This window comes from Microchirus variegatus (genome assembly GCF_963457635.1).
Source record: "Microchirus variegatus genome assembly, chromosome: 21".
In the NCBI taxonomy this organism is placed as follows: domain Eukaryota; kingdom Metazoa; phylum Chordata; class Actinopteri; order Pleuronectiformes; family Soleidae; genus Microchirus; species Microchirus variegatus.
In genome coordinates, this window is record NC_139822.1 from 11,431,639 (window position 1) to 11,503,727 (window position 72,089).

Consider the following 72,089-nt stretch of genomic DNA (forward strand, 5'->3'; position numbering starts at 1 on the left):
GATTTGAAACACAACAGAAAACAACTTTCAAACACAAGTGTGTTGATGCTCAAATCTGCCCCATCTCTTGGAACAAAATCACAACGTGATGTCACTTTGATTTCTCGCTTCTCGAACTTTGTCCCAGTCCGTGGAAGACGAACAGTCCAATGATTCACTTCAAGCCACTTAAAAACTCTTTGCTAAGATTAAAAACAAAATCAATGCTGATGTAATGAGGGCTGCTTTCACAACTTTTACCCTCAAAACCACCATCTATCTCTAACAAAAGAGTTTTAGTTTCGGTTAGCTAAAACCCGTTAGCCTAAACGTTAGCACGCGTCAGATGAATCTCTGGTTACTGGTGTCAGTTCCTCTCTGTCATACTAAACAGTCGTTAACTTCCTGAAAATTATGTTTTCCAGAGAGCAAACCAGGCTACAACGGTGTTCCCTTCTAAATGGCAACCAATCTGTTCAGGACATCAGGGACATCAGCGCCGTGTTTCCATCAAGCAGAACAGTTCAGCTTGGTACAGTATGGTATGTATTGTTTTCATTCGGAATAGTACCAAAATAAACAGCACATACCGCCCCATTTGGCACCTTTCCCTTGAGTAAAATAGTACGGTAAAGTCTTTTCTGTCTCTTTCTCTTTAACACCCGCAGCCACAAACCAAACAGGAATAAAAAAGACCTGCTGGATGCCCTCCATTGTTGGCCGCAGTGTCATGTTCGATGTCATCACACAGCTACAACGTTACGTATCTCGTCGACGTGGCCGTCGGGCACAGCCCCACACCCCCCGCCTACCAAGTAAAGGTACTGTTCTCAGTCGTGACGCAAGCCTAACCCAGGGCTGTACTATTCCAAACTGTACCAAAGTGAACCGTACCATGATGGAAATTATGACCTGTGAGGTTTCCACTGCATACTTCACTGTCTTCACCGTCTGTGGCCAGCTTTTGCGGGTTTTATTGTGTCACATCACTGAATCAAAGTGATTTCAAGGTGGCTTTTCACAGCAACAACAAAAGTTAAAGGTGCCATATGTAAGAATGTGGCCAAAAACGGTTACTACGTTCAAATTCAAAATACAGAGGTCTTTTAGGTTTCGTTTTCTGACGTAACTGGCAACCCGTGGTTGCTCAGCAGCTGAGACTCTACTGACTGCAATGATTGGTAGATGGCGGTAGGCGCCACATGCCAAAACATGATTTCAAAACAAAAACATGATTTGCAGTCTGCAAAATATTTTTTTAATGCAAAATTTTGGCTGTACTGTTGTTGTTGGTGAGTTCAGTTTGTTATATGAACATTATTCCTGAGTCTCTGTGACATATTAGGAGGATTTTATGGCCAGTTGCTTTAGATTTATTACATAATGCACCTTTAAATGAAAGAAAGATGCACACCCTTTAATCACACATATCAGACTCAAGTAAGTACATTTATGTGACATTTGGAGAAACATATTATGTCAATTTTAAATACAAGTAAAAATGTTAGTCTGACTTGTACTGAATTTAACTTCTCCGAAGTCAGACTAACACACCCAGATAAAGCGATTATAATGCGATTGGGAGTCGAATTACCACCGCATGTGTGCGTTAAGTTGGACCAGAGTTTGGACTCCAAACTAGCCTTAGGACACTTTCCATGTGCTAGTTTCCACCTTCCAGGCTAACACCAGGAAATAATACAAGCAGCCTGTGCACAGAGGAAGACGACAACGGCAACAAAAACATGGAAAAATTCAGGTCAGTACACTTGTTGGTGACTGATTTTACGCTTCCCCGCAATAATTAATTAATTCAAGATTCAGAATGGTGCGCGACATGCTAACGACTAGCCGCTAGTTAACCAGAAACTAGCTGAAAGTGCTCACCACGTAGCATAGTAGAGGTGGACACACTTCAATTTAATGAAGAAATTCCCTGCTAGTGCAATTGAAGGGTCTAGACGAGCTACAGCTATACTTAAAAACCCCAGTTTTTGGCTAGCACTGTTGCCTCACAGCAAGAAGGCTCACGTTCAGGCCTTTCTGTGTGGAGTTTGCGTGTTCTCCCTGTGTTTCTGTGTGGGGGGGGTTCTCCAGTTTACTTCCACATGTCCAAAACATGCGGCAGTGAATTGGACACTCTATATTGCCCATAGTGTGTGAGTGAATGGTTGTTCTATATGTTGGCCTTGGCAACCTGTCCATTGCCTTTCGCCCTATGTCAGATGGGATTGGCACCAGCAGCCCCATGACCCTCATGTGGAGGATAAGGCAGTGGACAATGGATGGATGAATGGACATACAGTATCCTATCTGTAAGGCATTTGTTTCTCACCAAAATATAAGGTAAAGTGATATAAGTGCGTGTTTTAGACTTAAGCAAATTTTTTTTTTTTTTACAAATATCCCAATAATATCGTGAATTGCTGTTGGTTCGGTCTGAATAATTATGACGTGGAATTTTCGGATCAATATTCGTCCCATGCCTACTTGCAGGACATTGAAGTCAAGCATAGTCCAAGCTACACATGAAACATGTCTAGCAGTGGCTTGTGTCAGAAGCCAAACCTCAAGCCAGCGAGAAGTTAGTGGCTGGAGTTTGCGGTAACACACCTATGTTCCGAAATCTCCATGTTCCGAAATCTCCATGTTCCGAAAGCCCTATGTTCCAGTGTCTCAGACTCTGGTTTTGCGTGTAAAAATTGTCTTTTTGTTGTTGATATGTATCACAAAAGCCACATTTGATCTACGATGGTTCAGTGCTGTACACAGGAAAATACTTTTTATGGGTGCTATAAAAAAATAGTCATCAAACGGCGACTTTTTGTATCAATGAACATTTTCCCAGAAAGGAAAAGGATCGTTCAATTTACGGTGTTGAAATAGTGCATACAAAGGTGACTGTGCTGACCTTTAAACCTTTAGAAACAGGTTCATAAAGAGCTCTTCCTCACTTGAGTTTTTTGATTATTACAATTCAGTGGAAATCATGTAAAAAAAAAAAGCAGGCATAAATACAGGTGAAGCAAAGACGTGATCGATTTGCTGTCTTGTTCGTAACACAGGGTTTTTCAAGCGCTCGTCTCAGAGTTTGGGCCTGATTTCAAAAGTTTAAGAGGCCACTTCACAATCGCGCCCGAGGCAACTGTCCTCCTCTTCTCCTCGAATCCCACCTACCGTTTACCGTAGCTCTGCTCGAGCCATTGCCGCACGTCCTTCAGGCTGTAGAAAAAAGGGCCCTTGCCGCCCAGGTAAGCGATCTTTTTGTGTTGCACTATGCACACCCGTTCATTGGCCACACCGTACGCCACGTTAGCGTTGTTGTCCATGCAGTCTGCCACCAGCTGGCACTGTGGCGGCAGCGAGAAGTGCTCGGTGAGCTTGCGCGCCGCTCCCATCCTCTCCTCCAGGTTCTGGTGCTTGCGTACATCGAAAGAGGAGGAGCCCATGGGAGGGGCCACCCAGCCGTCAGATGGGTGAGCCTCGTCGATGTACACCAGCAGGAAGTCCGCCACATCACTGAAGTCCTCCACCAGCTGCCGGAAAGCTGGCAGATGACTGATGAAGGGGGGTCAGGTGGCTGAGCCAAAGTTGACCACCAGAGGGCGGTCTAACGACTCAAAATCCAGAAGGTGGCACTCGTCCCCATTCCGGGTCCTGGCGCCGTTTGGCACAGCGATCACGTTACTGTTACTGCTGCTACTCCGGGGGCCGTCTGGCACCGCAACCACCTTAGAGTTTGGTGCTTCGCGGCCAAGTTTCACCTAAGAAGACAAATAAGTATTTAAGTTTAATAACTCAGATTAGAGTGAGCATGAATAAGGAGATCAACTAAATACAACACACGACAGTTACTATTTAAAGGTCCAGTGTGCAACTTTTAGGAGGGTTTATTAGTAGAAATTGAATATACCACCACTATGCTTTTCATTAGTGTATAATCCAGGGCTTAATTTAAGCCAGATCCTGTCGGAGCACAGTCCAGAGGCTCCCATGGTGATACTGGAACCTTTGAAGTGGATCCAGCACCGCCCATGTCACTATGCCTTAAAACTGTAGTGCATTAACTTCAAACATAACCACATGTGAGATAAATTCAGACTATTATCAAATGGTATTCACATGATGCTGATTAAGACTCTCTCTGTTTCTCAGCACATAGGTGTGCAGACCTTTTTTTTTTGGGCCGACTGCACACTGGAAGTGATTTCATTTATGTCAAGCAGCGGTAAAGCTAGTAAAGCAAACAGCTGCGAACAGTATGTGAATTCTGCAGCTCAGAAAACATGGTCGTTCAGCAGTTTGACAAGATAAATGCTTCTCGTTCCCACCCGCCTCTGCGATGCCGCTGTGTAAACACAAACGCTCCCTCGGTCAGGACTAATAGTATTGCTTGACAGGGATTGTGCCCAGATGATGGACGCAGTATACGAATAACGAATCCATCGTTTCTGTTCAAAAAAAGCCAAACAGAGGCAGAATAATAACATGCCAACAAACAAAAAATCACTCAAAGTTACGCACTGCAGCTTTAATGAAAAGCATATAGTGTGCAAAGTGCAAGGAGAAGAATACATATCTTAAAGATTAACTCGAAGGCTGAGTGGATCTCAGTTGCAGCTAATGCACTTGCAGGCAGTTGTAGCAGCAAAGCAACAAATACTGTGCATAAAACTGTCACCACGAGACGGCAAATGTACATTTAGAGGATTGTTTATGTTGGAATTACAGGATTCATGAAAGCACTTAAAGGACATACACTCTTAGAAATAAAAGTGCAAAGTAGAACCATATAAGGTTCTTCGGCTTGTCCTCATAGGAGAACCCTTTTTGGCTCCAGGTATAACCTGGAACCCATTTGGAGGGTTCCACCAAGAACCCCTTTAAAATCCTTTATTCAGGAAAGGGGTTTTAAAGGGTTCAAAATGGTTCTTACTGGAACCATTAATGTTACCAAGAACCCTTGGAAAAACCCTTTCTTTTGGGAGCAAATGGTTCCAGGTAGAACCTCAGCCCTTGTAGAGGAACCCTTTTGGAACCCTTATTTCTAAGAGTGTAGAGTGAAGCTCCATTTTGAAGGTGAAATAAACATAATTAGTGCAATTTAGTGCATTTGTGTCTTATTTATAATGAATAAACTAAAAACATCAATAAAAAATCCATTCATCAATTGTAAAATTAGTTTCACCTTAATTGGTGACACATAAATCATGTTTCATCATCATTCATTTTTATTTTGTAATCTGAAATTGCTAATTAATTAATTACAGTCTAATCGAAAATAAGGATTAAATATCAATAACACTTTTAACTGACTGGGAAAAAAAGGAAATTAACTGACATCTTGGCACTAGTATTTGTACTTATATACATTACATAACATATACTTTCAGTTTGTAATTCCTTTCATAGCAGTGCAAATAAATGTTCGTATATATATGGTGATCTATATTTAGAAATGGTTCCCTGCAGAGAATAGTATATTCAGGTTGCCAAGCGCCTTGGGGATGATTAATTTGCAGTGTCATTGAGTATTTTCTGGAGCCAAGAAAGGGTCACGTGATAAAACACCTATGGGGGGAAAACATTTTTAATGAATGATGTTATTGCAACAAGTTTAAAAATAGATCCTTTTTTTTTTTCAACATTGCAAATTGGATACGTAATTTTGGGTGAATATTTCAACCCTTGAAAGGGGCCAGAAAATGTCCTGTGAGTAAGTGCTTTTGTCCAGTTTTCCAGAATAACTTTCAATATCTGGCACTTATTTACAATTTACCGCATGTTAAAATACTGTATTAACAATTTGAAATTAAGTTTTATTTAGAAAAATACGCTGCAGTTGCACACCAAAAAAAATATTTTGCGTGTTAAATTTTAAATTTGAACAGTATAACACATCATTTTGTCTCAATGTCCAAAAACAGCCCGAGACGCTGATTCGCCAGTTTCCTGCGAGTGAAATTACCGTAATAACCACATGTTGGCTTTGACCTGCAACTTCTCAGCTTTCAGAAACGTTTTTTTACTCTCGTAATTACGGTAGCGCAAATTACTAGGTTTCAGTATTCTGTAACATTTGCATGTTGCAGCTCAATATCCTTCACCCCAAAGTTTCCTTCCAAGTGTGTTGGAGAACTGTTGACGACTGCATCTGTCACACTGACCTGGCTCCACATATAATAAATAATAACCATAATATAATATAGTATCGTATATTATAGTAAGTATAAAAGCCTCATCCTTGGGTCATGAAACACAATAATTCATACAATGAGGTGATCATATGATATAATATACAGTACTGTGCAAAGGTTTCAGGCACCACCAGTGTTGTTTTTTCTGTCTGTCAAATTTTGTGATCCTTGGAATTTGGAATAAAGTGATGTGACTTAAAGCTGCTCTTATATAGTAGCGAGCTGTCACTCATGCAACATGTGTATGTAATGCTCAAGCATGTCTTTCTTTATATGAAATAGTAGGACAAACACAGGATTTACCAGTAACATTAATTAAGGTACCACTCCAATATAAACAGAGCTGTGTTATTGTTCAAGTGTAAGGGTAGATCACGCTACTTGACACCTGTAGAGTATGGATGGATTTTTTTTCTTTCTTTCTTTAAAAAAAAAAAAAACTGCATACATATTTTGTGGATGTGTTACAGTAAAGTGAAAGGGTAATAATGATCCTCTATTGTCGTTACGGCATTGCTAAAACAACAAATCTAATGGTGGCCTAAGGCTTGCAGTACTGTATAAAATATATATGTATATATATATATTTCTACCAAATGAAAATATTTTCCCCTAAATTTGACTCAATTGACCTTTAAAACTAATCACTAGGACTGCATTACATGTTCAAGAAATAGTGACACATTACATCGTGTAAAAAATATATATAGAAAACAGAGGTTAAATAAATTCTTACTAACTAACATTGCTTTTTATTTATTTATTCATTGTAATTTTGACATGAACATATGGGGCTTTTTATTCAAATATTTATTGTTATTATAGTATTAATACTTTTTGTCTCACTTTGTTTTATTTTTTGGTGTCCAGATTTATGTTTCTGTTGTTATGGAAAAACCAAATATATAAAGTCATGTGAAAAGCACTTTTATATTTAATAATTAACCTTTTTATTATTATTATTTTGGTGTAGGGCTACAGCGATTGTTTAATTATTACTATTTGAGTACTAAATGTATTACATTTATTTATTAAATGTATTATCATTATTATTATTATTATTATTTATTAATAATAATTATTATAATAATAAAACGAGCTTCTTAAATGTGAATATTTTCTGGTTTCTTTGCTCCATATAATCAGTCAAACTCATTCATTTTGGTTTGTTGACAAAAAACATTTTATGAACCAAACATATATTATTATTATTATTATTATTATTATTATTATTATTATTATTAATAAAAGATAATAATAATATATGTATTTATTTATTTTTTACCTGTGTTTTATGACATTTTAATATTATTGTACAGCACTGTGGGCAAGTGTGTTGATTTTCAACATGCCCTATAAATAAAGTGGATAGGAAACACAATTATCTATAGATTAATCACATGAAAGTAATCCTCAGTTTCTGTTATTAAATACATACTGTATATGTTATATGCGTGAATATATATATATCATCCAACAATCCAAGTCCAGCCACAGTAGTTTCCTGCTGAGTCAGCAACTTTGCGAGCGCGAGAAGGAAAAAAAAAAGAAAAACCAGAACAGGTGGCATTTTATTTTTTACGAACCAGAAGATGAATCCACCTGTGTCGTTGTCATAAAATCTCGGATTGACCTCTTACCTGGAGCTCAGGAGTTTGGAATAATCGACATTAATAAAAAAAAAAAAAGGTGCACAGAGATTCTCACTGGTGACGGTTAAAGTGCATAAAGTCGAGACGGTTACCTGCTTGTGCGCGTCCAGGAGGAAGCTGTTCCAGATGGAGCGCAGACCCGCGGAGGTGAACATGCGGCGCCACTCAGCCGAACCTCCCGACCTGGAGCTGCTGAGCAGCGCCACGACGCGCTTCACCAGCACCACGGAGTCATACAGCATGAGGAAGAGACAGTTGGAAAAGAAACCAGGTAGAATCTGCAGCGTCACGAGCACGTCCTCACTCGCCATTCCCATTTTTTTTTTTTTTTTTATAATCCTTTTTTTTTTTCCAGTCTTTTCCGCGTTTATGTGGCTGGTTTATTTACATACTGCCATGGACCTTCATTGCGCGCAAAGCTGTTTGGCACAACCCGGCTGTTTCCCTCACAGTCATGTTCCGTGGACTGTTGCAGAGGGAAGGAGCAGACGGAGAGAACGAGAGCGCGAGGTCAGGTGTGTGTGTGTGTGTGTGTGTGTGTGTGTGTGTGTGTGTGTGTGTGTGTGTTTGTGTGTGTGTGTGTGCGTGTGTGCGTGTGCGTGCGCGCGCTCAGGTGCTCCGCGCCACCACAGGCCGCCTGAGCTCCACCGCTCCTGATAAAGGGACGAACACTGTAGTTCAGATGAATCCTTATCTTTGGAGCAAGACTGTGACGTCAGGCGCGGTCGGTCCCCTCCTTCCTCTTCACCATCTAGTTAGTCCCGTGCAGACACCCGCTGCTTTTTCACGTGTAATATAGTCGGTGGATCTCATGTCACTGTTTATTTTTAGTCATGTATGTAACTTACACACACGTGGGTGGACTAGTGATCAGTAGTTATAATATTACTACTACTGATCACTGTGAAAATTTATCCATAGTAATAATAGTGATTCCAATTTGGCGCTGCAACAATTATTCTGTAATGATCATTAATCATCGCTAATTTAAAGCTGCATTATGTAATACATCTAAAGCAATAAAATCCTCCTAATATGTCATAGAGCATTGGTTCTCAAAGTGCGGCCCGGGGGCCAATGGCGGCCCGCAGAAACATTTCTGGTGGCCCGCAATGAATTACAGTTGATATTTTTAATCCAGGAGCGACTAAGCTTGTTAAATGTTTATTGGACATTACTGGATACAGACCAATGAGTGTAAACAAAAATACTATATGGTGAATTTTAGTGTATTATTGGGTTATAAGCTGGTAATAAGCAGGTCGCTACAGCCCCCAATTACTAGCTATTTACCCAGTAAATATATGTTAACAGAAATGTGTTACCTCTTATTATCCTGTAATTAGAAGGTAAGAACAATGGCCAAAATACTGGGTAATTACCCAGTAAATTATAAAGCGTTATTATATTAATGCTTCTATTACTTAACGATAAACTGTAAAAATTACTCATTAAAGTGATTATAAATGGGATTTATTTCTGGGGTTTTTTTCCCTTTTTTTTCCTTTGGCGGCCCTCAGTCCAATGTTGGGTTCCTAAATTGGCCCTCAGGTATCAAAACTTTGAGAACCCCTGTCAGAGAGACTCAGAGAGAATAATGTTCATATGACATACTGAACTCACCAACAACAACAGTACAGCCAAAATATCATGTTTATGCCACCTACCGCCGTCTACCAATCACTGCAGTCAGTAGAGTCTCAGCTGCCGAGCAACCACGGGTTGCCAGTTACGTCAGAAAACGAAACCTAAAAGACCTCGGTATTTTTTGAATTTGAATGTAGTAACCGTTCTTGGCCACATTCTTACATATGGCACCTTTAACTATTTTCACAGTAGAGTTTTTTTTATATATATATAAGAAAAACAGGTGTTTCAGCTCCATGTCAATGTCAATATTTTCTCGTTTTATTGCTCCATACAAGACAATACAAGACATTTGAGAATTGTGGGAAACACCAATTTATATTTCGGACCATACAAACATACGATCAATCAAGAAAGTGATCGACACATTCATTGATTGTGATTATTCATTTTAAATAGTATTAGCATTTGTTGAAGGCACAGTATTCGCTGTGTCAAAGATATTAGCCGAGTTATATTACTGACATTTCAGCGACTTTGCTGTAATTACGCGACAGTTTGTGCTCCCGGAAAAATCAAAGCCAACATGTGGTTATTACTGTTTCACTCGTGCTGTTGTGGGAAGCCGGCGAATCAGCATCTTTGTCACCAGAGAGGAGAGAGTTGGAAAATTGCCTGTACAAATTGTTTCTTTTTTTTTTTTTACCTGTTTACCTGCCAGATATTGAAAGTTATTCAGGAAAAATGCGCAAAATCACTTACTCACAGGCCAAAAAAAAGTCCGGACAGACATTTGAGGCTTAGGTGTTAAAGTGTTCATTTGCACTTTCCTATTCAAAGTGAAGAACGAGATGTGGCGATACTGAACTTGAATTATGCAAGTAAACCCGATGTGCACTAAATTAGCACATCTTCAACTACAAAATAAAACCAAATGACTTAAGATGAACACTATTTATCTATAAAGCAAGTTGTGTCTGTGTGTGTGTGTGTGTCTGTGACGGGCATATCTCGCTGATCGACTTAAGATTTTGGATATGGGTTGAGCATGGCCCGATGGTGTGCATCCTTGATTTTCGTTTTTTGGAGTATTTTTAATTTTCCTTGATTTATCACGCTACACCAGGTACCATGTACATATCTGTGTTGATAGAATGTTTGAATTAAAACCAACCTTGCAATTTGAAGGATTTATGTCTCAGCAGCAGCAGCAGCGCGTCATACTTCCGGCAGCGGCGGACTGATTCTGCCGCTGCGAAAGTATAGTGCTGAGAAAGTAGTCCCTCAAAAATTCATGCGATGCGACGTTAGTTTTGTTTCAAATATTATTCTATCAACACAGATATGTACATCGATAGTCTGCCGTTACAATTGATTTGCCTCGGGTGCACTGTGGAGTCGGTATGAGTGTTTCTAATGCCATGCTAACTTGTACCTTTGACTTGCGCTAGCCATAGCACCAGCGAACTTGGCAACTAGAAGAACTGAATGAAATTTCTTGAAAACGTCTCCAGACGTCTCCATCACACCGTCCGAACTATCCCTTTAAATAAATAAAAAGAGATTTTTTGGACGTCCTCCTTATGATAAGGCCAACACTGTCCCCACAATAAAATATGGTGGTGGCAGCAGCATGGATAGATAGACTGGTCAGACTTAAAACAAAGAACAGATGTAGTAAAATACACTGGAGCACTCATTCACCTTTCTGCAACTAGAAAAAAAAGTCTGACTGTTTCTGAGCCAAATCCCAGATGTAAACCTCACAAAACATCTGTGGGGAGACCTACACACACTTCCCATCCAATTTGACAGAGCCTGAGAGGATCTGCCAGCAATAATGAGATAAGGAATCAAAATTCCAGGTGTGCAAAGCCTGTGGAAACCTGCCCCCGAAGCCCTAAATCTGTAGCTGCTGCCAAAGGGGATTTCACCCTGTACTACCAACAACACAGTCCGTACCAAAAGTCAAGGGGTTTGAATACTTTCATGAAGCTTCTGTATGAATGACTCATGGTAATACATCCACCAGCGTTTACATAATAACATTTGAGAATAATGGAACAAGCACTCACTCAGTCCTTGTTGCATGCTGCAGTGTGTCGAGTATCATTTTACGTCATATTTACATGTAACCGACTCTTTTCTAATTACTGCCTATGAAAGACACTTTAAGCAATTAAATGCTCAGGATGGTTTGGTTTGGTTGAGATCAAAAACGGCATCCGTTCCTTGTGACAAACTTTTCTTCAAGATTCTGCTCCTTTTGACAACTCGATCGACGGCGTAATCCGCGCTAATTTGTCGGCTTTGATTAATGCTGCCAACCACTCCCCAGAAATACTGCTAGTGGAAACGTCTCGGAGATATCACGTGTCGTGTTTCACAGCCATGTCTGATCCCACCTTTCACCTGCATTCCCTCACACTTGGATAAAAGATAATGTTTAACAGATTTAGCCTGGCCAGCAGCATATAATTGATAGTGTGGCAGCAGGGAGGTGTGTGTGTGTGTGTGTGTGCACTCGTATTTATTACCTCTTTAGGACCTTTTCTGGCATAAACACTGACCTTGTCAGGACCAGTAGTCCTCATGGAGACTGAAACCTATTGGTCCTACTGAGGCAGAACCTAATTTCTGAGGAAGATTTGAATCGTGGTGAGGTTAAGGTTGGGATTAGGCATTATCTGGTTATGGGTATGGTTAACGTTGTGTAGCCTGTACAAATGAATGGAAGTCAATGCGGTGTCCTAAGAAGAACAGCCGCACTGTGCTGTTCTGGTGTGAACACAGACCATGTCTTCATGAGGCAGAACCTTGTGTTGCAAGGCAATGAAATAGGCTGTAGCAGCGTTTCGTTTTCTTGTCTGTGGCTACTTTGCCTCGCAGCACACAGTCGTGTGTTTTACGTCATGATGATGCACACTCATAAATAAGGATACAAGGCAAGAACATGGCTGTACCTGTAGGTACACATTTGGAAAAACGCTCTGTACAATATTGTGCTTGGAGATATTGTGCCAGAATGTACCTTTTGACTATCAGAGAGGCTACAAAGAGAATTAAATCAAAAGAAGGAACAAGGTTGTACCATTTTGACCCCAAGGTTATAGAAAAAACTGCAACATAGTCATAATCAAGACAATACCAATAATAATTCCTTCAGTTTTTATAGGGTCCTTCAGCATATTGTGCACTTGGACCCTAAAGATTCAACTGCCCGTCACCCCCAAAGTGCAGTGTATACATTGCAAGTTGGCCTTTTGGTGCTTTAAAGACAATATACAATAGCAAAATCTACAAAGACCCCGAACATGGTCTCGGAAGGATTTTGTCTTGGATCCGGAACGATCTGGTTATGTGGCGGCTGCACTTCTGGGGCCTGTATGTGAAGTGGAATTTGTCAACATGATCTGCCCTTATGGTCATTGCTCTTCACTGATCAGATGGGTTCCTGGGTATCAAAGGTAATCAAGAGATTGCTGTCTGGACATCAGCAGTTATACTGTGCAAACATTTACGGCTGATGTAAAAACTGACTGCCGGATTTCATCCTGCAGCTTGGCCAAATGTTGAAGATCCATGTCCCATAAAACCCTATAAAGTCAGATTATTCCTGCATGTATGAGCTTAAATGGACTGGAGTCTGACTTTGCATTCTGCACATGCACCAACATTTCCTCCTCAGTCTTTGACCTGAAAATAGAAGGAGACGACGTATGTGTGACCAATTTTGGACTGACGAAGCAAATTCCACTAAACCTCCAAATTGCCCCATATTGTCCCTTAAACAGCATTGGTCATTGGTGTGCGTTTGCACTTTAATAAGCATCATTTATCATAAATTAAGTGGTATAATTGAAGTGATTATCTGACAGCGCTCACTTTTCACTCGAAACCTTTGCAAGCATTCACAGCAACGACTACTTGCAGCAGAAACCTATTAAATAGGTTTCTGAAAATTTTTCAGACTTTCCCCCAGCAACAAGAAATGCTATTTTCTGATTGGCTGATCAGTTGCTTATACAAGACGGTTGTATGAATGAACTACTGTTCGCAGAGCAATCTGCCTTCGCCTCATCGATTCATAGATTAATAATTTATTATTACCAAAATTGAGGACCTATATATATATATATATATATATATATATATATATATATATATAAAAGTTAATAATTTTTTTTTTTTTTTTGCGTAACCGTATTCATTTATTTTAGTAAAGCTAAAATACGCGAGCTAGAACCCTGATGGAGATGTAGACATAGTGAGTGCCATGATCAAAAAAGTTGTGGATTCTCTGTCTTTTCTGGACATCATTTGACACTTAACCCTTTAAGGTACTACTCAACCATTTGGTCGACCACACTTTAAGTCACTGTATCTCATTAAAAATGCATCAGGCTGAACTCACTAACACTTAATGTGACTTGCTCTGAATGTTGTACTTTATGAATTATGCAAACCAGGTTTATTATGAAGAGACGTCTTAACCGTTTGGTAGAGGCCTCGGGTCTAATTTAAAAAAAATAATGTACATATATATCGTATATATATATATCATATATATATATATATATATATATATATTGATTGTCGTTATTGTTATCATAACCTTAAAGGGTTAAGAGGCAAAGCAGAATAGGTGTTCAGCAGCATCATTAACCAGAGCCAAATACACAGTGTCAATGGGTTCATGACTAAAATGGAAGAGAGAAAATATAATATGAGTGAATCCACAGTTCCACCACATGTTCGTGGTTACTGAATGACTAAAAAAGTCTTCTTCCTCTACAAGTTTCCAGAAGATATTTACTAAAAAAAAAAGGAAAAACGAACCAAACTCTGACAAAGTGTCAGGACGTACAGTAAGTATTTACTTGTGCTGTGAATGGGTAAACGGTGAATAAGGGTGAATACTGAATGATGTTAAGTGATTTCTTCATCTTAGTTTAAATAAACTCATGGATGAACCAAAGTCACCACTGCGTTTATTTTTGTTGTGGCTCAGGCTGGCTGCCTATCGATGAAGCAAGGGGATGAATGTATGTGTATACATTAACATTCCGTGTCCTCAAATGCTACCAAATGCAGGACAATGACCCCAGACGTATAGGATCAAAACAACCAAAGATCTTCTCGGGTGAAGCGTGGTTGTATGAGGTACTCACACAAAGTTGATCATTGATGACTTTGCCATATCTTAAGGATAAGTTTGTCGCTTTGTATTTCGCTGTTAGACGACCTTTTCCAATGTGAAGCATACGTTTGTAAAGTTATTTGTCTTCTGTCTATGAACACATTATGATTCTGTGTCCTCAGATTCAACCAAATGCAGGACAATGACCCTGGATGTATAGTATCAAAACAACCAAAGATCTTCTCGGGTAAAGGGTGGGTGGTTATATGAGGTGCTTACACCAAGTCATTGATGACTTTTCCATGTATGCCCCTAGTGTGCTGCTTCTACCTGGAAAACATGGTTGCCACACTTAACAAAAGTCTCAACTAATAAACCCTTGGCATGAGCTTTTAGGGTGAAGAGTTTGAATATCCTTAAATGGCTGTGTCACTTGTCTGATTTTGCTTTCAATGAGCGGCGTAATTGAAATTATTGTTTGTTCATGTTTGTCCATTTATTTTGATACCCTAGACTTGGGAAACACTGTGGGACGGACGTCTCAAATGGCACTTTAAAGTATTTTATCTATCTGACCGTTAGTCAGATCACCCTAAGACTTTGGATATGGGTTGCACATGGCCCGATGGTGTGCATCCTTGATTTTCGTTTTTTGGAGTAATTTTAATTTTTACTGCACTATCGTTGATTTATCACGCTACACCTGGTGGTAGGCAGCGGCTCATCAGCAGCAGCTGTGCTGTCTGGAGCAGGGAGGTGGGAGTGAAGAGGCTGTCCTCACAGTGGGTGAGACATTTTCAGAATTTTCCAGAAAATGGTGTTATACTGAAACGATGCAGTCTGTGTCCATTCACGAATACGCAAGCACATATTTATTTAGCATTAGCATGCTACTATTTTTGCCGGCTAACTTGGTGAACCTGTTTCCAAAGGTAAGCTAGCGAGGCTACGAATCTCTTTACAAGGCGTATTAGATTTGCGGTGTGCACATACTTCCTACAGGCACCTGCACTAGTTACTCTAATTTACATTGAATGTGCAGAGACACAGTTGAAGAAGTTAAGCTTCAACGTACGCGTAGTAGCTATATCCAGTTTGAAATTCACACAGGCCACTGTGATGAATCCATGTCCTTGATTTATATATATATATTTTATTTTATTTTTAATAAATAAAACAGACTTTTCTTTTCTTTCCGGGTATGGCTGACCTTCTAAGTATGCCAGGTATTCTGTGAATGGGTTCACTGGAATGTTCTGTGGAATGAGCTTACATACGAATGCCAGATGTGTACTCGGCAAATGTGCCAGAGTGTGCTAATAATATCCGTTGTCATCAGGAAGAAGAATTCCTCTGGGTGTGACTTTTTTTTTACGGCACGCACCAGTGAAAAATGTCGGATGTTTTCATCATGTGAAACAGTGAATGGAAAATATTTAAAGTCCCCGTAAAGCAAATACAGAAACTCTCTTCTTCCGTGAGCCAATGTTAGCGTAACTCCTCCTCAAACAAGCTAACAACGTAAAAAAAAAAAACCTCAGTGTGTTTGATTTAGCATTTACCTGTTCATTCATGAGTAACTGCACCTGCTCCCACTGTAACCGGGGGGACGTTTCATGTGGTCTGCGTCGTGAGGAATTAGCCACAAGGCAGTCTCCGTTTATTCCTGACACAAAGCAAATATAAAAGGAGAACGTGCCCTCTATAAAATAAACACTACCTCTTTGTTTGTCGTGTTTCGATAAACTGCGAACCAAAACGGTGAAAATGTCACCTCACTGAGCTCGAAGTTTAATTCAGGAGTGTTTAATGTTAATATTAGAAGTAAGAAACACTTTGCGGACATTGGTCATTATTTTACCACGCAGAATGTGTGTTGTGGCGAGTGAACGAGGAAGAGACGACAGAACACCTCCAGCGACTCGTACGCATACGGAAGCAGGTGAACGTCGCTTCTCTACATGTTTGTCGAATAGGAACTTCAATTATCACGCGTTTACATTTATATTCTGTACAAACACTAACGTTTGCAGACTTTGGTCCTCCTCCTTTAAACTTTACAGTGACGTTAACCACTTTAATCCCTTAGAACAGACTATTGGAGGTCCTATCAGTCGGCAAAGTGTGAAAAAGGATGACTCACTCATGTTTGTGTGGTCCTCCTCAGTCTAAGTACAGGAGATAAAACACGCAATGTTGACTTCTGCGCTCATTGGGACGTCACAAGACGCTAAATACCTGGAATTGTTGTCTCGTGGACCTCCGCTTTGTCCGTAAAACACGCGAGAGGCGAGGGCATACGAAAACCGGAAGTCTGCAAAGTTCTATTCTTGGCTCCACAGTGCAGCACAGAGTTCTACACTAACTTCCAGCCTCAGAGGATTTATCTGTCCAGTGGATACATGTTATATATGACAGCAATGTGCCTGCTAGAGCCTGCAAATGATCACTTTTACAAATGCTAACTGCTGTTAGCATGGAGTAGCCTCTGTGGCTGATGTCATTTCCTGTCCCTTAAGTTTCGTTTTACTTTTTTTTTAAGGTGGACCTACTACTAAACCGAGCGTTCTGAACAGGACATGTTCATTAGGACACCAGGGAACTAGTTTAACTTGGAGAAATAGGATATAATATGGGACCTTTAACTAATGCTAATAATATGTACTTATTATAAAGTGTTACCCAAAAATGCTTCACTCGTATCTAAAAAATCTTTTTAAATCATTAACAGCCCTGAGGCACTTTTGGGCCACAATTTAGTCTCTCATCTTGATGATCATGTTATTTTATTATTTATTTATAAATGAATCAGTTTAACCTCACAGTTTTTGCAAAATGACCGATTTCGTTCCACTAATAATTCATTGACCGTCATTGATTCTTGCAAGTGAGTAACAAGTTGGGGGGGCGGCATGCTCCATTTGTTAATGTAGTGAGATTATGCAACGATGAGGTTATCCTTGAACAAGTGGGTGCAATGCGGAAGACGTAGCTGGCGCTGGAGCCAAGTCAAACCAACATTCATTTTGTTTGAATTTGCATTAGGCAATCTAACGTTACATAATATATGTTAACAGTTTTTGTAATATACATATTTATACTACGTTCTTATTGTTTACTGAATTGCAATTCTCTCCTGTTGTTTTGTCTGCTTCCCAACATACCATGCGGGACAAGGGCCGTGTCTGTGTGTATATAGTGGATTGTACTTAGAAGAGACAAAATCAATAATTGTGACACAGTGTGCTGGACTCTATTACCGCCCCCCATCACTCCAACCCTCAGCTGGGCAAATATGTAACAACGAGTAAGTCTGTGCAGATGGCATAACCTTATATAATGTTACAAAAGAGCTGGGTTGCATTTAAAGGGTTCATCCGTGCAAGTCTGCAGTTGTGTTTGGCTACAGTTGGACCTCAACAGCAGTTTTGGCTGTCTGTGATTTTATGTTGTTCACTGTGGTGGCTAGTGTTTTTTTGGCTTGTATGCATTTTATTTTTTATACATGCATGAAAATGTAGTTTTAGCCACTGTCGATCAATTTCATCCTCTAATCATCCGCCTCATTTTTACATCACCCTACTGTCAATGGCGTGCCCCAAAATGTATTGATTACATCACTGCAACTACACGGTCTATATTTAGACTTGATTGATTGATTTGATCTGACATATTTAAGTGCTCTATATATTGTAAAGCTCATTCTCACACACATACACACAGAGATTCCACGAATTGTTTCACAGTTTGCTCAGCAGCGAAATACTAGCTGACACAAGTTCGCTATACATGAAACGGGACATAGCCTTCTGCAGGATATAAGTCGTTGGTAGCCACCAAGGGGCGGGCAGTTGCTAAAGGAATTCTGTTTGAATGGTGGAGTGAAAATGAGACTAATTCTCAGTGATAGAGCGAGTTGTCTTTCAATTGGAAGGTGTTGTGGAAATTCTCTCTGCTGCTGGTGAAGAATGAAATAGAGACCTTTGCCAGCTGGCAAGATTTTTATTTTATTTATTTATATTATTATTTTCAAACCTTTATACCTAAGGAACACCCCTTTCACATCCCTTTGTCCGTTGATGGGGTCTGCCCCTCCAGGCCGTGCTTTCACACCCCTTTGTCTACTGCAGGTATCCCCCCCCCCCCCCCAGAGGTTTTCTTCAGGATGTTGTAGTTCGGTGCAAGTTGAGTCTAGACATCCTAATTTGAATACACAAAGGGACCTGGTATCTTGTGTTAGGAAAAGCTCTAGCTCTGAGACAAAGAAATAGAATGTGCCATTACAAAGGTTGTTTGTTTTAATTGTGGGCAAAATACTTAACCCCTGTTTATCCTGATGGCTGTGCAAGCAGCATGTGAATGGGTATATATACAGATATATATATACATTATATCTGTATATATTCTGGTAATACGTACATATAATTATATTCAAATTCTGTTTATATCTGTATATACCACTCATACTCCGCCCATTGCCCCACTGTACACAGTACATCTATATAGACCATCTATATAGTTTTTTGCACTTTATTATATTTGCTTTTTTTACTAAACCACAAAGACAGTACGTCAGCTCTTTGTAGCTGTCATCAGCACCGTGACAATAAAGCTGAATCGAATCTGGAGGGATAAAAGTTGTCTGCTATCTCTTCAACAGCAAGTTTTTTTCCACAAAAGTATTATTTACTGTTCCCAGATTTATTTGCTTAACAATCCTAGTATACATACACGAGTCAAGGAAAAAACCCACCCTCTCTAAATTAAATCAAATTTATTTATATAGCCCACAATTACAAAACACAGTTTGTCTCATGGGGCTTTCACAGGGTTGGTAACATCCTCTGTCCTTAGACCCTTGTACTAAGCCAGTACTATCTGAGTGGACTGAGAAACAGAGAAAACTGAGTGTAAACAAACATTGTCCACTTAAAGCTCTGCTGTGTGAGGATTAGGTGAAATAATAAAGGTTCTACATGCTTGGGAGGGTGGAGTGACTTGATAGATATTTGAATGAAACATGCAACTTCACCAATAGATGTTTCTAAATCATATATATTGTACCTTTTAATGTCAGGTCAAAATGAGCTGTGGTGTTCTTCCAGTTCAACAAGTTGTTACAGTATAAGACATTGTCCCCGCTACAGCTTCAAATATTGTGTGTGTGGTCCATTTAGAGAGCGAGACAGTGAGCCCGTGGCAGACAGACAGGCAGAATGGACAGATTAATTACAGTTGCCGAAGACGCGAGCCAAGTTCCTGCGTCTCTCTTGCCAACTGCTGTGTTAACGGAAGCTGGTTAACCTCGTTGCTTAATCTTCAGAACAGGAGCAGAAAATTAAGTCTCCCCTCTGCACCAGGACTGGTTTAACAATGACAACCAATAAAGGATCCTGTCACAGCCAACAAAGCGGCACTGGTGAGTAGAATAAAATGTGACAGCTAGCCTGCATTGCTTTTGTCCCCACCTTGCAAATAGCATTGAAATGCTACTGTCACTTTAACCTCTTAGCATTTGGAAAGTATCAAGTATTCGGAAGCTTCACCATTACATCAACAGGGACTGTAATGACATAATTAAATACAAACAATACATTCTTGGAAGACTTTCCTCAAGATTTTGAAGTGTTTCTATTGGAATAGAAATACGTTCTGTTGAGCATTTATGAGGTCAGTCACTGATGTTGGACGTGAAGACCTGGCTCACCATCTCTGTTCCAGTTCATCCCAAAGTAGCTCGATGGGGTTGAGGTCAGGGCTCTGCGTGGGCCAGTCGAGTTCTTCCAAACCAAACTAGTCGTTGCTTTGGGCACTGGGGCACAATCATGTTGAAGTAATGTTCCTCAAACATTTGCCACCCATTTGGAAGCATTGCATTGTCCTAAATGTGTTGGTATACTGAAGTGTGAAGATTGTCCATTGTACTGAAGTGTGAAGCCTGATTGAAACACCTGGATTCAAAACGTGTGTCCATATAGTGTATCTCTGCAACTACAAGGTCGATGTGAATTATCTTGGAACCTTTTCTGCAGAGGTGTAAGCGTTGGTAGATGTTGGTAGATGTTGAGTTCAACAAATTATTTTGGACCAGAAAAAAGACACATTTTATTGATGATGGTTTGACAGAGGTGACATGTTGCTGCCTTTGGATAGACTTTGGAAGACACCAGCTCATGAACGACTCATTTCTTGGTTGACAGCCCCAAGAAGAGAGAGTACACATGCATGTGTGAGAGGAGATAAAGACAGGAACACTAATACCCTAAAGGTTAAAGTGTGCAGGAATTGTCAGGCGATATTCGAAAACCGTCAGAGGCAAAGTTGGCCCCTCCTCCCTGCTCATCACCTGTATGAAGTCCCTGATTACTTACATGTAAACTCTATAGGGTCAGTCAAACTGCGTCAGAGCCAGACATGGTAGCTTGCATTAGCCGACAGAGCTCCAGGGTTAGTTTGTCAGAAACTACAGTTAGAAGCTGTATGAACACTATAGCCAAGTTTGGTTTGGTTTGGTACAGTAAGGTACATATTTCTGTGTCCATTCGGAATAGTACCAAAAAGATATGTAAGCCATTTCTGGAGCTTTTGATCCATGCCCAGCTGTGATCTGGTTTTCTGCTGAGGAGACAGGTACATCTACGCCAGTTGACCCTCTGCCGTCTACAGATTCTCTGTCCCATTAAGAACTCCATGAGACTGCACAGGGTAAGGAATTCCACCAACATACAACCTGCATATAACCAGATTGTGAACCCAACTATGTAGGCTCATCTAATGCACTTTAGATCAGATTTTTGTTGATGAATGGCCAGTGGTTTTCTACTGCCTCTAAGCGGAACTTTGCAAATCTAGTCGCCTTTTTTTCGACGGAGCTCCCCCTTGTGTCTACTGGACACTCGCAAGGTCCTTGCTTCCCCTGACAACAGATTTCTCTGCTTCTTTTTGGCCAGCCTCTGCCATGATGAACATCTAAAATACCGCTCTAGCTGCCTTGCTCTCATAGCTGGTACCTGGCTGGGAGGTATGTGTCTGATTTCAGGGCCAGCAATCCTTATTCTTGCAAAGCTGGTTTTCTGCTAAAAGAGGGTAGATCAAAATGACTCTTAAGCTCTTACATTAGGGTAAAAATCCTGCACAGTTCCAAGTTAAGACAGCGATGTGCCAACAAGTGCAATTTGCTGCCAACGTACATCTTGCATACAAGGTTCATCTTTAGTTTTTGATAACTATCTGAATGTGAAGAGGATTTCAACAGTTAATACAAAAACAGTTTTGGACAGTATCGCTTTAACACGTCCAGTGATGGATTTTGGACATTAATATATAAGTATCAAGTGTAAAGGAGTGCTACGAACATCAAAGAAGGACAGATGCCATAATGACTCATACAGCCTGAGGATGTTTCAGAAATACTTTTTGGCACTGGAAAAAGATGCCCTGCCTTTCTCATCTCATTCAGGATCTCAGTCCTGCCAAAAGTGATCATTTGCCAGGAACATACTCCACGTCTGAGAGCTATTTTTTACTCAGTTTAAACATGTCTACTCCTGCTTTTATCAGACAGTCGTAACAGTATATCCCCGGTACGGTAAGTTTTCGTTGCCAAAAAAGTGTCTTTACCTAAGAACATGATCCAGCCACACATCTAGACTTGGTAATACTATCATTTCTAATGTGTACTTGTATTTGGTAGGATCCTTCCTGAGTAGAGAACATCCTTCCAAGTTGGGTCCTATAGAGACACTCTTTCTGAACTTTCAATACACAATATTTAAAGGTGTATTATGTAATAAATCTAAAGCAACTGGTCATAAAATCCTCCTAATATGTCACAGAGACTCAGGAATAATGTTCATATAACAAACTGAACTCACCAACAACAACAGTACAGTACAAAAATATTTGCATTAAAAAAATATTTTGCAGACTGCAAATGTTGTGTTTTGAAATCATGTTTCGGCATGTGGCGCCACCTACCGCCATCTACCAATCATTGCAGTCAGTAGAGTCAGCTGCTGAGCAATCACGGGTTGCCAGTTACGTCAGAAAACGAACCCTAAAAGACCTCAGTATTTTGAATTTGAATGTAGTAACCGTTTTTGGCCACATTCTTACATATGGCACCTTTAAATGTAAATAGTTTAAATGCAATTTCTGCAACCAATGGTCTCTCTGTCTCTCATTTTCACCCAGAAGCTAATTTGACATAGTTTTCATTTAATAAATGTATTCACAGATTAGGCAGATTGTAGAGAAAGACTCCAGTGTTGTCTCAACAACTCTTTATTGAAGAGGTTTTTGGTTAGATGGAGGGGGGGGAGAGAACTCCTTCAAATCAGCATTAGCATCAGTCATAGCAAAACCCATATTGTTCAAAGCTTTAAAGGTGCCATATTTAAGAATGTGGGCAAAAACGGTTACTACATTCAAATTCAAAATACAGAGGTCTTTTAGGTTTCGTTTTCTGACGTAACTGGCAACCCGTGGTTGCGCGGCAGCTGAGACTCTACTGACTGCCATGATTGGTAGACGGCGGTAGGTGGCGCCACATGCCAAAACATGATTTCAAAACATAAACATGATTTGCAGTCTGCAAAATATTTTTTTTTAATGCAAATATTTTGTCTGTACTGTTGTTGTTGGTGAGTTCAGTTTGTTATATGAACATTATTCCGGAGTCTCTGTGACATATTAGGAGGATTTTATGGCCAGTTGCTTTAGATTTATTACACAATGCACCTTTAATTTTGGAATGCAACACAAACATCACATGTTCACAACAGTCCTCATTATTTTGCCCTGTGTTTTCCCGTCAGTGGGCAGTCAATGAAGGCCGTTGCGCGAGATAATCTTTGAAGGACACACTGACCAGACATAAAATCAAATAAATTTCATTCACACAAAATAAATAATTGCCCTGCTGGTTTCCCTGTCTGCTTTGTACCTCGCTGGTGTCTATGTATTTGGATGTTTGCTGTCTGTCTGTCCTTTCAGACAGGTCAATACTTCTTTCACACTCGCTGCCAGTGACCCAGCTGAGCAAGGGGAGATCATGAGACTTGTGCTTTCTCGCTGACACAGAACAGTTTCCACTTTCTCTGAATTGACAGATGTTGTTGAACAACACGACACCGTCGTTTCCCACTTTCCCACCAGTTTCAGCAAGTGCACGCTTTAAATGTGTCCATCTAGTTGTAAAAATGAGCCAACGTGTTTCTTTGAATGTACAGTCCTTACAGTTCAGTTAATGTTTAACATATCATACATGCTTGTGTTGTGTGCCTGGAGACGCATTCTCACTCCACTGCTAATCTTGATGCTCTATATACTCGTATATTGGCTCCTAATAGTGTAACATAAATGTCATGTATCCAGGGAAACCAAATCCGTCCAGACCAAATTTTCAAAACTTTTTTTTTTGTTTGTAAAACAGTGACTAAAGACTCTTTAATCCCCTTTAAATGAAATGCTAACAACAGCTAGATTGGCATTCCAAAGCTTGAGAATGTCAAGGGCAATTTTCTGGGAAGTTTTCTGCAGCCCAGCAAAACTATAATTCATTGTCATGTCATAAAACTGTAGAATCTCACATTTTCGTGAAATATATATATATATATATATATATGAATAATCCATCTTGTAGCGCAATTTGAGGCCTGTTTTTAAAAAGTGGAAATTAAGATCCTTTCTTTGCGTTTATTTTCATGATTTGTCACGACCTACCTGCAGTACCTTCACCACCCACTTGGGGGGTTGTAGCCCATTTCGTCCATCCATCCGTCTTCTACCGCTCTCCGCCACACTCCTCCAGATTTTATTGCATTTTATTGCTACTATTAATTCATTAGTTGAATGTCAGCCCAGGTCTAAACTATAAATGTAGGAATGTTATAGACGTTAAATATGGGAGTCGTATTTTTGAAATGACTCTCAATTTCAGGGGTATTTAAAAAATGTTGGGAATGTTTTGGCCTGCAAACTGCTTCTGAGACACTGCTCACCACAGTCGTAAATTATGGTTACCTGGGTTAATGTCACCTTTACATGGGTTTAAAGCAGCCTGGATTAAGAATTAGTTAGTTAAAGGAGAATGATCCTTAATCCACACGCCATTTCTACTTAAATCCTGCTCGACTTAGTGTAGGTGCACAATGAGTGTAAGAGCACAATGTCAATATTGAATTACTGAAACGGAAGTAAAACAAGGTCATTATTCAAATCACCTCCACAGAAAGCATATTGGCAATTTTATGGTATGATACAATACTTTGCCTCTATTATATAACCCATTCTATTACCTAAAATATCAGCTATATGAATGAGAAAATAGTAGTAAAAAAAAACAAGCCAAATATTGGTCTAAATTGTGATAACCCTTAATAAAAGCACAAATAATCACTTTATAGACCTGTGTCCTGTGACCTGTGCATAGGGGTGACCGCAGTGAAGTTTTTTATTCATAGATTTTATTTATTTTTTTTAAACATCCCCCTTTTTAAAAAAAATATAATATATATAATATATATATATATATATATATGAATATATATATATATATATATATATATATATATATATATATATATATATATATATATATATTCATGCATTTATCAATGTAATTTCTCCACAATAAAAAAACTCCCATTGCATTCGCAAATGATATAATAATAATAATGCTCTCATATGGGCTGCCTATTTAACATGGGTCGTAAAAATGTAGTATATTGTTTTATAATCTTTGTTGTTTAAATTAAAACCTATTATGATATATTTCTGTTTGCATTTTTTTTTTGTCTAGTTTTAAACTTGCACATTTTCAAATATAATTAAAGGTGCATTATGTAATAAATCTAAAGCAACTGGCCATAAAATCCTCCTAATATGTCACAGAGACTCAGGAATAATGTTCATATAACAAACTGAACTCACCAACAACAACAGTACAGACAAAATATTTGTATTAAAATAAATATTTTTTACTGCATATCCTGTTTATGTTTTGAAATCATGTTTTGGCATGTGGCGCCACCTACCACCGTCTACCAATCATTGCAGTCAGTAGAGTCTCAGCTGCCGAGCAACCACGGGTTGCCAGTTACGTCAGAAAACGAAACCTTTTTTTATTTATTTGAATGTAGTAACCGTTTTTGGCCACATTCTTACATATGGCACCTTTAATTGTGTAAATTGCTAAAGGTAGAATGCCACATTTTCAGGGTATTTAGCACTCACATTCTCACATTCTCCTCCAAATTATAAACTTAATCCTTTAAATGTGTCCTTTAAATATTTAATACAGTGAAAATATATTAAAAAAAAAGGTTTATGTCATACAGCCATGTATCATTTATCACTATTTTCAGAACATTTAATCAGATTAAATGTTTTTTTTTAAAGATGTGCCATTGCCTGTGTGACAACAGTGTTTATTATATACTCAACTGTAATCGATTAATGGTGAAGTGAACAGTGTTATGAAACCAAAAGAAGTTCTGTGAATGAGGAAGGAAATGCGGTTTCGAAATCCAAATTAAAAGCAAACTTGACTTTGGCTCAAACTGCCTCTTGTTTGCCAGCAAAGCTGTGTTTAACTAAGTTAGTTATAAATCATTCAGACAGTAAAGAGAGGAAAAAAAGGGGTAACTTACTTTTACACAAAACCACAGATTTCTCAGATGTGCTCTCCGTTTCAATCGGAATATCTGTGTCGGGACCTGATGAAACAAGTTTTTCTTTGATTTCCGCTGTAAATTACACTGATTCTTCAGATGAAAAAGAAACAGATGAGGTGATAAATCAGTGTGATGGAGCAGGGGAGCAGCAGACACAGGATCTGCATGAAACACTTCCATTTTGGTCTTTCTGGGATTGTTGTCAGTTTACTAAAGCCCTATAGTATTTGTATATGATATATTAGTTGAAAATAAGGCATAATATTAACTTAAAATGACAATTATTTGATAAGGGCTTCTAGGATAACATGGGGTTTAAAATGTACTGTATAGACGAAATAAAATATCAAATAATAACTCGTATTTCATTTCAACTCATCATTATTATCATTATTATTATTATTTCAAAGTATTATACCCATTACGCCCAGTGGTTCTGCTTACACCTCCAGATCAGAGCTATAGTAGCAGGTTTATACCTATTTGGACTGACGTAAAGCATGATTATGGATAATATCAGACTTCACAATTGAACTGGATCAACTTTTTTTTAAATACTATGGTTATAGCGCCATCTTGTGGTGCTTTTTGTACCTGAGCTTCAATGGGCCTCCTTCGTGGAAAGTGGATTAAATTTAAGGTCATAAGATGACTATTATTATTATTGTGTCACTATTGCCGCTCATTTGAAATATATTTTTACATAAAAAGAAATGGGATGTGCTTTGAGACAAGGAAATGGTAAAAGCTCTGCATTTATTTGTTTCTTTCACACAGGGCTTCTGTGCACTGTGCACGTGATTTACTCACTTCCAACACCAACAAGTAAGTGAAAAATACCTTTTCTGACAAACATTCTGACTTCATCTGCAATATTTTTGATATACACACTAGCGATGGTTCAATTTCCAATTTGGCTGCACATCTTTGAGTCTGTTTCTGCCAGAGAGTTCTTCCTGGACGATAGATAGAAGATAAAAGATGCAGTCAAAGAATTCCCATGCTGAAGGAGAGCATGATATTGGGAGATAGTTCACTAGTATAAGCAGCAGATGGCGCCAAAGTTAGTGTCACCACAGAAGCGTAACAATGTGAAATTTGATGGCATGGTTTGGAGTTTTAATGGTAACTGAAGCCGACCTTACGTTCTCCTACATGCTTGTAAGGGACTTCACCAATAGATGGGGCTAAATCCTACACACTGTACCTTTTAAGATGAGGAAATCCTCCTCTTTCCCCACTGTATCCCACAGTTTGATGCTGTCCCGATTCTCAGAAAAATTAAGTTGAGGGCCAAGTTTAAGGGCTGTATCGCCCTCAATATTGAGATTTTCCAAGACCACCCTTGGGAGCAAGGGCTACCCAGAATGCATTGCGTGTTTTGACATAACAAAGATGGCGCCGAAAGCAACGAAACAAGTACGCTACAAATTAAGTATTTTCTTTGTTAATAGAGATAAAAAAATGATGAAAACCATTGTATTATCTTAGTTTAGACCCATATTATGGATTACTTATATCATTGTTGCGTAACATTTATTTTTCATTTTACGATCTATTGTCAATAGCTGGCCGGTGCGGACAAGCGATCGTTTGCTATCGTTTACTTTTCAATAAGCATAAGTATGAGTATCATCTTATAACTAACTGACAACCTCATAACTTGACTGATAAACGGATCGTAATAAATAATCCTGACGTAAATGTGTTCTTCTTCTTCTTCTTCTTTTTTGGAGTTGACAGACTGGACGCAGCTTTCGTGTTATTCTGCCCCCTACAGTCTGAAGACGTATCTGCATTTAAGGGGTGTCCCATTTCTCAGTGACAAAATAACCCTCAACACTTGGTTTTGATGGCCAGTTAAGATTCAGGGTTGAGCTTGAGGGTTAAGATAGGAATTGGAATTAGCCCTTCATTTATCTTTTTTTCCGTATCTTCTGTGTCTTTCATGATCCACATCACTGAGTTTAATATTTGATGGACGGAAAAACGAGATATTGAAAGTCAGAGTGTCAAATTAACCTCTTTTACCCTTGTTTTTGAACATGCAAACTCCATGCAGAAATGCCCTTGTTTGACCGGGCCGTGGGGTCTCTCTGTTGCAAGGTCCTGAGTCCTGAGATGATTCGACTGAATAAACAAAATAATACCGTCTAAATTGTTCAGTCTCCAGAATAGATTATCTTTATGGTTGACACGTCTTGCTCCTCTGCAGGCTTCCAGCTTTTCAGCTCATCCTTTCCTCTTGTGAAGAGGCTGGAGTTGACTTCAAGGACCCATTCTGTGATCCTCTGCTCTGTGTAGTACTCATCGTCATCGTCGTCATCATCATTGTCATCCGGTCGCTCTGTCTGACCTTTGTCTTCAGAGCCCTGATACTCTGTTTCAATAGCTGAGTCGCTGGAGCAGAAAGCTCTCCGTTGTCTTGCCTGGTGGAAACCGGCGTCATGTTCAGCCCCGACTGCCACCGCTGCGCTGCTGCGACTGGCACCAGGAAAACATGAGTTGTTCTTCAGACATGCTGGAGGTTCCGCTGGCTGCTCGTCACAAGGCCGTTTATTAATAATCAGTCTGTGGCGAGACTGTGAATCCAGAAAAGCCGCTTTCTTCGCCGCTGCACTGATTTTCATAGATTTGCTGGACTCCTGATTTACTCTGACGCGTTGTGAAACCAACACACAAAACACTCGGTTTTTCGCCGTTGCATTTCCAGTTGGTAACTGGACGCTATGTCCTTTTAGTTTGGCTGACTCCTTTGTATGTGGAGGTTCCACTTTGCCAGAGATGGCGGTCGATCCGCTGATCGGTGGTAGATTTATGTTGGGTGTTTGTTCTGCTTTAGACAACCCCTTGAGACGCTTTGGCCTGGACAGGACTTGTGCGGCGTTGGCTAATTTCACAGCTGCTTGGAGATAAACGGACGATCGCCTGTTGATGTCGGCAGCGAGCGATCTGTCGATCCGCTGGACGCTGATCTCCAAAGGTTTTCTTTCGGCGACGTCGAGTCCCCGTCGTCCGAACCTCCTGCTCCTGCTCCATTCTGACCGATCCGGCTTGTTGTGAACGTCACAGTGTGAACCTTTCATTGTCTCAGCTGTCTGGATAATCTCTCCATCTTTGCCTTTATACTGCTTGTCTTTTCCCCGCCCACACACACACACACACGGAACCTTGAGCAGTCATTTGATCTGTAACAGTACCCTTTAATTCTTCACCTGGAAGGACCCAAACCTTTTCACAGTCTATGAAGAGCTGTCCAACCCTAACAAACGGCCAGTTAGAGGGTTGATCTTTCATGATCAAACGACTTCAGTTTAGTCGACGTTGTTTCATATGGTTACATAACCGTGGACTATGCTGTTTGCAGATAATATTGTAATCTGTAGGGAGAGTAGGTGACAGGTGAAGACTGGAGAGGTGGAGAAAGTGGACTTAGAGACGGTGACACTGTCTAAAAGACAGGAGGTAGGGGCTGAAGATGCTGCAATCTTCGTTGGGAAGGGACCATGATGGACAAGATTGGAAATGAACATTTTCAAGTGACAGCTCAGGTTTAACTGTTTGGAAATAAAGTAAGAGAGTCAAGGTTGAGTTGGTTTGGTATTTTATATTGGACAAAGGATGTTGAAGAGCTGTCGGGTAGGAGTAAAAGAGGAAGACCACAGAGAAAGAGGACAGTTGTTGTAACAGAAGAGGACGTATGTGATAGGACAAGATGGAGGCAGATGAGCTGCTGTGGCGACTCCTAAAGGGAGAAGAATATTTATTATAAACATATAGCCATTGCTACACTCTTGGAAATAATGGTTCCAAAAGGGTCCTTCTACAAGGACTGAGGTTCAACCTGGAACCATTTGCTTCTGAAAAACCCTTTCCCAGAGAACATAGCTTACAAATCCCATGCCTCTGTCAAGTGCTTTCAACCTTCTTTTGGTTCAGAATGGTGTTTGTTGTATGCCGAACACCCAAGGTTGCCAGAGAATTGGCCGACCACGTACACTCTTAGAAATAAGGGTTCCAAAATTGTTCTTCTACAAGGGCTGAGGTTCTACCTGGAACCATTTGTTTTTCAAGGGTTCTTGGTAACACTAATGGTTCCAGTAAGAACCATTTTCCAGAGAACTCCTTAAAACCCCTTTCCTGAATAAAGGGTTTTAAAAGGGTTCTTGGTGGAATCCTCCAAAAGGGTTACAGGTGGAACCTTTTTAAGGTTCTACCTGGAGCCAAAAAGGGTTCTCCTATGAGGACAAGCTGAAGAACCTTATATGGTTCTACTTAGCACTTTTATTTCTAAGAGTTTAGTTGAAAGAACATGGTCTGGAAACAGTATCCCATGATCCATAATCACATGCAAATAGACCAGCAGTAAATATTCCCTCATATCCTGTGCAAGTATTTTTCAAGCATGGAGGCACTTGAAGAAGCATTAATTTTCTTACTACACTCTTAGAAATAAAAGTGCTAATTAGAACCATATAAGGTTCTTCGGCTTGTCCTAGGAGAACCCTTTTTGGCTCCAGGTGGAACCTCTTAAAACCCCTTATTCAAGAAAGAGGTACCAAATGGTTCTCTGGATCAAAATGCTTCTTACTGGAAATGTTAGTGTTACCAAGAACCCTTGAAAAACAAATGGTTCCAGGTAGAACCTCAGCCCTTGTAGAAGAACACTTTTGGAACCCCTATTTCTCAGAGTGTATGTGGTCGGCCAATTCTCTGGCAACCTTGGGTGTTCGGTATACAACAAACACCACTCTGAACCAAAAGAAGGTTGAAAGCATTTGACAGAGTTAAAAAAAAAATGAACTGAGGTTCCATTAACACTGAGGTTAATGGAATTGTATTGTAAACTAGTGCTGACATAAGTTTATATTCATATGTTTGTTTCTTATGTTCAAGGTCTCCCTACAAAACTTCACTTCACCCTGTTTTCATTGCGTCAAAAATAACTAATCAAAACCAAGCCGATGAAAAACATGAGCTCTTGAACGAATAATAAAAAAAAACAGACCCAACCAATCATGGATGATTAAATCCAGAAGAAGGCAGAAATGCCACATCACGGACGCCAGCTGCCTTAAAACATCATCACCACTGAACCGGAACAAAACTAACAGACACCAGCTTTGGGAGAAGAATGAATGTGACATGTACTTCTGCTGAGGATTTAGATGTTTTTAACATATTCAATAACTCCAGCTTTGTGTGTCAGTGTTTTTACGAGACCTTGATCACTTCCATGACTGTCATTCTTTTGTCGCGCTGCCTTTGATGCACAGTGTTTACCATTCCTGACCTGAACAGTCTTCTGTCTGTGTCTCACGCAGATGAAGCGGCCTGTAAAATATTCACCACAGAGGGTATTTGATATGTCTCTTTACGTATATGTGGGACAAGGATCGTGAGAGCAGGAAATGACTGGTGCAAGCCTAAACCTACGGTTTCGGTTACAAGTCATGTTTTTGTTTAACAGCTCATCAGTAACTAAAATGGGATTATTCAACAGAGCCAGTGCAGTTATTGTCATGTAATCTGTTGGTAGATAAATGTGTGGACAAATCCTGCAAAAGTCAATTATATCTCCCTTCAGGTTGTTTCAACATATGCAGAGCTGCAGAGTTGACGCGCCTGAGCTGTGTTTTCGCTTTAGACGCCGTTCACAGGTCAAGGAGACAAGAGGCCGTGATGAGCTCACTCCTTCCACTGACTGACTGACAGTCAATGAGGGACGTGAATGTGTAACACAAGCCGGGTTTGAAATTCTGATTGAGTGGCTGAATTTCAGATGAGTGACGGGAACAAAGACTGGAGGAAGAAGAGGTGAGACTGAAAGAAAAAAAAGACTGGGGAGAATCTAGGTATCCTATATATATATATTGAAAAACCTGCTCAAGGGACATTGATTTCTGTCGATGTCTGGACACTTTATTGCAAATTAGAAAGCACTTAGAGAGACCAAACCTATCGCCGAGGCTGCTCACTTTACCATAGCATCAATATGCTCAGCTCTGGTTCGACACCCTAATCAGATTTAATTTCTTCTTTAGGCCATAACCTAGATTACATCACCAGAAAACATCTATTTTTAACTATTGGAATTGTGCCGTTCAAAACCATTGTAAAAAAAAAATGTCCGTCAGTCCAACATGACAACACAAACACAAGTTTAAAGCACACTTTAATAGAATTTAAGGCTTTTTTTGTGCCTGTGAGCATTTCAAACTGCTAAAATGTTGTACACAGAGCTCATAGGTAATGTTTTTATTTATATTAGGTCTTCTTTATAAAAAATAACAGTTGAACCTGAATTAAATCCCGAAGGTTGATAATTCCAGATTAAGAAAGCTTTTAATGCAACACTAAATTTTTATCACTAGAGGGCAGTGTTGAGCTGCTGTATAAATGACAATAAAATCAAATCAACTGCAGTGAGAAAACAATCACATTGTTGTGAGGAGATCATCATAACACCATCTGATTTTCATTTATCATAAAATGTCATCATTAATAATATTATTATTAATAATGTTATTAATTAGTATTCTTAGTATTATAATGATAATACTAATAATGTTGGTGTTGTTATTACTATTATCATTATTATTATTATTATTATTATTATTATTATTATTGTGTCGTTCACACAGCTGTTCCGAAGTGAATGTGGGTCAAGCCGAGTCACAGTTCTGCGCAGGCGCAGACCGTCGGCTCCGTGTCTGTCAGTGCCATAGCAACCAGAGCTCGCATCAGTCGTCAACATGGTGAGTGTTGATGTTGTCGGTTATTTATGACAATATTTCGTGTTTTTTAAAAGCTAATTCGTGTGCTTTCAGGTGAAACCTTGTACCCGACATGTAGTGCGCTTGTGTCAGAGAGCCACAGGTCACAATTGTCTTGTCGTTCGGGCTAATATAGGAGCTAACTTTTATTAGCCAGTCCGCTAACCTCATACAACCATACGCGCTAGTAATTCAGCCCTGTGTGTCCGCATATGTACTCGTACTATTTTTGATTGAATAGTCAAGTTGAATAACAATATGAATCTCTTCTTCTTATTTCATGTCGTGTTATTTCTTCAGGCCAAAGGAACGACTGTGAAAGAAGCACTGACTAAATGGGTGAGTGATGTACAGTTGTCTCTTAGTACAGTATGTGGACTGTTTTCAAGGCAGCCATTTTGACAGGTCACAGAAAGAAAAGCACAGGTGTAAATAATCAGGTAAATGATGGCTGAGTTCCATTTAGCTGCTGTGTCAGTTTCAGGGGCATACTGGCAATGGGATTATATACGTAAGTATCAGTATTTACCCAACTTTTCTTTATATGGACCCACTTTAAAAAATTAAAATCATCACAACATAATATAAATCATGAAAAGAGCAACTCTGGGCAAAAGGTTTTCACTGTTATTTCTCTAACACCTGCACTATTTAAACAGGGAATTACAGAATAATATATCCCAATAATATAACAATAAAAATACTATTGTATTGATAAGTTGATGCTAAATCACAGTGCTTCAGCAACAACTGTGAAGTTACAGTAAACTGCTTTTGATGTACATTCATTTTAGGATTCTTTTCATAATCTTGATTACTTTACTTTAGTTGTTTGGTCTGTAAAATGTCAGAAAACGTCGATCGGTGTTTGCTAACCTGGAAATGATGATGATCTTGAATGTCTTGTTTTGTCCACAAACCAAAATGATTCAGCTTTAATGATTTCTGTGTTTTGTGGAGCAAAGAAACCAGAAAATATTCACATTTATATATGAATTATAATATATATGTATTTGTTTTAATTAGTGAAAACACAAACTGAGTAATTGATTATCAAAATAGCTAATGATCATTAATAGGTTAATTGGATAATGGCCCTAAATCATTTATTATAAAACGTGCTGTTATTGTGAAAGTGTGCAGTATTTAGGACAAAATTATTTGCTGTACAATAATACAACTAGTAGCAAGTAATTATATATATGTTTGACAATGTTGAAACAGCAAACCAGCCTTTATGTTTGACAAATTAATCAGAATTTCATTATTTAAAGATATAATCTATAACATAAAAACATAAATATGGTGTAAAAGGTTGAAAACATTTCACAAGCCCAGCAAAAATAACCATATGTGGGTGCTAAATGACTGCTAAATAGTGCACTGTTGCAAGAAAATATATTATAATATATATCGTAAAAAGCATCTTTTGAAATTTAGTAATGATATAATGAAATGTAAATATTTTGGTCAGAACTAGAAAAGCACTCTGAGACCGCAGACCTCCGCCAAGGCAGCTCAGTGCCTACAAATACACCCTGCCGGTGTGCCTGGGTCAGACAGCGAGTGTTCTAACCAGTGATAGCGTCTACGGATCACGGCCAAAGTGTAATCACGTGTTCCTGCTCCCATTGTGGACATTTCCTATGTTATGTTGCTAACTAACAGACAGACGGATAAACAAACTGTCCTTTCTGCCTCGTCTCAGTCATGATGTAAAACGTGTCACTCACAGAGAGAGATGTGTGTAGTTGATACGATTCATCGACATTGTGTGAGGTCATTTGACAATGATTTGAATGTAGCAGGCATTTGTTTATATTTAAACGTTAGACACTACAACTTTGATGCTAATCAACTATATGATACCTGTGCTTATTCCTACTAAAGCGTGTTAAAATGTCTGCTGTGAAGAAAGTGTTTTGTGTTGCTGCCTAACGATAACATGGACGTGATGACATCACTCTCATACACGCTCTCTCTCTTTGTGTATGTACAGGAGGAGAGAGCAGGGGAGAAAGCTAGCGATGCTATAGCAATAAAACTGTATGGTCAGGTTCCTCCTATAGAGAAGATGGACGCTTCTCTCTCCACACTGACCAACTGCGAGTGAGTCTTGAAGTTTTTTCCATTCCTTCAATTTAGATGAATGTGTTCTAGAGGAAGTTAGGATTAGACATCCCTCGAGATTATTCCTTTAATTTTTGCCAGTATTAATAATTTAGAAGGCACCAGAGAAGAGGAAGTAGCTAAACAGTGCTTATGTAGTGTTTAGTGACTAAAAGCGGACCAGCATAATGTTCTTGAAGAACCTTAGGTGATTGTGTATGTGTGTGTGTGTGTCCTGCAGAAAGCTGTCCCTGTCCACAAACTGTATTGAGAAAATAACCAATCTTAACGGCCTGAGTGAGTACTGACTTCATGAGTTCAAATAAGCAAATTCACACAAACTCTATTCATGCATGATAATGTGATAATGTGGTGTTATGCTGTGTCCCACCAGAAAACCTGAGGATATTGTCATTAGGAAGAAATAATATAAAGGCACTCTCTGGACTGGTAAGTAAAATAAGATAAAAAATAAACTACTTCGTGATAACTGTCATTTTTATATTACCTTCCTGACCTTGAGGAATTTAAGGAAACATTTCAAATGCTGGAAATATTGTTTGAAATTCTTGCATTTCTGATTTTGCATCACTTTTTGTGTGTGTGTAGGAGGCAGTAGGGGACACACTAGAAGAGTTGTGGATCTCCTATAACTTGATAGAGAAACTGAAAGGAATTCAGTGTATGAAGAACCTTAAAGTCCTCTACATGTCCAACAACCTGGTGAAAGAATGGGGTAAGTTTGGAGTTGGAGCAGGTCACAGGTCTGTTTATAGGACGTTTGGTGGTTTGATCTAATTAGACTGCAAAACAACCTCTCTGTGTTAAAGAGGAGGCTGTCTCCACTCCCCCTACTGTCTGTTCTTCTGGATAAATTGTGTCACATCATGTAAAAGGTTGTTTTTCTGTTTTGTGGAGGAGAGTTTGTGAGGCTCGCTGAACTGCCATGCCTCGTAGACCTGGTGTTTGTTGGAAATCCTCTGGAGGAGAAACATTCAGCCGAGGGAACTTGGATGGACGAAGCCTCTAAAAGGCTTCCTAATCTGAAGAAACTAGATGGTGAGATTATCTTTAACAGCAAAGTTTAACATCCTTACCAAAAAAAAGAAATGGACCATAAGTCCATGAGTCTTTTGTCAGTGCACAGAACCACAATGTATGTTACTAAAATAGCTGACTGTGAGTTATAAGGCACATTTAAGTCCTCACTTTGAAGGTTGTTCGTCCATTTCTTTCTAGGAACCCCAGTTATCAAACAGGAAGAGGATGAAGGAGACGGAGAGAGCTGAGAATCATGACCATCTCTAATGTCTTTTCTTTTGTCTTCCCTTATGTTTCCTATGTTTTGTATAGTTTAATTTCTTGTTCTTTATACATAAAAAACCTATAACAACAGTTGTTGTAGATCAACAAGCACAGAATAGCCAATAAATACACCGAATGAGTGTGTAAATTCAGTTTTTTTAAACTGACACTTTAGATGTTAAGGGTTAGGGGTCAGACAGATATTTTTTCTTTCTTCTTCTTTTTTAGTGCAGCTACACGATAAGCACATTTCCTAATGCTATTTACATCATCAGCCTTACGACTTCTTTTTCTAATCCTTTGAAATATGAAGGATAGTGAAGCCAGAGCTGAAGTTTTGTAGTGTCCATGGTTGTATAAGCTTCTTGGTTGTTCTAACGACAACTGAGCACAATGTAGCCACAGGCAGACGTTTGTGTGGACCAGATGTTAGTCAGGTAATTCTGTTACAGAGCCTTCTCCTTCTGTTGCTAAACACAAACACAAATTAACTGGATTATTATGCTATGTTCACATGATGTTGGAGTCAGCAGTTAGAGACAAACACAAATTAGAAATCCAGCAAGAAGCAGCAAGGCGCTTGAGTTGATCAATGTCTTTTAGTACTGTGTAGCCAACATGGCCAGAGATCTTACCAGCTTTGTGTTATACTGCTGAGGACATAATATTCTAATTTCATTCAGTCTTAGTATGCATTGTAATATCGTGTAATGTTTATTATTTGAAGGGCAAAAACCAACGACCACTGTACTGTATGTTGACATAATTTTTTATGCTTTTTAATGATTTTAGGCATGTTTCTACCAGCAATTTTAAGATTTGTATGACTTTTAACAAATTTGATATGTGAAATAAATGTGATACAACACTGTGTGCATGGTATCTCAGTCTGTTACTCATTGAACTCTATCGCGCACACAAGGTTTGCACAGCTATTCTTCTGAGGACACTGCATTTACTTGTATTCATTTGAATGGCCTGGACAAAGCATTAACCCTATCGTTAATCATAACTAGTTAATGCCCAATTTCTTCCAATCCCCAATTCTAACCTTAGCCCTTAACTTAACCCCTAGTTTCTGCCTTATTATGCCAGAAAATATCATAAAGAGGTCTTTGTAGCCTTGGTATTAAACGGTGGACTTTAGAACAAAGTTATTCCCTTCAGGTGTCTGCAGCTGACTTTGATCTGCTGTGATTGTCAGAGGTGGGATCTTCTGATTCACACCAGGACTAAAGATCCTCGTCTGTAGATATAAAACTGAGAGAAACAGTGAAACCAAACTAAGACTATACTTTCAGGGATCATTTCTTTAGTTGTTGACTTGAGAAATGTGTTTCTAAAGAGTTTGGTCTCGCTTTCCACGATGAAGAGTTCAGATGTTTCTTTCAGAGCAAGAATCTGGTGGAAGACTGTGTTTCTTCTCCACTGTTGATGATTGTTCAGTGTTTCTGTTTGAAACTCTGATGGAGGAAACATGTTCTGAGTGGATCACTTCTGGATTGAGTTTGTCTTCATGTAAATATAAGATGGCTAAAAAGTTTGGTCTTGCTTTCCATAATTAGGGGTTGAGATGTTTCCTTCAGTGCAAGAGTTCATTGAAACTTCATGTAAGTAACAAACAGCTTGTGATTTAGTTTTTCTTTAATATTGTTATGTTTCCTAAACCTTTTAATTCTTCAGATTTCCAAAAGACATTTAAATTCAGAAACACCCTCTATGTGGGACTTCCTAGTTAGTTAGTTTAGAGACATTTCAGATTAAAAGTCTAAGTTTTTTTAATTACATCTCAAGTTTAGATTAATTAATTGATTACGTGTGAATGTGACATTTTCCCTTGAACTGTACTGTAAAAATGTCTGATGTTCAGTATGCTAGTTGTCATAGATGTCCTGAACACAACCTTGTCAGTCATGTCATGAAAATGTTTGTTTTTATTGTATTTCAAATTTGAAAATGTTCATTTAACTTTGTTTAGAATTAAATTGATCTAGAACTGTATAGTAAAAATGTCTGGTTTGCAATATACTAGTAGATATCAGTGTCCTGTAAACAACTGTATCACTTTTGTTCAGAAGTTACAGAGAAGTATCTTTATACAGTTGCTCAAATCCAGTTATGAGGTCTCTGAAACTTGCTCGGGGTTTTATTTTGAAAACAGGATGTTGCTGTCCTTACAAATCAGCTTGATTCATTGGTTTGAGGTTGTTGGTTTTTTTTTCTCGTAAAAGCCTTTGTAGGATGGCGTAAAAATTCGGCGTCAGATTGTTTGACCACAATACAGCCATGGTTTGACCGCGGAACATTGAGTGTCAGATAGTTTGACCGCAGCAGTTACTGGCAGACAACCACTTTTAGGCACGACACCGGAAGTAGATTGGCTGCTAGCCTGACTCATGCTACATCATGTTTGTATTGACTGTATTTGGTGCTGCCTTCACACTCGCAGCTGCAGTTTGTTGTCAGATAAACGGAGTCTCGTCCCACCTAAACGTAAGTCGACGTTTGTTTGCTTTGTTATTTGTTTTTAGAAATATGACGTACACACGTTAGCGCGCGGCTTTACCATGGTACTGTGTGCGTATGTCACCTGGCGTGTTGTTGTGCTCTGCGTCCTGTTGCAGTGCTTCTGGTAACGTCACAAACTTTGACTGAATACCAACGTGGAAAACGTGTATAATTTCAACTGCTCCGTCAGCAACATTTGCATGTTCACTGATATTCAATATTTGACAAATAGCTGTTTTGTTTTTAATAAATTCTGCTGAAAACCAATGACAAACAATTCTTGCTCAACGTTTACGAAGTTGTCGCGACCTGAGAGTGATAGCATGCATTAGCATTAACACGTATGACGAGTCATGTGAACAAATATTTTACAAATGTATTACTTTGAATTTTGGAAGCCTCTGCAGGATTTGTACGGAAGCCACTATCTACTATCTCAAAATAATAAGATAGTATCTCGAAATAATGAGATAGTATCTCAATATATTGACTTCGTATCTCAATATTTTGACTTAGTATCAATATATTGACTTAGTATCTCTAAATACTGAGATACTATATCAATATATTGATTTAGTTTCTTAATATATTGACTCAGTATCTCAATATGTTGACTTTGTATCTCAAAATAATAAGATACGATCTCAATATGTTGACTTAGCATCTCAAAATAATGAGATACTATCTCAATATATTGAATTAGTATCTCAATATATTGACTTAGTCTCTCAAATGAATTACTTAGTATCTCAAAAAATTACGTATTATCTCAAAATTACTAAATAATAATAAGTCAATATATTTAGATTCTAAGTCAATATATTGAGATACTATTTCATTATTTTGAGATAGTGGGATCTTTTCTTCTTTTTTTTTACACTGGCGGAAATGGGCCATACATACATACATTTGCCACTAAGGTCAAGGCAAGGAAGTTTTATGTGTAAAGCACGTTTCATACATGAAGGTGCATTCAAGGTGCTGTACAGAGACATTTAAAAAAAAATCAAGATTAAAATTGAAACACAAACTTCTTAAACTCGATTAAACTTTTTAATCGGAAATATTCTCAACTTTGAGATGCATTAAAAACTTCTGTAAGTTCTGGTCAAAACTGACTAGGTTGTGATCTATGACGACTAACATACTGGAAATGGAGAATGTTTTTGATCTTTGAAAGACATTGAAAATGATTTGGTTTGTCCAACTCCTTGTTTGTATCCAGTGATATAATCAGCATCATGGCGGAGCATTTCCACCTGAACACACCACTGCTGGAGAGTGTCAGCATGTCGAAATGGGCAGGGACCACCGTCTATTTAAAGATGGAGAATTCACAGCCCTCTGGCTCCTTCAAGATCCGTGGCATTGGACACATGTGCCGGCAGGTAGGACCCCTGAACCCTCTTATAGTGATGGTTATAGTGATGGTGTAGATGCTGGTTTCATCGTGTTCCTTTTTGGAATAAAAGCTTTGTTTTCATGTCATTGCTCTTCTCTGCAGCTCGCCAGACAGTCCAAAGGAGTGGTCTGCTCTTCAGGTAACTTCTTTACTCTGCACATGTTAACACCCTGCTTATTAAATGAAACTGTGATAGTGAATTTACCATAAAGACCAGTTGTGTTTTTCATTTGAAGAGAGTTCGATTCAATGTTGTTGATGTTTCTCTCAAATCTGCAACCTTTGATAAAACCTTGGGTAAACTGGTGCTAATAAATATTCAGAATAGGTGAAGGGCTCTTCAAAAACAGAGTTTATTTAACTTCACTGAGTACACTCCTATATAACAAAAAAAATGCTTTGAAACAGCACCCAGGACTAATAGTTGATTGTCTGTACTACATTTAATCCATGCTGCTTTTGTTCTAGGTGGTAATGCAGGCATGGCTGCAGCCTACGCAGCCAGAAAAATGGCTGTGCCCGCCACCATCGTAGTTCCCTCCTCTTCTCCTCAGTTGGTTATTCAGAGACTCCAGGATCAGGGTGCTACAGTCAAGATCATTGGAAAGGTAAAAGTATGGTCTCTCCATTTATAAATAATGCCGTATATACTCCCGTTTTTGTGTATTTTATTATTATTCCTTCTATATATTTCATCTACTATTACAGTTTTTGTTACTTTTGACAGTATTATTATCAGTTAGAGCTGGTTACCGTGCAGAAGGTTGTTCATTGAAGAAACTTCAATAAAGATTCATGTATTTTTCTTTATCTGGAATATGTTTTCTTTGCAGGTTTGGGATGATGCCAACGCAGAAGCTCTCAGACTCGCAGAAAGCGAAGGATTTACCTATGTCCCTCCGTTTGATCACCCCTTGCTCTGGTACACAAGAAAAAGTTAGATTTCTCTGTTTATTACATTAATGAAGTTAAAGGAATAGTTTGAAGTGGGGTTGCGAGAGGAAAACATATCCTAAATTCAATTTAAACCCTCAGAGTTTAAAAGATCAGGTTTTGCTCTGTAGACACATTCATCACAATTAAAGTGGCTTGTTTCCTGTGTTGTGATTTACAACCAAACACTAAAATATGTGCTCAGACTGTTTGTGTGTTCACGCACCACCAGGCAGGGCCACGCCACCATCATGTCAGAGGTTGCGGCCTCTCTGGGGCCCAGTGTGAAGCCTGGAGCTGTGGTGTTATCAGTGGGCGGAGGAGGCCTCCTGTGCGGAGTCATCCAGGGCCTGAAGGATGTAGGCTGGGCAGATGTACCGGTTGTCGCCATGGAGACAGTGGGGGCAGACTGTCTGAATGCAGCCGTTAAAGCGGGGACTATTGTCACTTTGGATGACATCACCAGGTCAGAGGTCGAAGAAGTTCACATGTTTTTTTGACGATGACGTCACGTCAATCTCCTCATCTTTGTCCTTGGCTCTGTCCGTCTTCTCACAGCGAGGCTAAATGTCTCGGAGCAAAGACTGTTTGCAAACAGGCGTTTGAATACAGCCAGAGCGGCGAGACAACGGTCATCTCAGAGCTGGTGACGGACCAGCAGGCTCTGCATGCCGTGGAAACTTTCCTGGGTTAGTTTATGTGTTTCAGCAAGAGAGAAAGGGTCGACCAATGTACAGTTCTACCGTAAATGTGCTACTGTGGCTGGAATCTCTCACTGTTTATTGTTTATCGGTTCCAAATATGATCTTGGCTTTATGTTCGATTCACCTTTGTTTTCAGTTGAACTCAATATGTGTGTGTGTTTGATAGATGAGGAGCGCGTGTTGGTGGAGATGGCATGTGGAGCAGCACTAGCAGCTGTGTACAGTGGACTTATACGCAGATTACAGGACGAAGGTAAATCACACTGAAGTCACTAAAATGCTCATTCATTCACAACTTTGCTTCTGCTCTCTGTCTTTCATTGATCCTGGTTCTTGTCATTATGTCTGTGTTGGATTGCAAAGGGGTGGAAAATTATCAGTACATTTCCAGAAACTTTAGTTTGGGAATTATTTCTGTGGGAAGGAATGAAAGAGAATTAAGTGGAAACTTTGAATCATGTAAAGAAAAGGTGTCGTATATAAATATAACTCGTTTTCTCATAAGTACAACTTACTACTAACTGATGTGAAGCAACAGGGGATAAATGCGTAAGCTCAGTGGAAAAAATGGCTGTCAGAGGGGGTGGCAGGAAAAAAACCTGATTTCAGGTTCTTATCAAAAGGTCAGCCAAATAAAACCTACATCAGCTTAAGTGTATGTTGTCTTAAGAATATGTTTTCAACTTTATCTGGAATTAGACAATCTTTTCTGATACGAATCTGAAGTTTGTTTGTTTCTTTCCATAGAGAAAGATGTTCAATGATGTTGTTTTTTGACCTTGGTGTTTTTTAATCATTCATTTGGATTTACATACTAAATAATTGCTTCTGCGAGCAAAAAAGTATGATTTTTCTTTAGGGGCTTCGGTGCAGGAGTTACAAAAATAACACAGATTTCATTCCTGTCAGAAAACACTGCCTAATAGTGAGAAAATATTACAAATGTTGTTTACACTTTCTGCTACGCTCACATGCTGACATGTTTTCTCTGAGTTTGTGTCATCATACTGCCATAAAAATCTTTCCTAACGGACTCATCCTTGGTTCCGCTCAGGTCGTCTGCCGGCCCCGTTGGGCCCCCTGCTGGTAATCGTGTGCGGTGGCAGCAGCATCGACATGGAGCAGCTGACCAACCTCAGAAACAAACTACGGACCTGAGCTACAATATCTAACAGGTGAACTGGGACTGAATTATCTCAGTGGGCAGATAAATGAAATGACAGATTTTTAAAAATCATAATAAAATATTTTGTGTTGCTGAAGCAGCAGCAAAGGATCATGGGAATTGTGCTTCAATAGCAGAATGCACAGCAAATGACAGAAAGTGGCAAATTAAATCAGAGGTAGACTGATTAATCAGTTGGACTGAATACTTGGGCATATTTGCCATATTTAATCGTTGGCATTGGCCAGTTATTATTTAAGTGGACAATTTTTTGCACATTTTCACATTTGCCTTCTTCAAAACTAGCCACAAAAACATGTGTTTTTCATCCAAAAGTTTATTTGACATGGTTGTATTATTTAAAATACACAAAATGCAGATAGGAGACCGAGAATATACGTGTTTTTCTATAAATGCTCATTTAAATTCCACATTTTTGTGCATCATTTGACAAAAGAAAATTGTCCTAAAATGATTGACATCCTACTGTATGGCGACCACAGAAAAACCTATATAGGTTGTCCTCTAAATAAAATAAAAGATTACAGAGGGACTAAATGGTAGTATTGTATAATTTACTTTCTCACTCTGATATTTCGTATGAGATTTGCCCCAGATGTTCTCAGTCTTTAAGTTTTTCACTACTTGTTTTATATAACACCTAATGTTTCACTGATTTTCAGGGATTATTTCTTATACATAGTAGAGATATAGTGAGATGATGCCACTAAAGGGTGAACAAAATGGTTTCAAAGAATATCGTAATGTAAATAAACTGCTCAAAAATGATTGTCTATTTTATGTCCTTAGCCTAAACTCTCATGGCCGACATGAGTGCTTTCCCCACATGGTGGCGTCATAGGTCAGTGCTCAGAAATACACAGTACACTCTTCACAGTGGATACAGAACAGACAGTGATCAGAGGTGTTATGATTTTTTTTTGTTTTTTGGACACAGAATTTCTTTTTTTAAGTCAACAAAAATGTGCAGACTAAAACTGCGTCCGTTAGTAGAGTCGTACAAAAGCTTGGATGGTAAATCTAGTTTGTATTTGTACACATTTTGTGAATTTTACATGACGTGTGTGTGACCTTATCATATGTCATTGCTCTCTCATCATCCTCCTTCCTCACATATACCAGACACCGGTATAGTGAAATTAGATTAAAATGGAGCAAGAAATAATTACTCTAATTATTATTAGAGTTACTGCCTCTCCTTTTATATTGATCAGTGTATTTTTGGTCAGACCAGGAAACACTGATGTGACTCTATAAAATAGGAATTGAGTGATATTATTTCATATAATATATTATTGTGTGCCTCAGTCAGTCACAACATTAGACCCGGTTGCCAGGTCTGTGATGTATTTTAACTGAAAAAAACGGATTTAGTCCGAAACTGTGACATGTCACCTTCACCTACACGAAGGTGAAGAAGGTAAATTTAGTGGCCATGTCATGTTCTATTTGTAGAGGCCACTGTATTGCCATGGAAACAGCTGAAGTGAGAAGTGAACTACCTGTTATTGATGCCATTTGCCTCAGTGGCTCTGAGGCACAAAATGGACCCTTATATTGTGCCTTAAAGTCAGCTTAAATAAGTAAAGGAAGTTTTAATTCAATTCAGTTCAGTTTTAGAAGTAATCTCTGGCAGAACCAGACTCAAAGATGTGCTGCCATCTGCCTCGGGCGGTTGGGGTGCAAGAAAAAAATGGGGGAAATGTTTCAGTAAACATTTCTTAATTGTGTAATTCAAAATTACACCATTTCTTTGTTTTAATAAATACAATACAACTTTGTTCAATGTTGACCTTTTTTTTTCTTGTCTTAAGACACATTACAGACTGGAAGTGACTCCAGATATACAAGCTACGTTAAAGTATCCTTGTCAAGCTAAATTTGCTGACCCCCATTAACAGATGAACAAGATATACACTTATAAAAACACACTTACGGTTAGTATATTCATTGTACCCTGTACTTAAATGTTACAAAATGGCAACCTTCCTAGTTCAGCTTTAATGACATGCGAATAAAGTTATATAAAACACTAGACTACAGTTATGAAACGGTAACACTTGCTACTGGGAACAACTCCATCTCAGGTTCAGTGTAATTTAGGCAGACTGCAGACACAGAGGAGCAGCTAATGGACGTGCCGACTGATTTCTATGACAACAAGAAGGAGCTTCTTTGATGAGCCCAGCAGCAGAGCTGCAGCTAAAAATAGGGCAGAGTAAAGAAGAATGAATGGAGAGGAAAAAACATCCCTGTCTGTGTTTGGGAATTCACAACAACATGCATGTTTTACTATTTAAGGGTTTTAATTTCAGATTATTTCAGGTTTTGTTTTTTTTATTGTTAGAAGCCGTGGCTGCAGGCTTTTTACAGACTTGCTTGGCCAACCTTATATCGTTTAGTATTAGTTCTCAAACTGTGGTATGTGTACCACCAGTGGTACGTGGGGTTCCTCTGGTGGTACTTGGAGGAAAAATCAGAAATACTGAGCAGTGTGTTGAAAATGAAACAACAAAATATTAAATTAAATTAAATTAAATTAAATTAAATAATAATGATAATAGAGCTCATCTTAATCTAATTTCACTATACCAGTGCATGAAGTATTACGTGAGGTAGATGAGGATGATGGGAGATCAAATTATCTTATTGGGAATAAATCTGCGTCCTGTGAAAAGTCCTTTGCTCGACCTATATACAACACTGTACGTTAGCATTGGTAATAATGGTGTTACTTTTCCGATATACAGTTCCAGCACGGCTCGACGTTACTACAGTACCTTCTCAACGTGGGCGGAGTGACATGTGACAACAAACTAGTGACTTGTAAAGCAGTTTTTTTTCAGTGTACTGAATCAATAGAACCGAGACAAAGTTGTACAAAGGGGTAATTAACAATGTAGGGCTAACAGCTAACCGGGCCACTTCATTTTCGTAAAAATTAAGTTTTCACAAGCATAAAGTCGTCACGTTTTAGCGATAGCAACCGTGGCCAAATTTAAGCTCTCATTCTCTGATCCCCCAACAATGGCACCTTAGCACAGCAGCCATTTTGATGTGTCAACAGGAAAAGCACAGGTGTTACTGATCACATTAGCTATGGCTCTCTGTTCAGTCCATGCCAGTCAGTGGACCAGCATGCACCCTGACACTGGCAAAGCTAAATGGGACTCACTTCATTTGATGAATTACACCTGTGAACAAGAGCTATGTTTATTCCAGTGTGAATGTGGTGAAGGTTTGACATCACTGGAAAGTCCGATTAATGGAGAATAGCATAATATAAATACCACATCTTTACTTAAATCCCGATTTGAATCTCGATTACAAAAAAATATCCTTTAATTTATTCAATGACCTCTTACAGCCGACATGCAGTATATCCATGGGTCACTAGGGGGCCACAGCCCACACATTTGGGAATCACACTGACAGAAGTTTGAGTTTTAATCAGCTTAGGTGTAGAATGCTGGTCCTCAGTTTATCAAGACAGAATCCGATAAATCTAATGTTACACAAATTGCCAAACATGAATTCTCTTTTCTGTATTCTGTAAATATAAAAGGGCAAAAATCACTACATTGGTTGCTTGCGTTCAGTCATTTATTAATCCATCTTTACTGAACTCCCTCTCTTAATGTTGAAGAATACAGGAATAGTGGAGTTGAATGGCGCGGGAGAGGTGTTTATTTTTAGATGTAGAAATGGTAACTTTGTTTTGGAGGTCATTTAACAAGATCAGACATGTTACTGTTATGTTGTGCTCATAAGGTGAGAAAACTGTGGTTAAAACAGCACAAGTGAAATCATTTAAAGTTTTGTTTTTTGTTTAGTGCAGGAGGTTTTTCCTAATGTGTGTCATATGGATATAATGGTGTATATAACACTAACTGTGTGTCAGTATCTCACACAACTTGAAATATATTCTTGACAGAATTATACACATCATAATTTAATGGGAAATGAGACACAGTTACAAATAACATTGACAGAGAAACGAGAGCTCAGCAGCTGCTGTGTGTATCCATGGCAACCCTGATGATGACGTGTGCGTGTATAAAATCCATTTTCCGTATTTTATGTTTTTAATATGCTTTTTATATCAGAAGCATGATTTCAGAGACTGGAGCACTTAAAACATTCGAGTGTACTGTCATGTTTACAGTTCAGGCAGCGAATGGAGAGAAGATAAGACGTACACGGTCAGTAAATGTACAAAGACGGCAACGGCTTAATTACAATGTGATTAGACGGAAATGACTGAAGGTTTAATGAGGCGTTGTAAGTAGCAACACAGAGGCATTTAGATTAGACTGAGGAATAAACACAGTGGATGCATCAAAGCTCTTAAATGATAACACGTGCAGGTTAAAAGTAATATTTGAATACATTCTTCAACTTTTAAGTTCTACTGCTGCTGCACGGGTGCTGTGAGGAAAATGGGTATTGCAGTTTATTCTTATTAGCAATGATGGCGGCTGTATGAAAACTAAATATCAGCTCTGTATTTAAAGATACAGTGTGTGAAATGTAGTTGCATGTCGCATGTGAGTATCCCTCACCTCACCCTTCACTTCCAGGTGTGAGAACAAATGTAGCATTGTAGGCTAGTGTTACTGCTACCGCTACGGCTTGCTTGGGTGCATTTCACTAATGTGAGCAGCAAGTGGAATAGTGTGTGTTGATGCTTCAGCAGAGAATTTCTTACTAGAATACTTAATTTTTCAGATCTTGTGCTTCCTCATATTGGAGTCCCGAGTTCATGTACAAAGTTTAGTTTCGATACGTGAAAGCGTTCCTGATGTATGAGCTAACTTCCTGTTTGGCGGCTATGCCGCCGATTTCGTCTGGCTGTGACGGGCAAATGCTTCCGAAAATCAAAAATCCTTCTGGTAACTTTTGTGAGGCTTGGTCCAAGGATCACGGACGTCAAGTTTTGTGAAGATCGGACAAAATTTGTGACCTGTGAAAGTTTAGTTTCACTTTCTATTCAATCCAATATGGCGGAAGAACGACAAGGATCAGTAACACGATCTTCGATGTCCACACTACACCGGTTCTGGCCGGACGTTCCAGAGTTGGACCAGTGGCGATATCTCAAAAGCTCCAAGAGCAGGAGCTGCCCAAAGATCTGGCTGTAAGGAATAAGAAAACTTAAGAAGGACAATAGTGTGCTGCCTTTCAGCAAGCACACTAATAATGTATACCAATGTATACAGACTTGGTTCCAGACCTGGGTGTAAACAGAAGAGGACACAAGGCATGAGCCAAGATGGAGGCAGACGATCCACTGTGGCGACCCCTAAAGGCAGAGACTCAAAGAAGAAGAAGACAGTGGATCTTTAATAACTGACCTTAAAGATTTAGAATGTTAATACATTTAATTGTTAGTTCCATCCAAAACATGTACGATCATCCCCATTATTTCAGGACAATTTTGTGTTTTAAATTGTGTTTGCGTTGCTGATTTACATATACAAACAGTGGTGATTTCCCATCTCTGGCTGCGTTCCATTCTGCTGTATACAGTGCTGAAACCCTTACGTACCACTTCTGTGATGTGTTTCTGCCTGTTTCTGCCAGTGAGGCGATTGTGGGGGAAAGATGTTAAGGGCTGACACACACACACACACACACACATATACACATTTACTGTTGATTATCAGAGTAGTCTGTTCTGTTTGCTCCCTTTTTACCCTCAGTCCTCTGCAATCAGAGGATGATTAACAGCTAAAGGACAGTGATGAAAAACCAGCACTGAGTCATTTCAAGTGGGACTGAGACGCAGCTGAACATTACCCTCAAGTAAGTACATTTGATCACTTACCTACGTGAATATGAGACCAAATATCCCCAGAAAGCTAATGTACTCTTATTTATTTTCGTAAATGAACTAATTTCCCTTTTTAAACTCAAAACTGAATTACAGACGTATCCATTAAAGAATCTTATTCGAGACCAATAAATGCATTTTTAATTTTTCCATCTGAAATAGAAAAATAGAATCTGAAATATTTATATATATATATATATATAGATATACATATACTAACTGAAGAAATAAACTGAAATTGTTTAGCTAAACATTGACTCTGTGTTCAGATACAGTCTAACAAGGAATTATTTAAAGTCCATTTTAAACCATAGTAGCATTTAATTATAACATTAAACTCACAATTACAAAAAAGTAACTCAAAATTCTTACCTAATCTCTCAAAATGATGACATAGAATCTCAAATGCATGACTTAGTATCTAATAATTATGACCAGTAACTAAAAAGTATGGCTTAGTATCTAATAATTATGACTAAGTAACTCAAAATTGTGACTTATCTCAAAACGACTACTTAATATGTCATAATTATGACCTAGTATCTCACAGTTAGTATCTTAGATATATGACTTGGTTTCTCAAAATGATGACAGTATCTAAAAAGTATGACTTAGTATCTCAAAATGTTTACTTAATATTCCATAATTATGACCTAATATCTCAAAATTATGACTAAGAATCGCATAATTATTACTTAATATTTCATATGACCTAGTATATCAAAGTTATTACTTAGTATCTAAAATATATGACCTAGTATCTCAAAATGATGTTTTAGAATCCCAAATGTATGATTTAGTATCTAATATTTATGACCAGTACCTAAAAAGTATGACTTAGTATCTCAAAATTATGACTTATCTCAAAATAAGGACTTAGTATCTAAGTTATATCACTTGGTTTCTCAAAATTATGAGATAGTATCTCAAAATTATGACCTAATCACATAATAGTGTGTAGTGTGTCTGAAGAAGTCATGAAAAATAATTTAAACCGATAAAAAGAGTCCCACATTTAAACCTCCAGCTTGGGAAAGTGTATAATAACCCACTGCCTGGCATAAATCCGTCACAGTGAAATATTTAGCATAGCATGAGGAGCATGTTACAGTTTTTTCACCTCTTTTTCCTCCTTGCTGTCTCAAGGACTGTACCACTCTCTGCTCAACAACCCCCCCTCCTTTACCCGCGCAGTGGGCCGCTCCCCCTTCTTCACCGCCCGCTTTGGTTGAAGCCAAAACAGAACATCATGGCGATTGATGGTGAGTAGGCCAATAACGTCTCTCCTCCGCTTGTAATTAACTTCAGCTGGTCACAGCGCGTGTGTCGTGTCAAGTGTTCAGCCGGAGAAGGCTAATGTTTTCGGGAAAATGACGCCAAAAACGAGTGACAGTGTAGTTTTTGTGTTGTTTTTGTAAAGCGGTGTGTTGTTTTCTCGTCTGCTGTGTGTGTGTGTGTGTGTGTGTGTGTAAGGAGAGCAGTGTTTCTCAGAGGACAGCACCTCCTTTTCAACTGCCTGCTTTCATTCATTCAAACAGACTCAATAACATGAAGGTTATTCTTGTCCTATGCTCTTTTTTTAATAGACATTTCTTTCGTGTTTGAAAAGTGCTGGTTGTTATGAAGCCTCTTTACAACTTGTATTAAAGAGAAGACTCCTCAGGCTGGTGTAGTAGTAGTAGTAGTTTTTAAAGGTCTCGGTATTAAAGTCTAATTTTTTTGTCAAGATCCAACCATTTTTTTTTTCCCGAAGCATTACTGTGATTCTATTTTCAAATTTCAAAACAGAGGCTGATGTGAAATCTTTTTTGTTTTACATAGCATATGGTGATTTTTTTATTATTATTATTCTGTAGAATTCGTTATTTAATTGCACTGATATTGTTTTATTAAATTAAAGTTCATGATTGGTCTGGAAAAAATAGAGCCAACTGATGCCAATTTTGAGCAAAAAGAAAGGGAGAAAAAAAACAGGTGTATGTTACAGTGGGCTTGGTCTTGATTTGACCTGTCCCTGCCATGGTCTCAGTCCTGAGTCAGTCGTAGTCCCTGAAAGTCTTGGTATTGTCTTGGTCTCAGTCCCTATAAGACTCAATCTCATTTTCTACACTCTAGTCTCGGTCATGAATCTGTCTTTGTTGTTTATTCTTGTCTTTGTCTTGGTACTCTGTGGTTTTGTCTTTATCGCTTCTTTTTGGTAATATAACTCAGTTTCCGATGCTGGAATTCTCAGTCTTGTCTTGATCTCGGTCATGACTTAGTCAGTTCCTAAAATAATCTAAAAAATAATAAATGGACTCAGATCCTGAAAGACTTGGACTTCTCTTGGTCTCGGTACACTCTTGTCTTGGTCTTGTTAGTCTCTGGTCTTGGACATGACTCAATCTCAGTCTCCAAAAGCCACAGTCTTGTCTTGGTCTTAGTACACTCTGGTCTAGGTTAGAATCAGTCTCAGTCCCTGAAAGTCCTGGTCTTGGTCCCTAAACATCTTTGTCTTGTCTGTACAGTTTGGTCTCTGTCTTGGTTCTGTCTCAGTCCCTTAAAGTCGAGTTTCTTGTCTCGGTTGTCATAGTTATTGTGGTCTTGACTAAAAAAAAACTACCTCAGGCAGACAAGGACTTGTGTGTGAGTCAGTGAGTGTGATTGTTAGAGAAGTGTCATCAGCTGCCACTGTGTTTACACCTTCCTCTGCTTATGTAACTCAGATGCTTTAAAGTCCAGTTAATCCAGCAGTGAGATACATTAGTTTAAATGTCACTGGAAAGAGGCCATTACACAGCTTCAAGATAAATGATCTACTTTGTGGAAGTCGGTTTTTTAGTCTGAAAGAAAAATAACCACTGACGGGGAATTGTATACAGTACTTAGTTATGTTTGGAGAGAAAAAAAGACTGAACTGATTATAGTCAATAGATTCTCAAGTTTGTGATATCAGTACTGGACACGGAAAAGTGACATCGAAGCATCCACAAATAAGTGAAGAGAACAAGACGGTGAATAAATGACGGAAAATCATTGCTTCCTGTAACTACTAAAGGGCATGGTGCTCCACAAACCCGTGAAAGTTAAGATGTCTTTGGAGAGAGGAGGAGGGTAGATGTGGGACATGCAGGGGGAATGAAGAGACAACAGTTCACCTTCAGAAACCAGCACAGTGATGCAAACTCTTTATTTCTGTCTGTAAATAAGGATCATCCATCGACTCAGAGCCTCTGGGATTTGCTAATCTTTAATGCAGGATTTAACGAGTATTACCAAGTGTAGGATGGAGGGTGTGTTGGATTTCTTTGGTTAGAACCATTGCCACAGGTGATTATTACACTTGCGTTTAATTTGACACTTTATTTGTCCAATTAACTATTGATTCAGGACTTGAAGAGATGCTAACCTGCTTAACTTTATTTAAACATCTGGCATTGAAGGCAGTTAAAGCTGCTGTACGCAAGAATTGTGGCTCAAACAGATACATGTTTCCTTGCGAACAAATGCAGAGGTTATTTAGTCTCTTGTCGGTAAATTAATTTGCCAACAGATGTAGATATACATTTTCTTCATTGAGCAAAATAAATAAACGTAGAAAAATTGTACTTGTAGAGGGTATCTGATAACACATTTTAACTGTCTGAAATGTATTAATACGAGAAAAAAGTACACCATTTGGAGGCAACTACTTACTTACTTTCCCAGACAGCCACACTTCTCCACCACTCTTCTTCTTCTTCTCCCTCCTCCACCGACCTTAACGTCCCACTACATTAGTCAGCAAAGTGCCGTCTCCTGAAAGGCCATGATTATAGCGATGTCGGCGATATTTCACCGCTGCTAGTTGGCCCCGCTGAGATTTATACATCAGCTGTGGGACTGACTGACACATGGAGCGTTCAGAGGCCAGGCCATCATCGCCAGCAGGAAGCCAGTGTTTCTGTCTGCTCGTGTCATGTAAGCTAGGATGAGCACTGTGAGGTTTCACCAAAGGTACAACTCCTACCTGATCTTAATGCACCTGTTACGGGTAACACTTTTCACTTCAGTGTATATGGTACTTTGTGGTTCACAGAGTAAAATTCTGGTAATGATAGCTTTATAATGGAAATTCCCTTTACTAACCTACTACTTTGGATTTAAAACATATTGTTATATCATCTTCTAAATGCCACTGATATTACCAAGCTGGAAACTGCATTAGATATATTTCCTCCCTATTCAAAAGTTATTACCACACTATTACCATATTTTTATTGCACTGTAATGTAAAATGTTTATCATTGAAGTGTGTATGAACTTAATTAATTTTTGTGTTGCCAATTGAAGTATACTTTTTTAATACATTTTTTCGGTGTACAAAAAGGACCATTCAGCTGTAACTGTTTGTTTTTATTGAAATTTATTTCAAATTCTATTCAAGTTACAGTTGCAAGTAATTATCATTTGCCTTGGAGGCCCGATTTACACGCTGAAATGGCACATTGAGGCTGACAAACCAAACATTCAAGAGAACAAATACAATTTAGAACATGTGAAATTTTTCATCCTTTTCAAAAAAATCAATTTTAGAAATACATATTTTCAAATCTCAAAATTCAGCTGGTATTATCAGACTTTATCCAGATATTCACAGAGAATCAGCTGAGTCCAAAGTCTGGTTTAGACTGTACCTCATCTATGACTCATAATCTTTAAAGTGCCATTATCTCAGTGCTGCTAAAAGTACCAAATATATCAGCGCTCCTTAAGCTTGTTAATTGGATATATACCCAGCAGGCTGTCCGTGAAAAGATCATTCATTTATTTAAATAAGGTTTGCACATGAAAGCGTTCTTTTTTTATTATTATTAATTATGTGAGTTAGAGCAGTACAAATTAAAAAAAAGATGAATGATTATCACGCTTCATACTTAATTATACGGAAAAATTACCTCACTGGGGGAGGGAGTTAGGTGGTGGTGGTGGTGGTGGTGAGCAGGGAAAAGGAGTCTGGGTGGATTTAGTCTGTGTAGATTAAAAAGGCTAAAAGTCATTAAATCGGTAGCAAATAGGACTTGTAGTTTTCTTGAAAAGGTTTAACCGCTTATCCAAGAAGCTTCTTCAGTTCTGAAAGTGTGTGCTGAAACCCAGAAATGCAAAGCAGTACTGTGCAAATCTTTCGCCTTTTTACTCTACGGAGCTCCCCCTTGTGTTTACTGCTTTATCCATGTCCGCTAACAGACAGTAAAGCCCAATTTATACTCCTGCGTAAAGTGCTTCCCTCTGTGTTGAGAGCCTGTCGGATATCCTCTGCATCGTCTCCGACTGCAGAAAATAAAAAAAAATAAAAGTGTCCGTCACTCCGTCAAGGGACAACGGAGACGGCAAGGGCTGCGATTGGTCCTCAGGACAGGCCGAGCTAAGCTGCTCTGTGCCGGCTCACAGTGCACACCGAGCGCCCACAGAGGTGGAGCTGATCACAGCCAACAACGTCACTGCTTAACACACACAGCACATGTTTAGACTCTAAATGGCTAATGTCTCGCCTCAAATTATCTTAAAAGTGTGTTCCGTGACACAGAAAAGTAAGAAACGGCCACTGTTTCAACAACAACAGTCTTTCTCTCTCGGACGCCATTGCTCACTGTAGCCAAAAGCACAACAACCTTGAGTAGCGACCCCTACTGATCGGGCGGGAAATTGCAGTGGGTATCCGTCACCACGACGCTGAAGTATTAAGGATCGAGGGGTCTCCGTGGTTACGCAATCGGATAACGCATCACGCAGTCGGAGAAGTATAATGTGGCCTTAAGGGAAGTAGAGACAGCCCTCAATCTCTGTATTTTACCATCAAAATGCATCTGAAACTGTTAAATTAGGGTTAAAAAAATGCTGCATAGTTCTACTTTAATGTACAGTATGTGGGCAGTGCTCAATCTAACTCCAGCGTGTCCTTACCATTGTTATAGGGCAGACCAATCGCCATTAATCACCTCTTTTTAACACATTTGCCCATGAAAAACCCAGGTCACACCTGCTAATTTCAGTGTGAAAGAGGCCTCCCTCCAATTCAGCTTTGTATTTTTTTTCAACTCAGGTCAGCCCACTGGTCGATCGAAGATGCTTTTGTTTGACCAATAGAGAACATGGCTTTATGGAACCACAACAAGACAGTATTTTGTTGCTTCCAGTCAAAACAAGCTTTCATCCTCTCTTCCCTCCGACTTCCTGTTTGTCTCTAAGAGCAAGAAACAGGATATGAGAGGATAATAGCCAATACGTCCGTGGTTAGCTTCTAAACAGTAATAAATGAATGTAAGGTGCCAGGCCAAAAGACGGTGAGTGGGCTGCGAGTCCTTAAAGCAAACGTCTTGATTATTTATGATGGTTATAATTAAAGCTGCTCTCAACCAGTGTTGGGATAATATATGATTTCAATGCTCATTGCAATAGCAATAAGAAATTTACATTTTCAGGAAAATTGTGACGACAGAGAAATTGTTAATATTTACTACCTATAAGCTACCTTGCCAACATACTGACCTGGTGATTTATTTTTGAAGTGCAACAAGTGGGAGCATGCATCTTTCCAGTCGTTCCATGACTTCATGATTTATAAGATGCTTTACGATTTAAAAATGTTAGCGTTAAGTGAGTTAATTTTAAGAGGCTTCATTTTGTTCCAGTTAGTGCTATATTCTCGTGAATTGCTGTTGCTTTGCTCAGTATAATTGTGCCATGTCATTTACGTATCATCCCATGCCCATTTTCTATATATTTTATATAAACAATGGATGATATTATAGTATAAAATGTGTCACATGAAGTGACATGGAGCAGTCATATTAAAACTGCATCAGACAGTATGTAGGACTAATCCCAGGCCCTTCATGCCTACGCCCTCAGAGGTTTGGTTGTTTGATGTACATGTAGTACTTGCAGTGTGTGCCTTTACACTGGATACATGAAAACAAACACTCCTGCTTTCCTGTGAACCCATGGGCAAAGCAAAAGGCACACACAGAGATGCACTGCACACCTACTACACTGACTCACCAACTGCCTCTGTCATCTCAGGGTTTTTTTGTGTGATCGAGACAAGGATTGGAGGATTGTTTTTCAGCATTTGTTCTTATTTAGTACGTTTCCATGCAAAGAAATATCCAATTCTTTAAGCTGATAGCGTCTAAAATCAGTGTCAAAAAATGTACCAGCCTACATTTTCCCCATTTTTTGTCACGGTTCTCTTATTCTTCCGTCTACTGGCTTCCTCTATTATCATCCATCTTTGAGTGGGATCATGTTTGTCTCAGTAGAAAACGCTAGACTTTAGATCTCATGTGACCGAGCAACATTTCAGCAGAAAAGCTGGTCGTACAGTAATGTGATGCGATAAACACTCCCTCAGTCAGGTCTGATAGTTCTGTCTGTTTTCAGATGAGGGAGGCAGCATGCAAATGATTTGATATTGAAGACCAAACAGAGGCAGAATAATAACATCAGCAACTTCAAAAATCACAATGCAGCTTTGAGATAATATTTCTCACTGACTTTTCTCTCTATAATTATCATCGTTTGATCACTTGTTTGCCCGCTCCACGATGGTCACCTTCATTGTCTTTGTGAGGAATATTTCTGACTCCCAAATTATTATCAGCTCTAAAAATAGGGTATCAACTGCACTACTTTGAAAGTGTGTTTCCATGTCCCAGAGCTATGAAGTTGTGGTAATATGGAGCAATGGTTGTTCGTGACTTCACACACTTCCCAAGTTCCTTACTTGTCCATACCTTGGATGTGTAGTTTGTGTATCTGTAGTGTTGCCTCTTCATGACCTTTCATCCGATATTTGACTGCTTTTTTCCGCCACAAGCTAATTGGCTTAGCTGGAGCTTATTTAGCAGTCGCTCTTCTTATGCCTTTCACTATGGTAGGACATCAGTCACAGAGCTGACTTTATATACTGTATATGAATGAAATTGAACCTTATGAATCGTTTGTTTTATTGATGAGGATGAGAAAGACTCATGTCTGGGCGACTCTCCATGTCTTGCATGTCTACAGAGGTCCATGTGACATGAATGTTCACCCATGTCCACATTGGTATGCATGGGCCGATGATGGCTCAGTGGTTAGAGTGAGTCTTCTTTCAACTCGAATGAATGGGTATGAAAGATGAGTGATAGGAATTGCGCTGCACATTGATGCGCTGCATGAAATGTGTGGTTGAATGGGTGAATGTAATAGTGTAAAGCAGCTTTGAGGAGGTCATCAAGACTTGAAAAGCACGATATAAACTGCCAACCATACGGACCCTTCATGGACAAATGTGAGCACTTTCACATTTTGTGACCGTGTAGATCATTTATGCTTAATAAGCATGTTGCGCAACACTCAGGGCAGCCATTTGCCAAGTGGATAGACATTGGGCTTATACTGGAGTGTTGCTTTTTCAATTGGGATGGTCAATTTGGCCAAAAGAGACAACAAAGACATCGCTCAAAGAAAACAAGGACAAGCAAATGGGGGCAAACTAGTCTCAAATTTCAAATATACTTACTTTATGCTACCTCTCCTGCGCCATAAATTTGACAGAGTCAGTGAGAGCTTATGCTCACAAAATCATAGTTTGCCTCATTACCCGGTGCATCCTCCTCTGTCCTTAACCCCCCAAAATAGAGAGGAAAACCGTCCTAAAAAAAACTTTACTCAGAAACTGGGACAAACCCTAATAATGCTGCTGTGAACAGACTTTATAAAAGAGGACTCAAAGTTTGAAGAGCTTGTGCTGTCTTCTCAGGACAACATGAAAGCACATTTCAGTTCTATTGAAGCATTGTGTCATATTTGTTTTGCCTTTGTCCTTTTTTAAAATAAAAAAAAAACTTTTTTTTTTCTGATGAGGGTCTGTGATCCACATATACATTATTCAATCTCTCAATCTGTTTTAGTCGCAGCTGTCAGGAAACCATCTTTTATTTGTGTTTCCTGGTATTCTTCGAGCACTGAGTTGTACATGTTTGGGTACCAGCAGACTTCCTTAACATCATGCCACCAACTGGACTGGATCTTGTGTGCACGGTCTTCTCAAAATCAAACGAGAGGTGTGCAATGATTTGTCTGCTGTTGGATTGGACCATTTATGGAAATAGGCAGATAATGAATTTCACAGGGACCTGAGCAAACGTTTGATTCAGCCCTCACCTGGACCTTAAACTACTGTACCTAATCATGAATAATTAGGGCTACAATTAAGTCACTTAATCTGCAGTGATATCTGTATAAACCAGTTAGTTTCAGATTAATATTCCCAGTGGTTGCTGATTTGGAAAAATGTCATGCTGCTCACTACCAGGTCAAAGCAAATCTGAATGTTCCTGGTGCATAATGTTAATGTTGTTGCGTTGAGAGGTGTCCATTCAGTTCCTCTTTTAATACATTCGTTAGTTAATATTGTCTGTTTTGCATTGGCAGACCTATCGAAGTAAGACATTAGGAATGCAAATGCTGCCTGTTTCATATGAACTTGATGATGGTTAGTATTATGTAAAAGTCTAGTTTTGTTGCTTCCCATGTTTCACACAATTAATCAGCTCTGTGCACCGAAAAGAAAAATGTTATTTTTGACAAGAGTGGTGAGTGAAAGAGGAGTGAAATCCTCCCACTCACAGCTGCTGTATTGATCTGCTGGACAACACTAACGGCTCAGCTCTGATTTTGTAGGAAACATTCTCAGACGGCGTGTTTTTCCTCGAGTACATACCCAGACTATATATATATATATATATATATATATATATATATATATATATATATATATATATATATATATATATATATAAATATATATATAAATATAAATATATATATATATATATATATATATAAATATATATATATATATATATAAATATAAATATATATAAATATATATATAAATATATATATATATATAAATATATATATATATATATATATATATATATAAATATATATATATATATATATATATATATATATATATATATATATATATATATATATATATATATATATATATATATATAAATATATATATATATATATATATAAATATATATATATATTTATATATATATATATATATATATATATATATATATATATATATATATATATATATATATATATATATATATATATATAAATATATATATATATATATATATATATATATATATATATATATATATATATTTATATATATATATAAATATATATATAAAGAGGTTTGAGCTCAGGTTGAACTCCAGTCTGTCTCCTGTAGGGAGCAGGGCGAGGTAAGGTTTTTGAATTTTTATGAAGCAATATTTCCTTATTAACCAACTAACATAATGTTACTGGTGTAATCTGAAAAAGAACGACTGACTTCTGTGTCTCGGTGTAGGCTCTGTTTGCAGCCTTGTGGAAATCACAGTGGAGATTTTACCCAATCATAGTAGAGCAGGTCAGTGAGAGAGGTCACTCTTATTAGCTGTTACATTGCATTTGGCAATGTCTACCAACACTGAAAAGGAACAGTTCTGCAATAACCATAGTACAGCATGTGTTTAAAAGACCCTGTAAAAGTAGCTATTATAATGTCCAAATATTATTATCCAATGGCTATTCTTAATTAGGTCCAGTGAAATTACATGTAAACAAATGGGAACAGACACGTTGGTTAATTATTTAATGATTTCTCAATTAGTCCAATTCTTAACAGCAATTAACCAATGGACGTCGTATTTCTGCTATTTCAATGTGTTTTTTGAGCAATGACAACATCTGTTCCCCCTGTTGATGCACAATATGTGTTCGCTTGCTATGAAAAATGAGACACGAAGCAAAGGTCAAATGCCTGAATTCATGTGACCTTCATACCACAGTGACGCCATTTGTTTCATTCAACCGTGTGCTCTGAGCGTATTGGTGCATGTGGAGCTCAACCTGTAGGCAGATCCCAGAGGCTGCAGCAGAGCTCAGAGACTGGGAGTCCTTCACATGTGTGAGTAAAAGTGATGAATTACAGTCGGTGTGCAGGACTATCTGGCGAGAAAAAGCCACAGTGAAATATATGTAACCGTAAAGGCTTATGGTTGTCTGGGTCTGTTGCCTGCATTGTGGAGTTTTCCGAGTGCCCGGCAAAAAACTGTCACAGACGAACAGCGAACGGTGAAATGGAATAATTAGTTCCTTCTGCTGCCCAAGCATGAAGGTCGTGTTTTGTCAGTCCAAATGTTGGTCTTCTCCGCAGCTTTCTCTCTAACCAATGCCATTGGTGGTGTTTTTTTCTTTTCTGGCAACAGTACTGCAGTTTAAATACTGTCTCTTTCTACTTCCGGGTAAGAGACCGGGGTGGAAACTTTGGTTCATACGCACACCGAGGAGCGGCTCCAGTCCGTTACATTTAGGAGTAATCGGACGTTGAATCAATAGGATAATGGGGGATGTGTCAGTTTAGGTAGATTCTCTTGTTTCTTTTAACAAAATCGGACTTGTGTGACACACACACCAAATTCACACAGCAGAAAATTCTGAGTGACGGACGACCTCAGTGTTTCCTCCACACTGAGCATTGTTTCTGATCCTCTGTCGTGCCCTATTCAGTATCAATGGATGGATTGCCTTGGAGTTAGAAAGTGTGAATGTTGAGTGACACAGCCTCTCGAACAGTTTGTTAAAAAGCAGGCATGGAGTAAGGACGCTGCAGACTAATAATGTTCTGGCCAGTAATCAAGGCCAGAGATTTTAGGTTAGCAACAACAACTGAATTAAGACATTAAGTCAGTCTCTCTGTCTAGGTCTCTACGATAATTTGGAGATATCTATACAGAGAGACATAAAGGTTACTCACTCACTCATTGTCTGCCGCTTTTTCCTCCCAGGCACATGTAACAATGACATGTTTGATATGTGTTTCCATGTTGTCCCTTGTCGTCGGTCCCTCCATCAAAGTGTGGCTCATTGAAACTGCGTTGTCTTTCCAGGTGGCGAGCGTAACTGTGGAGTGCATGAGCTGATCTGCGTCAGAAAAGGTAGGGGCAGATCAGAGCTGTGGGAGCTTGACCTTGACCCCGCTCAACCACCACCTTATACTCGTCTGCATGTACGACTGTTTTTCTGTTGTCTGTGTCCTGCTGTCCTGTTTGTCTCAGCCTCCATTTGTCCCATGTGGTCATTTTGTTTGTTTCATCAAAACCACCTGAACAGTATAGAGTAAATAGTCCAATCAGTTAGAAAAATTACGAAGAAGAGTCTATACGGGCATTTAAAAATGAAAGTTTCTATATATTAATGTCACGATTTGCATTCACTGGTCTTACATTTAATTTGCCGCAAAATCCGCTTGCGCTTCTGTCTATTTTGGATAAAGTGTAGTCCTCAATGGTTGCCATGTTATTTCACGCCTGCAAATTGGTACTTGACACTGTCTTTACAAGAAGTATTGTGTAACATCCATACCAATGTAAAAGACCGATGGAGGTATGTTGGGTGACAGAGATGAGGTTTGAGACAACCCGACTTAAAAGTAGTATAAATGGTCCTTAAGTCAAGTTATGTTTGTTTATATAGTGTGACATCGAAGGGCTTTACAGTCTGTACAGCAAGTGACACCCTCTGTACTTAGACCCTCACGAAAGACTTTGAATAGGGGGAATGAACACCATGAACTGAATGAATTACATTAAGAAGCTTGCCAGGGCTGATGCATATATCAATCAAATTTTATTTATATAGCCCACAATTTACAAAACACAGTTTGCCTCACGGGGCTTCACAGGGTTTGTGACATCCTCTGTCCTTAGACCCTCGGCCAGGGTAAGGGAAAAACTACCATGGAAAAAACCCTTATAACAGAGAAAAAGAAAAAGGGAGAAACCTTAGGGAGAACCACAGGTGAGGGATCCACTCCCTGGACGGACAGACGTGTATACACAATTAAACAATAATAGTCACACCAATCCTTGAGACACATGGTCAAAATGCCCAGTGACCCCTATCTCTCTGAGGTTCAACAGTAGCAAGCCTTGACAGCACCTATCTTATCATCCCCTTTCCCCAAGAATTTAGGAGCAGCAGTTTATATATATTATTTATATACCGTATATTAGAATTTGCTCTCATTAGTAGAATAATATCATGTTGAAATGTTTTACCTCTGCTTATTTCATGGAAGTGAATAGAGGTGTCTTTCAAGTGTGTGCAAATGTTGAAGGTCATACTGCTACAACTGTATTAGTTTCCCAAGTAGTTTTTAACAAATCAGTGAGAATAATGATAGTTTTGAATACTGAGTGTGAGGTGTATCTCTCTGTGTTGACATAATGGATGAAAATGAGACTCTTTTAAACAAACACAAAAATGTCAGGTAGATTCAGAGGGTCCTCGTCATCGTGTATTATACAGCTGAAGGGCTTGGTTGTGTGTACTTGTGTGTTTTTGCCAATGTTTGCTTTTTGTGATTGTTAAAGATTAATGCCAGAGGTGTGCGTAACATACAGTGTGTGCCACACAGTAGGTGCTGTGCTTCAGCGCGTTGTCTGAGGGTGTGTGGGAGAGAGTGTGGGGGAGCTGATGAGAGCGCTTATGGGCTGCCTGTGGAGTGTGTGGGTGTCCTCCAGGTTCTGACATGATTTTTGTGCTTTCTGACATTTGTAAATGTGGCAACTGTTTCTGTGTAGACCAAACACAACAGATGGAAAGTGAGACCAGCAACGACAAATGAAATGAAGTTGGAGAGATCTTTAGACCGGGACGATTTAGACTTGAACAGTTTGGACAAAGGTCAGACGACCTTTTCATAAAAACAAGCAAAAAATAAGATGAGAACATCCTAGGGATGGGGCAGATCCGATCCGGTATCGGGTTCCGATACAGACGTAATTGACGGATCGAAAATATCGAATACCACTGTAGATTTCTCCGATCCGATAAGTCACTTTAATGTTGTCTGCTGAAATGTCTTCACAAGTGATTCTCTGACTGCTCTGCTAGCTGGCTGCAAAACGTGGAATGGATTATACGTAGGTGTGTCTCAATGAGGTGCAGAGTAAATTCTGCAGTTTACAGCCAGCTAGCAGGCGAGCATTATTGACCAGGAGTTAAGAAAACCAGCTCCTCTGCAAAAAAAAAATCAGTCTTTTGCCACTCAACAAACCAACCGTCAGAGGTCTTTTTATTTGTGTAAATAAAAGACGAGAATACATTTTAAACTTGTCAAATACAGATACACAGTATTTAAAGATCAGCAGGAGAACTGTCTGATCCAGTTCAGACCAGACACCCATCTCCCATCTCTCAGCACTGTGAGAAGTTACACCTTACTTCGTTTTCAGCGTCTGAAATCATGTGCTTAGGGAGCTTTTGTGTCCTTGGGAACTTAAAAAAAAAAAAAAAAAAAAGCTGATTTTGGGGTGGGCACCAGGGAGCACCCACAGCTCAGGCAGCACTGTGTCAGTTCTTCATGTAAGAAAGAAATAGAAATAAAAAACCTGAACCATCCCTTTAGGGTTATAAAATAAAACTTTGACAACGTTGAGTCATCATTCAGCCCCCGCCTATTATCTAAAGAATACGTCCTCTGTATTTAAATAAGCAGTGTTGACTTGGTAAAGTATGTCAAAGAGGGAAATGGGGAAATGATGACAGTCATCCCACACCACTCACCACCTACACTGTGTTACGGCAACAGTTTCTGTCGCAATTCAAATATCTGCAGTAAGCCTTCAACAACGATTATTAATCAACTCATTTATTCAGATTTTATTGACAATTAATCTTTATTTTATTTTTTTGGTGAATTCTCTTAGCTTCTCTATGAAAGAATATCATGATACTGATAATAACATTTATGGACCAAAAAGCTCGTCAGATTGCTTGATCATGCAAATAATTGTTATTTGCAGCATTAAAGAGAGGAGGAAGATTTAATTCCTTTTTATTGTAGAATAAAAGACAACTACATGTAGAAAGTAAAAATGTCATTCTTATTTTTGCTCTCTGATACGGTTGACACCTCCATCTGTGCCGTGAATATTTCAGTCTACATAATGAGAAGCTGGTACAGTGCATGCACACAGGCGTTCCCATGGAATAGCACCACCTGTGACCAAACATATAGTGAGCTATCAAACAGTAGATCCTTATCATTATAGCCCAGGAGTATGTGATATAAGTGAGAGAACAAACACAATAGCTTTTTCATCTAGAAATGATCACTGACAATAATGTTATGTAATGTTTTTTTTACTATTTTAGGTGTGAAACTGTGAGTGTGTCTATGATTATGTAAGCATCTTATTGTTGAAGCAAACTGGACTAATTTGTGTTTTTGTAGAGGACGTGTATAAAATGTGTCTGGCAAACAAGGCACTTTATCCAGATTTATAGAGTAGATTGTCACTTCCTTTTTTCTCTTTTATTGATCCTTTATGTACTGCTTTATCCTCCAGATGAGTTGCAGAGCCTGCTGCTGCTGCCAATCGCAGCCGATACAGCGTAAAACACAGCGTACACCCCGGGCAGCTTGCCACTTTTTCTATATAGTATAGAAGAAAACTTCTATTATTCAGTTTCTAGCACTACTCAGGTCAACTTGACTCTACTCGCTTTTTTTGCTTTCCCATTAGGGATAGTTCCTGGTACCTGGTGCTTTTTTCTGGTACGTTCTCAGGCAAGGATCCAAACAAGCTGAGCAGATACTAAAATGACTGTCGGACACTGATTGGTTAGAGTGTCACTGGAGGAGTTATGAGCATGATGTCCAACAAAAGAATCAAACTTGCCATTTTTAATTACCAGCATGTGTGTTACAGTGGGGCCCACGGTAGATGTAGTGTTTAGAGCTCTCTCCTTTGCAGCAAGAAGACCCACGTTCCCGGGTCGAGCCCCGGTTGGAACAAGGGCCTTTCTGCAAGGAGTTTGCATGTTCTCCCTGTGTGTGTATGGGTTTTCTACAGGTTCTCCGGCTTCCTCCCATAGTCCAAAAACATGCAATATGGGGATTTGGTCAATTGGTCACTCGAAATTGACCGTAGGTGTGAGAGTGTGAGTGAATGGTTGTTTGTCTCTATATGTGGCCCTGAGATGGACTGGTGAGTTGTCCAGGGTGTGTACCATGCCTATCGTCCTATGTCAGCTGAGATAGGCACAGCACCCCCTGCAACCCTCCGGTGGAGGATAAAGCGGTAGATGATGGATGGATGTGTTGCAGTGAGCATACCACTGAGAACCACAAAAATACTGACAAGAGTGCGAGTGTGTGTCACGTATAAAACAACATTATGGCAGATCCGCGCAGCTATGCTATGACGACCCCGTCCACGTTGTCGAGGTACAATGAAATAATGGTAAACGACGTGCCTGATACCCAAGTAGAGACAAGCCACCATTATTCACAGCTGTAGCAGCAGGTTATAGCAACACGCTCTGTGAGGTGGTGATTCCACAGTCTGGCCCCGTGAGAAGATTTTCACAGGTTATCTTTTGTTCCATCTTTAACGTTGGTACCTTTTATTTATCTCGGACAGCCCAAAAAATGTACCGTATACTGGGCATAAATCTTTTTTTTTTCTTGGAGTATAGATATATATAGATGATGATGTTGGCAGCAGGGGAGGACAAAGGTGTTGTCACTTTGATACGACGGGGCTGACTCACTAGGGAAGAAAACCAGAGAATCTACAATGCACTGAAATGCTTCAGAGACACACAGTATCCCCCCTGTGGGCTCACCTGATTACGACAATGCACCTCCACAAGGGTGTTGGAAGGTCATATTTGACGTGGAAGCCCTTTGTCTGTCCGTACCTCCCTCGGATAGTTTCTCACTAACGCTGGTCATTCTCCCGTGAATAATCCCGTCTGCACCTGGGGGATGATTATTTCCACACCTAACCGAATCTGCTCATGTGTAGCAGCCAGTGTTGCATTTAATTAGATTTGACTTGCTTGTGCATCCGGAGTATCGGAGTGATGCTGCCCCGAACCTGTTGCTATGGCAACCAACAGGTTGCGTCTCTGCTGTGTTACAACCTGTCTTTCTCTCCTCTTCTCTTCTCTCTGCACTTATTTTCCATCTCTTCCATGCCCTAGAAAGTAGGCCACTTTTTTCATTGTTGCATAAAAAAAACATTGATTATATAATAACAAAACCTCATTCTGCTCTTAAAAGGAAACCAAAAAAATCCACAGTTTTGATATTGCTCAGTACCTTTCCACATAAAAAAATTTATAAGAAATGAGATAAGGTTAAGAAATCTAGGTAAAACTACCACAAGTTGGAGGGGGAATTTGGTTTTAGCTGTGTTTAAATGGGAGAACGGTTTCAAAAGCAGTTTGAGACCACTGTGCATAACCACACTATTTGGGAAGAGATTTATTAAATAATTGTAGATAAATAATCAGAAGTCCTGTGCCTCTCACAAGTGATTATGTCTGACTGTCTAGGGCGAAAGTGAATGCATCTACAAGCGCCTCCATATCTGAAAATCTGCGGAAAACTGCGTGTAAACAGGATATGATGGAATATTTACACACATTTACTGCTGGTCTATTAGCACAGGATTAGCCAGGTAAAAGTAGCTGTAATCTTTACTGACATCGTCTGGTAACGATTACTGACATGGCACATTCAGACTGGTCTAAAATCACAGAGAAGCCCCACCTCTCTATGTAAAACTAATCCCATCCGAATAGTGCTGCCTGTGGTTACAGCTCAGATGCATCATGTACTGGTTGTAATATGTCTCCCATAAAATGAAGCCCCCCTTTCCTCTAAATGGGAACTTGCAACCCCTATATTTAATAGCCACTGTAGCTCCCCTGGTGGCTGTTAAAATATATTGTCACATCCAGATAGGCTTCATTGAGCAAACCAGAAGACTACTTCTACTTACAACTTATTTTCTTACATAGATTATTAAAGAATGAAACAAAAAGGTTGATTATTTTTATGTGTTTATGCCACCTAGATGAGTAGAAACATCCTTTTTTATGAAAGTTTTAGCAGCACAGTCTAGAGCCATCTTGACTGTGCTGCCAACATATCGGACCTTATTGTGTTGATGTTTAAAATGCCAAACTACAGCAACACATCTCTTTGTGTTTCCAGTGTCTCCAGAGGTGCTGGGCTTTCTGACGGCCATTGGACTCTTCATCATCCTCATGACCTTCCTCTTCTGGTACGTCAACAACAAGTTGGCACTAGAGAACCCAGGGAGCCTTCAGTGCCTTGATGAGTTCAGGAAAAGCACAGAGCGACCAGGTGAGCCTGCACATATACACAGATGCTTGTGTTTCCATCATGGTACGGTTTGGTTTGCTACAGTACGGTAATGGTTTGGAATGGTAAAGCCCTCGGTCAGGCTTGTGTTGCGACTGAGAACAGTACCTTTATTTGGTAGACGTGGTGTGGGTCGTACCCAGTGTGGCATAGTGTGATGTCATACCGATGTGACAACAATAAACAACACAACAGACAACAATGGAGGACCATCCAGCAGCTGCAGCTCTTTTTCCTGCTCGTGTTGTAGCTGTTTGTGTCAACAAAACATCAAGCTTTGTATGAGAATAGACTGCGGACGTTTTCCTAGACTTCTATGGGATATTTACACCATCACAAGGGAGGGATGTTTTTCTGTCGTCCAATCAGCTGACCGTACCATACTGTTTACTCTGGTACCCCAAGAGAAGGGTGCCAAAGAATTGTAACAGTTATGGATGGTTATTTTGGTGCTATTCTTAAAGGCTACGCAAAAAAAATATGTACCTTACTTTCTGTACCAACTGCTACTGTTCCAACTCAGTTGAAACATGCCTAAATACTGATTCCATGTCATCAGGTTTCTCTTATGGGAATTTGTCGTAAAACTCATCAGTCATTCAGCCATATTGATGTTTTTCTCTTTTAAATTCACACAATACATTACTTTTTTTTTTATTGTGCTTCAGTGCCCAGTTTTCAACAAAGGGCACGTTAGTGGTACTTTATCCACCTTGGATACTTCAGCCTACGCTGCTTTGTGAGACTGTAGCTCATTAGGGGTTTCGGAAATGTGAAGAAAAGACAAAGAAAAAACTATTAAAGCTCATGTGTGGAACCTCTATCACGCCCTGTTGATTTCAGAGTAATTACCAAAACAACAAACTGTGGTCTCTAAGATCCTGATGTGTATAACCAAGTTTTCTCCTCACTGCCTCGACTCACTCTCACACACAGAGAGAGGGTGTCTTCTGATGTTGTTTCTACGGTACTTCAGGGAGCACTTGATTGCTGTTGGCAGAGAATGTATATTCAGTTTTGCATAATCATCGCGAGAACCAACATTGCGATCGAGATGAAAATGCAGAGGTGAACTCCGACTGAAAGTCCAGGTTCTTTGTTAAGCAATAGAATACATTTGATCTCGCTGTACCTCCTTGTCTACTGCTCAACAATGCATCTATATGTACACTACCGTTCAAAGGTTTGGGGTCACCTATACAATTTTTTGTGTTTTCCGTTAAAATTCATACTTTTATTCATCAAAAGAGTTGCAAAATGAATAGGAAATATAGTCAAGGCATTGACAAGATTAGAAATAATGATTTTTATTCAAAATAATAATTTTGCCCTCAAAGAACCAGCAAAACTGTTTTCAGCTGTGCTAACATGATTGCATGTTAGTTTTCAAGGGTTTTAATAGCCTTCTAACGCGATTAGAAAACACAATGTACCATTAGAACACTGGAGAGATGGTTGCCGGAAATGGGCCTCTATACACCTATGTACATATTCCATTAAAAACGAGACGTTTGCAGCTAGAATAGTCATTTACCACATTAACAATGTATAGAGTGTATTTCTGGTTAATTTAAAGCTATACTTGCATTTCGTGCATGTCTCACAGCACTCAGTAAAAATTTTAACACCTCCATCTCCCTCAAAGTCCCACCCTCCAGGACGGAACAGCATCAGCTATGTGCGATTCATTAGCAGCCTGGACACAGAGGTTGTTGCTGCTCTGACTGTAGGCTGGGACTGCGGAGGTTACTGTGCTTTGCGAGTTGATCCCTGCAACACACCCTGCTTGTTGAGCACAGTAACTGCAGAGTGATACGTGCTTTCACGCGAGAGTCTCCAAACACCACAAAAAGTTGCCAGATTTAGCGACAAAGTAGCCACGACAAAGTAGCCACGGTGGCAACACTGCTGACAGACAGAAGTTCCTTGCATTTATAGATGGATGTCATTTTGGACATGACAAAGGATTATGTGATAGTCTACAACTTAAAAAGAGCTACACTATAAAAATGCAAACCCATGCCAATGACTGTGGCATGAGGCCTTTTTTTTTTTTAACTGGCCCTGGCCTTTCTCAACCTGTGAGGGGACAACTGTTACTGACAGACAAAAGGCAGTTTACCTGTCCTCGCCCACAGGGCTTCAAAAGTTTAAAAGGTTGGTGGCACTAGGGAGCCTGCAGGGCTTACCGGGGGGCAACTCAGCCCTCACAAGCCACCAGGAAACATTCAGTTAAAAACAGGGTGGCAGTCAATTTCCATGCACAGGTAAAGCTCTAGCATGTAACATTTAGGTGACTCATTAACATTTGCCAGACGTTGAAGATAAAATCATTTTACTTTTTTATAAGTGTATAATAAGTTATAAGTTCAATCATGCAAACTGAAGGCTACATAGGTTCAACAACACACTTGGCTGGGAAGGGTAAGGTATAACGAGAAAATGCTGCTAAATTTTACACACTGTACCTTTTAAGTCAAGCTATGGTTGTAGCTCGACTCGAAGCTGTGCCTTAAAGGTTGTATCTCTTCAAGCACTCAGGCCAGTTTGGCTCCAGTTGACTGTTTACATGCAGTAGTAATTCAACTCCTGACTGCATTATCTGTGTGTCAATCTGTCTTTGAGAAAATCAATTTAGTCCAGTTTCAGTTGAACTTACAAAGTAATTGAAACCCCATGTAAGCACCTATTGATTGTTCTTGGTGTCTAGTTATTTTCTTCTGTATCATTTTGTTGAGTAATTTGGGGGCAGTTTTTCCACAGATTGCAGATTGTAATGAAATGATCTTGTGTCTTGTGTCTTCTCTAAGGTGCAAGTTTCACAATAAGTGTTTTGAATTAGAGCTGAATATTGTATTTTTATTTATGCTTTACTCTTTTGAACCTAACACACATTAGAAGTCGCTGAGATTCGTCAGCGTGGAATTGTATAATTTTGAAGCTCTGCTGCCCCCTTCTGGGGAAAACATGTAGGTACACGTAGGAAGTACATGTTTTTTCCACTGATATGTAACACATTGACAAATGCAGACTACTCAAAATAATTAGATATCGAAATAGGGTTAAGCTTAAGTTATTTGGGTTTTTTTTGCAGTTTAAGGTTGCTCATTTAGTGCACATTTGCTCACCTGTTCCAAGTTTTAAAAACCAAAGTGGTTTCAGTATCAACACACTATGTGCTTCTCTTTGAATATGAAAGTACGAATTAATATTAGGCCACTTGTGATTTTATTGCCATCTAAGTTAAAAAAACAAAACAAGAGAGACACTGGTTTGGTGTAAATAACGCTATTTATAGTGTTACGTTTGTGTCAATAATAGTCGAGCACTGGCTACTCTGAGGTGGTGGGAGCTGGCCCCCAAATCAAATTCAGCTTCGAGCCCCGTAAAGGCTTGGGCTGGTGCTGGGCCCTTCACTCATTTTATCCATGTCATGAGGACAGTCAGTAAAAGCAACTAGTTTGCTATCTGTCAACCAAAAGAAGTCAACTTTCTCCCACAGTAACCAGGCTGTCATCCTGTTTCCCCACACAGACAAGGCTTACGCTGACGCTGACCTGCAGGGCTCCTCTTCAGACAGCGAGGATGAGCTGATGGGTCAGTACCAGGAAGCGGTGAGCCGCTCCCAGGGCCTCCGCGGAGCAGGAGCCAAGGCGGCCGCTACCATCAAACATGCAGGAGGTTTCAGCTGGGAGAGCCACAAAAAGTACAGCGCCCTTAGCGCCGATTACGAAGGCTACAGCAGCGAAGCTTCAGCCAACGATGGTACGTTCTGCCACCTGTGTGATGTATTTAGACACTGAGCATGTTTTTAGGTTATTGGTTATTTAAGGTAATATTATTGCACAGACTGTGCACAGAAGGAGTGATATCGGTTACTGCTACAGACTCCTCTGCACCTCAAGCCATGCCAACAAACACAAGCGCACACTACACACACACAGACACAAAACACACAGTCAGTTAATGCAGTGAGGTGATCAAAGACAAGCTCCTATTCAGCACACTCTCTGTGGGAGGGTTGTGAAACAGTCAAATGTCTGCATAATGTGCTGCACAGCCGCAGACTCACACTTTTCCTCTAAATCTCTCCTTTGCATCTCTCTCTCCCTTCCACCAGACGTGTCACCACAAGGCATTTATTTACCTTGGTGGGTTGAAGTCTTCGTTTTTTTTTTTTTCATTCAATTTCAGTGTAGCCCAAACAGCAGGAGAACACTCATACTGACCTATTTGGGTTAGTCTGTCCGTTGTGTTACTAATCTGTTAGAATAATTGTCTGCTGCTTAATTGTTTGCCTCTGTAATTGTACCATTCTCCGAGTCCTGAAAGACTAAACTCAGAACGACAGTACACAGTGCAACTGTGGCGTGATGTGCAGAGACAACCGACTATACACAGCGAAAGCAAAAACAGTAGCACCGAGATTGTGATAATGTGTAACAACAAAGCCCATAAGCTTAATTAATAGTTTCTGACCACTTTTATCACACATAAGCTGAGTTTGTGTTACACGGGGAGCTGAGCTCACAGTAGTAAAGTCCTATCATTTATGTAAGGGAGATAATCACTCAAACAGGAATGTGCATAATGACGGGCCCCAGTGTACACTAGTTACTTATAATGAAGCACAGCACACACTTAGTCTATATCTTTCTTTCTTTATTTTTATATTGTTCCTTTCATGAAAGTGTAGAATACCTTATAGAAATCCGTAATTACTTTTGAGACAACACTTTTCATGATTGGAAAGGAGCAGTGAGAAGAATATAATTCTTATTTATATCTGCCCCTAACCTAAAACATCCAGTTAAATTTCCAATACATATTTTATC

At 39.2% G+C, this 72,089-nt stretch overlaps 4 protein-coding genes across 4 annotated transcripts in view; 3 read left to right on the top strand and 1 right to left on the bottom strand.

Annotated features, from left to right (window-relative positions):
* Nucleotides 1-3,152: 3,152 nt before the first annotated feature.
* Nucleotides 3,153-8,145, bottom strand: dio2 (iodothyronine deiodinase 2; the record flags this gene model as incomplete). The annotated part of the gene is made up of 2 exons (XM_083907658.1): nt 3,153-3,743; nt 7,921-8,145. 2 exons carry the CDS (start codon nt 8,143-8,145, stop codon nt 3,153-3,155), a joined length of 816 nt encoding a protein of 271 aa, XP_083763784.1.
* Nucleotides 8,146-35,038: 26,893 nt separating this feature from the next.
* On the top strand, nt 35,039-36,404 carry dnal1 (dynein, axonemal, light chain 1; the record flags this gene model as incomplete). Its single annotated transcript, XM_083907436.1, has 6 exons — nt 35,039-35,115; nt 35,357-35,412; nt 35,510-35,565; nt 35,725-35,851; nt 36,034-36,174; nt 36,355-36,404. The coding sequence occupies exons 1-6, from the start codon at nt 35,081-35,083 to the stop codon at nt 36,402-36,404; spliced, it is 465 nt and encodes a 154-aa protein (XP_083763562.1). The 5' UTR covers nt 35,039-35,080.
* Nucleotides 36,405-38,676: 2,272 nt separating this feature from the next.
* Nucleotides 38,677-43,854, top strand: sdsl (serine dehydratase-like). Its single transcript, XM_083907972.1, has 9 exons — nt 38,677-38,913; nt 40,154-40,316; nt 40,433-40,469; nt 40,799-40,938; nt 41,164-41,252; nt 41,496-41,729; nt 41,822-41,952; nt 42,134-42,220; nt 43,022-43,854. Exons 2-9 carry the CDS (start codon nt 40,170-40,172, stop codon nt 43,123-43,125), a joined length of 969 nt encoding a protein of 322 aa, XP_083764098.1. The 5' UTR covers nt 38,677-38,913; nt 40,154-40,169; the 3' UTR covers nt 43,126-43,854.
* Nucleotides 43,855-67,121: 23,267 nt separating this feature from the next.
* The window catches only part of syt14a (synaptotagmin XIVa), a gene marked incomplete at its 3' end in the record, with an annotated part of 17,278 nt that continues 12,310 nt past the window's right edge, over nt 67,122-72,089 (top strand). Inside the window, exons 1-2 of the mRNA XM_083907970.1 lie at nt 67,122-67,236; nt 70,789-71,019. Coding sequence (XP_083764096.1) covers nt 67,137-67,236; nt 70,789-71,019 — 331 coding nt within the window. The 5' untranslated portion in view covers nt 67,122-67,136. The remainder of the gene's footprint in view (nt 67,237-70,788; nt 71,020-72,089) is intronic.

What these genes read in the sequence shown, in the direction of transcription:
- sdsl (XM_083907972.1), top strand. Translation starts at nt 40,170, where the DNA reads ATGGCGGAGCATTTCCACCTGAACACACCACTGCTGGAGAGTGTCAGC. An exon ending in TTGGACACATGTGCCGGCAG is followed by an intron (nt 40,317 to 40,432) that starts GTAGGACCCCTG and finishes TCTTCTCTGCAG; the next exon opens with CTCGCCAGACAGTCCAAAGG. An exon ending in AGGAGTGGTCTGCTCTTCAG is followed by an intron (nt 40,470 to 40,798) that starts GTAACTTCTTTA and finishes CTTTTGTTCTAG; the next exon opens with GTGGTAATGCAGGCATGGCT.